We start from the raw sequence: 72,089 nt of genomic DNA on the forward strand, positions 1-72,089 counted from the left end.
GGAGATGAGCAAATGTCTGCGCGGTGCTGAGTTACCAGCTGAGTTTAAACTTCAGCAAGGTGGAAGGATGGACTAGATCACCTCCAGATGTCCCTGTCAACCTCTGCCATTCTGTGAAGGACTGGAATGGTATGTCTTGATAAGCACACCACTCTCTCCAGTTGAATTTGGTAGTGATATTAGCAGCTATTCTTATGTTACAATAATGAAGAATTAATTTTCCCTCCTCAGTTTTTTCATTTGTTTTTATTTAAAGGTAAAAATGACTTATAACTTGAAACCTAACAAGAAAATTTCCCAGACATACAAAACATATCAACAGCTAATTTTCTTTTCATAACTTTTCAATTTTCTTTCCCCCATATGGCTTAAATTGTGTGTGAATTAATATTATTCATAAATGCAGTACAAATAGGAATAAGACCAATTACAGGAAAATATTCACCATCTTTTTAATCTCTAAGGTTATGGTAAAGGCTGTTCTTGTGCAAATTTAATATCTTTGCAAAAAATCACATGCTGTGCAATGTTTGACTTTCGCCCCACAGCACTTGTCAAGTTTGCAATATTTTGCCAACAAATTAACAAGGGGTATATTTCAGTGAATTTTTATAAGCCAGAGGGAATCTGCCATTTGGCTTCAAAGTGTCTGCAAGATGCTACATGAGTAATTTGGATCTGGTAGGATTCAGTTCAGAGTTTTTGTTATCTCAGCTGGCAGAGTCCTTTCTGGCTTCTGTTTCAGGAAGCTGGTAATTGCTTTGGGCTGGCTGCGGTGCTGTGCTCTCGACTCACAGTGGGACTCTCTTCTGGAGTCAAATGTACCATTTGGATAGTGCAGTAGATCAAATAAAACCAGAGTTTTAAGGCCTATTTAGAAATTAATAACTACGGAATGGTTGCTTGGCAATGATTCAGAAGCTTACCTGTTAAAACTTTGTGTGTGACCATCATCAAAGCCTGAAATCATTTGTATTTGCATCAGATCACAATTTTATCTCTACTGATATCCTCATTCTCACAGTGACCTAGGGAAGAAGAGGCACAGACAAATTTAGAGTGTATTTCCACTAATCTGCCTTGCTGCCAGACATCTGCAGCTGAGGAGTTTCATAAGCAAAAACTCTCACCTGCATTTTTTATAATTAATTTTCCCTGACTGACCATCTTTCATAAACTCATACAGTCTGTAAGAGGTTGGTGACACTTGCAGTAGTTGGTGTACTTATTTGTATTATGTACTTAAGTATAAGCCAAGTTGGATTGGGCTTTGAGCAACATGGTCCAGTTCAAGCTGTCCCTGCCCATGGCAGCAGGGTTGCAACTGGGTGTTCTTTAAGGTCCTTTCCAACCCAAACTATTCTATGATTCTGTGGCTCTATTAATAAGAGGACCCTGTTCACCAACAATGGAAGCTATAGCCTTGAAATAATTTGACACCAAGAAGTTGGGTCTAGGTGTCAAATATAGCACCAGCAGAGCTTGTTGCCATGATGAGCTAAGCTGGACTTGCTGCAGCAGTTAGGGAGGTTTACTTCATGGTATAGACAGTGCTTTTGGTGCTGCTAGGTGACCATGGGCCTTGCTAAACGTGTGTCTGTCCCAGTGTCCCACTCAGTGGCCACAGCTTCTTGAGACGCTGAATCAAAGTTTGGACACTGTCCTTGACAAGCTGAAGTCAAGAAACCCCCAGCCAGTCCCTGCCCCACCTGGTAGAAAGGTCCCAAGAAGGTAATGGAGTGTGATATTTGCTGATGAGAAATTTCAGTGTACCCTTTTCTCACCTCAGTTAAAACACAATCTCTTTTAAATTAAATTTGTCTGAGATTAAATATGGTGAAAAAACAATTAACAGTTCTGCTGCCGAAACTACAGTTCATTTTTCTCAGTTTTTCACCTACATGACTATACATCTCTTCACTGATCTCTTTTGGTGTTTACAGTTATGTTCAATAAGACTATTCATTTTCTTTCTCATTATTGGAATCCTCTCTATTATCCTGCTACATCTGCAACCCACAAATGTCTTCTGCAGCTGAACCCTTAGTTGTGAAACTCTCCTGCAATAGGGCATTCCCATGTTGCAAGCACAGTGGACCATCTCCTGGGCTCAGTTACTTGTATTTACAGGTTCATTTCTGACATACTTAGCCTATTTACACTTTTTGTTTAAGTATCACACATTTGAAGCCTACTGTTTGTGTTATTTTAAGATGTGCAGAACAAGATCTTCTCATAAATATACCTGTATGAGTGTGATGGCTCCACTCAGCTGCTGGAGGCCTTCTTTGGCTCAGCTTTGAGCCCATAAAACAAATCAGAGAATGCTGTCCAGGAAAAGGCAGTGGCTAAAAGCAGTTTTTTCTCACTTTGGTTGACGGAGGAGGTCCTTCTGCCAAGGAAAATAAGTTTTCTGTAGAACCTGAGACAGATTGGCAGCAAACATAGTCCTGCCTAATGCTGTTCAAGATTGCATTGCAGATCCAGTCCCGTGATTGTTTAATCATTAAAATGAAGTCACTGAATCTGAAAGTTCCTTGAGATTGGTTGTTATGTCCAGAGACCAGATTTTAATACACAGAGCTGATTTAATGAAGTGAACTTGACTGAAGTTGTGAGAGACGTCAACAAAGTCTTTCTAGAAAAGAAAGGAGCTTTGCAACAAATTAATGCCATCTGGTGCTATCCATGTCTGACGGACTCCCTGCATCTGTTACAGCCACAGGAGAGGAGACGTAAAAGACAAGAATGAGATGAAAAACAAATAATATATTGCTTCTGAATTGAACTAAAGCTTAGTCTCTAAGAGGCTCTTTTTAATATTTTGCAGCACAGTAAGGAATACACAGGGATGCTTGAAAGTGTATCACCAGTTTTCCATACAGAAGACTTCTTTATTTTGTTGTTCTTGCATTTTCCCCACCCCACCTCTTATCCAGACCCGAGAGGTTCACATACAAGATTTGAGGTAGTTTGGTTTTAAATGGGCTGTGTTAAAAATATCTATGGATGCTTTGATAAATTGTAGGGTATTCCTTGTGGAGAATACAGGGTTGAATAGAAACTTTAATCTCTCCTCCCTCTCCAGCTTTGGTTCTTTGCAGCTGCAGTTTTCAATTGAAATTGTGCTCCCTCACAGACTTCTGGGTAATTTTTTCTTCAAGTCTATTTAAATGTACAGGGTTCAGTCAGTAAAAGTTCAGCCACCTCTGTGCTGACCTGCAGCAAAGCACAGGACTGTTGTGGGAGTATGCAGGAAATACTGCTAAAAACTTCTCCAAATCACATCCTCTGTGACATATTCTGTGACTAGTGGAGTCCCTCAGGGGTCGGTGCTGGGACCAGTGCTGTTTAATATTTTCATCAATGACCTGGATGAGGGAACTGAGTGTATCCTCAGCAAGTTCGCTGATGACACTAAACTGGGAGGAGTGGCTGACACACCAGAAGGCTGTGTTGTCGTTCAGCGAGACCTGAACAGGCTGGATCTTTGGGCAGGGAGGAACTTGATGAAATTCAACAAGGGCAAGTGTAGAGTCTTGCATCTGGGGAAGAACAACCCCATGTACCTGTACAGGTTGGGGGTGGACCTGCTGGAAAGGAGTGAAGGGGAAAGGGACCTTGGGGTCCTGGTGGATGGGAGGATGACCATGAGCCAGCAATGTGCCCTTGTGGCCAAGAAGGCAAATGGCATCCTAGGGTGCATTAGAAAGGGTGTGGTTAGTAGGGCAAGAGAGGTTCTCCCCCCCCTCTACTCTGCCTTGGGGAGGCTGCATCTGGAATATTGCATCCATTTCTGGGCCCCTCAGTTCAAGAAGGACAGGGAATTGCTTGAAAGAGTCCAGCGCAGAGCCCCAAGGATGATTAAGGGAGCTTATGAGGAGAGGCTGAGGGAGCTGGGTCTCTTTAGCTTGGAGAAGAGGAGACTGAGAGGTGACCTCATCAGTGTTTACAGATATGTAAAGGGTGGGTGTCAGGATGATAGACCTAGGGTTTTTTCAGTGATATCCAGTGGTAGGACAAGGGACAATGGGTGTAAACTGGAGCATAGGTGGTTCCATGTTAACATCAGGAAGAACTTCTTTACTGTGAGAGTGACAGAGCACTGGAACAGGTTGCCCAGGGGGGTTGCAGAGTCTCCTATGTTGGAGATATTCAAGGCCCGCCTGGACAAGTTCCTGTGTGATGTACTCTAGGTTACCGTGGTCTTGCAGGGGGCTTGGACTAGATGATCTTTTGAGGTCCCTTCCAACCCTTGGGATTCTGTGATTTACTAATTGCATTAGTCAGTTATATGAGAGCAAAATGCGACTAAGTATAGACTAAAACTGATACTCACATGTTAGGTTAGTGTCCTGGGTTGAGCAGTAGCAGTCATTTTTTCTCCTTCTTCGTAGCTGGTGCAGTGCTGTGTTTTGACTTTCAGGCTGGGAACAGTGCTGATAACATGTATGTTTTGAGTTACTGCCCAAATTTTTTGGTTTTTCCAAGGACTTTGTGAGTCTCATGCTCTGCCAGGGAAGGAGGGGAGGCCGGGAGGAAGCAGAGACAGGACACCCGATCCAAGCTGGCCAGGGAGGTATTCCATACCACAGCACGTCATGCCTGGTGAGGTAACTGGGAGTTGGCCAGAAGGGCTTGAGCTAGCTCTCTTCCGGGTCGGGCTCATTTCGGTGGGTGGTATTGTATTCTCTCTCTTTGTTTATTTCCTCTGTCATTGTTTTTATTAGTGGTAGCAGTAGTGATTTGTGTTATACCTTAGTTACTGGACTGCTCTTATCTCAACCCGTGGAAGTTGCATTCCTTCGGTTCTCCTCTCCATCCCTGCGGGAGTTGGGGGGGGGGGGGGGAGAGGGGTGTGTGGTACTGCGGGAGACTGAGGTGGAGTTTTAAACCACTACAGTTAGATTCTTGCTGCTAATTATTTGATTTCATAGAATCACAGAATGGTTGGGTTGGAAAAAGCTCACCTAATTCCAGCCCCCTGCCACAGGCAGGGGCACCTTCCACTAGACCAGGTTGCTCCAAGCCCTATCCAACCTGGCCTTGAACACTGCCAGGCATGGGGCAGCCACAGCTTCTCTGAGCAATCTGTGCCAGGGCCTCACCACCCTCATAGTGAAGAACTCCTTCTTTATATCTGATCTAAATCTGCCTTCTGTCAGGTTAAAGCCATTTCCCCTTGTCTTGTCCCTACATGCCCTTGTCCAAAGCCCCTCTCCAGCTTTCTTAGCAGCCCCTTTAGGCACTGGAAGCTGCTCCAAGGTCTCCCCAGAGCCTTCTCTTCTCCAGGCTGGACAAGCCCAGCTCTCTCAGCCTGTCTCCACAGGTGCTCCAGCCCTCTGAGCACCTTCCTGGTCTCCTCTGGAGTCACTCCAACAGGTCTTTTTCCTTTATAATGTGTTGACATTTGGTCTATGAACCCTCTAATTTGTATCATTCTACTCAGAGTGTAAGTCTTGACAATGACAAGGAGTTATTAACCTCACATTTACCTACTCTCTTGTGATGTTTTGGATGCTTTGTGTGTGAGTTCTGTGCCAGTCTTCAGGCTTTTACTCTCAGGTATGACCCTCTGCAGGGTAGGAGCAAGATGAGCTGAGGGTGTTGGTTCTGCTTCATGCTTCATAGTCACAGAATGGAAACTCAAACAGAGGCATTTATGTTTTTTCAGAGATAATGTCTGAATGATTTGCCTGTATTTCTCAGAATCAGCACTTTCCATCTGCCTTTCCCAATTCCAGCAACTGAATTTCAGCTCTGGCTCTCCATTGGCTTGTGTCACCCATTCACATCAGTGCAGATTCACCCCATCATGCTGGCTGATCTCAGCTTGTTTTCTGTGTGGGAAAGGGAAGAAATGCACCAAAAAATCATACGGCAGCACCTGTTTTATGTCCATCCCTCACATTTAATTTTGGCTGATAGGTGCCTGTCCTCTGTCATGCAACTTATACAGCTTGGTGATGAGACCCTGCTCCTACTGCTGATGGCTTGGAAACTGTGCTGGTTCCCTCTGAGTCCTTCAGCCTTAAATATCTCATCCCTGTTTTGCCAGACAGAGAAAAGGGAACTATGCTTTTGAAAATTATTCCAGTTTCTGACTTCTAGTTCACCAGAAACCCTCTTCCTCTGTGTCTCACATCTGCTGTTGCCCCACAGCTGATGAGGGGTGATGATAAAGTGTGCCCAGCCGCTGACCACACACTGTCCCTGCAGGGTGGTCCTTGCACCACCCAGCCTCTGGTACCAGCAGACTGCAGCATTTCACAGCAGGGGACAAGACATCTGTTTATCAGCTTGTTTGTACATCTTCTAAAGGCTTTATTTTAGCTTTCATATTTAATCCTGAACAAGTCTGCCACTGGTGTACATTTGATTGCACCAAAGTATTTAGTATTATTGAAACAAATTATCATATTACTTACATTGCCTGTCTCTCTTTTATGTATGTACAACACATGCCAATTGATTTAATAAATAATTTAAGCTGTGTAGCTTGTGTTATTTCTACTTTACACCTAAAATGATGTTTTAGACTGTTAGCAGATCTTTGTCTTTCTCTAACCGCTAATCTTTACATCTAATGCACTCTTGAGCACAGCTATGCATTGCAGTCACACCCAAAGAAGTTTTCAGATCCTTTGTCCATTTTTATTTTCTCTTATGCACTGACATTTGCATTTAATTATAAATACCGTGTAAAGAACATATTCTGTTGTTATTCAGTAAATTCAAGGGGCTTTTTCTCGTTTGGGGCATTGGAAATGCTTTCACTTTGTGAACTGTGAACCAAATGTGGGTTTTAATGACTTTCCCCAGATGTGGGTTTTAATGATTTTCCCCAAATTCTCCAGAGTTTCAGAAAAAGTTTAGGACAGGAAATATCTAACAGACACTTCCAGGACTATGCAAAGGATCATTTACTATAGCTGTCTCCATAGCACATTTAATACCGCAAAAGTTCATTATAGGCCTTACTTAAAATTACATATGGATTGGGGCATGTGGATTTCAAGCATTAATCAAGGAGCAGAGCAGCATTAATGGTTTGATGGATAGGTTCACTATCAGCTCTTGAAATAATTGTGTTTTGTAAATGGAATGCATGAAGAACTCAGCAGTGATGCTGGGCTAAGGTAATGCACAAAGCTGAGTGCATGCTGTCAAGCTGCTGAATGGCAAAGTAATTTTTTTCACTGCAAAATATAATGGTACAGTGTGCTCTGAAGTGAAGCTGCTGATGCCAAGGCTAGACATGGGATGGGCTTTTTGGATCTACTCTTCCAGAACCTCTGAGTTTGAATTTCAGAGCCACGCTCCTCTAGTGAAAGCAGTCATTGATATAGTATACAGGGGGATTTCTATGTAAAAATATTGACATATTTCTATATCAAACATTTCATATCAAAGGCAGCTTTCTAAAAGTGGCCTTGCAGTAGAGGTAGACTCTCAAGGCAGCTTGCAAGGAGCTGTGGTGTGTGCAAAACATACCACTGCAAAACTCTTGCAACACTGCAAAACCCCAGATGCCTAAAATCCTGCTATTGAGTGATAGGAGTTTGAGAATAGATTTCCCACATTTTTTTACTCTCATCTCGAAAATACAAATAAACAACATAAAAATGTAGCTCAGCTGTATCACTTGAAAAATCTGAAATAAATAGTTTTGCTATTGTAATTCTGATTGCAGGCCAGGAAGATGCTAAATTTGCACAGCATAGTTCTGAAAGCACATTATTCATTGTCTTACTGAATCATTGGGATGATAGCACAAATCCATTCCTCAATTAGTGGAATTGTCTATTTATTTTGTATTTATAAGTATTGCATTGCTATTTATTTTGGTTTTATCTTTCTATACGAGCAGATAAGTATTTCTTGACACTGCATTTAGAGAACTCCCAGATCTTTATTTGCTGGAGGAGTCCAGCAGGGCTGGAGAGGGTGGTGCTGGCTGGTGCCATGCCCTGGTCATGGAGGTCCCAAACCCCTGGAATTGCAGGACATTGGTGGTGCTGGCAAAGCTCCCCTGCAATGGAGTGCCTGCAGGCAGCAGACATGGATTTGGAAAGTTTTGGTCCCCACTGTACAAAAAAGATATGGGTGGGCTGGAGAGGGCCCAGAGAAGGGCCACGAAGATGATCCAAGGACTGGGAAGCCATGTGAGGAAAGGCTGAGAAAGCTGGGCTCATTCATCCTCAAGAAAAGAAGGTTCAGGGGGAGACCTGATCACCATGTTCCAGTATTTAAAGGATGGCTATAAGGAAGATGGAGACTCCCTTTTTACAGAGTCCTACATGGAAAAGACGAGAGTTAATTTCAGGTTTTGACCCTCCTGTTAGATCATGAGGTTCAGAAAAGGTCCCCTTGTGTTCTAAACTCCTTCTCAGAGAGGAGTCAAGGTGCAGCTGGTCCCAGATGTGGTCAACAGTTTATATCTAAAGGGTTATAGGTGCACAATCAATTTTTTTTATTGCTTAGCTAAGATTTCGGAGTTCAGCATGCTGCCAATCATTTGCTGAGGATCTGTTGTGGCCAGGAATCTCTCAGACTCAAAGAGTAACCTCGAGAGGTGTCCCTACTCCGGGGTAATCCTGTCATATCAGAAATAAAGGTCAGGTTGCACTGTGGGAGCACACTGCCACAGTCATGGCAGCATTGCTGGTCTTTTCTGAAGGAAGCTATCCAAAGCAGGGTTTTGTGAGAGCCCTGGCCTCAGTGTGTGTTTAGGCATCCTAAGTTTCATGTAAGGAGCAGTGTCGTTTCATGGCTCAGCCTTTCCAGGGTGTGGTAACTGAGACAGGTGAGAACAAAGTCACACTGCAATTACCTCCGTGATCCCAAAATGCTTTGGAATTCTGGTATCAATAACTGAGATGAGGAAGCCTTATCTCTTTCATCTTAGACTCATCTGAATGCGACCAGGACTTTCTCTCACCGTGTCTTAGTATTCCATTTCCTCTGGGGCATGCTCTTTGGAGAGGCTGCAGTTCAGCCAGGAGTAGCTCTCTTCTTGCTTCATTTAGTCAGTGGTGTGTTACAATCAAGGAGGATATTAGCAATTTTCCATGAAGTGCTGTTTTGATGACACTACCTATCTGCAGAGGCAGCTTCAGGATTCATATATACATTATCAGCTTGAATGTATTCATTATAGCATTAGTGCTGAGGAGCTAATGCATTCTACTTACAAAACATTATAATTCTGAGCCAGTGTGTGTGTAATAGGTACACATCAGAGCCAAAGTATTGTTAATCGTCTGTGCTCTGCAGCCTGAATGTACACACTCTTCCTTTACAGAGGGAAGAGTTAACATGCTTTGCTTCTACTCTTGGGTTTTCACCCAGTGTAATTTTATTAGGTTATGCCAGTCAGTATTTACAGAATTGCAAGTGGAAAAAGAATCTTTATTTTTTACAAAAATTACATTGTTTAAAATGTCTAAGAGAAAAACAGTAAAGGAAGAATAACTGTGTTAGGCAATGTTTGATTCTGGATTTTTAATGATCTCTTTCAAAACAAAAAATCTATCACAGCCAATAAGGATAACCAAACATTTTCCTATGAAAAAGGAAAACCTAAAATCTATTTGGTCATGGGAGACTGCCTGATAAGTGAACAGGGATTGTACTGAAATGGATGTTTGCAACATGTCCAGTCCCAGCCTGCTGGAGTCCTGGCCATTTATTTTGTGATGGCTTCTCTGTGAAAGGAGACTGTGGTTCCACAGAGCGCTATTTGCTCTATGTAAAAGGCAGCTGGTGCCCATGCTGCTGGCCAGCACTGCAGCAGTGACCTTGCAAGCAGCCCCATTCAGCTCTGGAAAGAGCAGGCTTCGGACCTGTCTCTGAGCTGTGCACACAGCAGTCACTAAGAAGGTCTAATGTATACAAACAATGTGCAAAAACAAAGGCACTGCTTTTCCACATGGAGATGCATCATGCACAGGGCCACCTCTGCAGCAAGCTTTGCATGGAGCCTGGAGGGCTATGGGGTGGGCATGATCTGGTCCCACATCCAGACAAGGGTAAGAGGGGTTCCTTGGCACTCAGAGCCATGTGCAAGCTCTGTGTCACCCTGAGCTGTGTGGGAGCCATGATGCTCTGAGGAGCTGCACCACAGGGAGGCTGTAGCTCAGCAGGCAATCACAGAATCACAGTATCAGAAAATGGTTTGGGTTGGAAGGAACCTTTAAAGCTCGTCTGGTTCCACCTTGCAATGAGCAGGGACACCTTCCAGTAGACCAGGTTGCTCGAGCCTTGTCCAGCCTGGCCTTGAACACTGCCAGGAATGAGGCATCTACCACCTTTCTGGACAACCTGAGGGTGCCCCACCATGGCCACAATGCTTGGCGATGGCAACTGTTCTGGGGTCAGTTATGGTGCAGGTTATCTGCTGTGGACACAAATCAGGGTTAATTTGGGGGTCTGTGATGGTCAGGTGGGATTTGGGGCAGTTAGTGGGGACAGTGTATGGGTACGCACTGCCCCTGTCTTTGTAGGAAAGCTGCTTTCCAGGCCATGAACCCACTGAAACCTTTACAAGTTAGGATAACGGTTTCAAAGCAGCCAATGAAATATGCTCAAATGGCAGTGATCTGGCACTGATCCTGTTCTGGTGTCTCCATCTCTGCAAATTCCATTCTTCCGCAGCACCGCTCTCTTGGGTCCATCACACTGTGCTTCTTTCTGCTATTTATTTTCTTTCTCTTTTAAATATGTCCTTTTTGCTCTCACTTTTCTCATCTGGGCTGGATTAGAAATGCTCTGTTTGCTCTTCAATTAAAGTGGCCTCTCAGACACTGCAAAGTTCAAATAGTTTTAGGTTTTGCCTTAAATATATCTTTCTGGATTTAATGGGCTTTGCAGGCTATAGTTTCAAAGTGGTTATTAATGTTATTTGTACAAGGAACTCTTGCTCTGTGCTTTTAAAAATAGCATAAGAATCCTTCCACTGACATTTAATTTCATCAATTCAGGCATGTCAAGAGGTATATGTTTGGCATCACATTAAGACTTGGTCCAGCTATGATGGGTCTGCAAAGTGAGGGCTGCAGTACATCTGGCAAATTCAACAGCATCACGGTGATTAACTGAAATTATTGGCTTTTGCTTTCTTTAATGCTGTTACTATTATTGTTATTATTATTCCCTAGAGAATGTTTTTATGGCAAAGCTCCACTAAGACATACAAGGTGACAACAAATTGGGCAGCTGGGTTAAATTCATACTGCCTGTGCAACAGCAGTGCTCTTTCCAATCTGCCATGGCCTTACTGCTTATTTCTAAGATTATCTCAAGGACTGGAAGATTTACATTCCATCAATTTGCTCCAAATCACTGTATGGGATTACAAATCCAGTTTGAAATGCAGTAATTGAGGTGCCCTGACAGCCTTACCCCGTTGCCAGCATCAGAGCCCCAGCCAGCACTGTTCTGCAGCTGCCTCCATTGACATATAGATGTGGCTTGGAGCCTGGGGGTCAGCTGCCCATCTTGATAACACTGTATCTCGGGGCTGTGCAACACGTGCTTATGTTAAAGGGTTGCAATGTATTTACTAAAATCTGCTCAAGTCTGTTGTACTTGTTGGCCCTTAAAGGCAAGGAGAACAATGCACGTGCTGGGCTGTGGAGATGCAAAGTCTTTTCTTCCTCAGCCTTGTCTGCAGCCATTACACCAGTCTACTCTGCAGTTCATAGCTGCAGCTAATGAGTGAGCCTCTGCTGCTCAGACAGAAAAGGTGGGAACCTCTGAAAAGGCTGAGCTGAATTGGATGCAGAGCTTCCAGGTGGTTTCTATTTCCCTCAAACCAGCCTTTGCCTTGGAGGGTGCAAAGAGCAAAACAACAATAGTGGGTGTGTTTTTGTTGGTGGTTGGTGTGTCATAATGGTGACATGTAAAACAGACTTTCACTCCCATTTGGGGTATTTATTTATGGCAGCCTTCCAGTTCCTAAAGTGGCCTGCAAGAAAGCTGCAGAGTGGCTTTTTAAAAGGACATGTAGTGACAGGACAATGCGGAATGACTTTCAACTGACAGAGGGAGATTTACATTAGATGTTAGGAAGAAGTTCTTCCCTGTGAGCGTGGTGAGGCACTGGCACAGGGTGCCCAGAGAAGCTGTAGCTGCTCCATCACTGGCAGTGTTCAAGGCCAGGTTGAATGGGACTTGGAGCAACCTGGTCTATTGGAAGGTGTTCCTGTCCATGGCAGGAGGTTGGAACTGAATGCTCTTTAAGGTCCCTTCCAGCTCAAAAAACTCCATGATTCTGTGATCCTATGTTTCCATGCTCTCTTCACACCCTGCCTTTCTGCTTGCCTGTGGCTGCGACTCCTCAAATCCCCAAGCTCACTTCCACCAAAGGTTCTTTTCTGGAATCAGTCCAGCCTTCTGAGGACAATAGTACAAAAGCAGCACTAGGTGACTGGTGGTCAGAGGCTTCAACCATGTGCTTGTTCCTCCCATTGCACATGTTGCTCCTCCTCAGTGCTCAGCGCTTCACAGCAAGTGCCATAACATGCTTGTTAATTAACCAGGTAGGAAAATATTGCAATTACAATCTCAAACAGCTACATATTTCTGTTCTTTGCAGGAGGCAATGTTTTCTTTCTGTCTATGAACTCCCTAAAATCTAGCAACTTTGATGGTGCTGTCTCCCACCACAGTATCTCAAGCTCGTGCCTGTACTTCAAATCAGAACCCATGAAGGAGATGGGACAGTGCTCCATCACCAGTGAATCATGGTGTTGCCTCCTGCCCCATGGGGACCTGCAGCACAGCCATAGGCAGTGGGCCAAAGACACACATCAGCACGTGATGGGAAACCTTAAGGAACCTTTCCTAGAGCTTTGGGGGTCCACACACAGCCAGGTGTTCTGCGTTAGTGGTGAGCCCAGATCAGTCATTGCTTTTGAAACCCTGAGCTCACGTGTCTCTGACATGGCCTCTGAAATCATGGGAAGAGAATGAAGGTAATAATAGAAAGCAGGGCAGTATCCCTGCATCTCCATAGGACATTTCCTACGTGTCCAGTTAGCCCAATCTGCTTGGTTGCTGCTAAAAAATTAGGTGTGGTTAAAATGCAAATGTCCCTTTATTAATGAAGAAAAACTAGTGACATGCTCTTAAATGAGGGGAAAGCAATTATCATTTACTCAGATAAATCAGCTGGCATTGCTCCCTGCCACCACCTCTCTCTGTAGCTAATGAAAATGTGAGGCATGTTGAAGTCATCAGCAGCAAATTTTTTGCATTTTGTACTGGGCACAGCTTTAATAGCATCTTCCTGTGAAATGACAGGCAGAAATAAATGTCCTTCAGAATGATTTATACCCTGGATTAGGTGTAGGTTGTAAAGATATACCAGGTTTAAATCACTGTCAACCTTGAAACAACAGCAGAGAAGGTGGTGACCGCAGTTAAAAAGTAAACAAAACAGGTGTGTTCCTCACTAGATTGAACTGCAAGATGTCTTTAAAAATAAAACCCATGACTTTAATATTGTCTGCCTTTAAATTAAATGGGAAAGGGGGGTGGTGTGTACATTTCACAATTGCAATTCAAAAGAGCTGTAGCAACTACCTGGAGCAATGGCTTGCTTTTAACTGGGAAATACAGAAAAGCCGAGAAACTAAAATAGTATGAAGAAGTGGTTTTTGAAAGGAAGAGGAAAAAAAAATGTCCCCATTTGCAATCTAAAGATTTTGTTTGGTTGGTTTTGCTAAAAACAACCCACCAATTTGAGTATCTCCTTATTCCCCTAAAAGCAGTGGAAAGCCCTCTGCAGTTAGTCCATGCAGCCCTGCCTGGGCTTGCTCTGCTGTGCCAGGGGCTGGAGCAGCACAGACCCAGTGATCTTTGCCAGGCCAGGCAGTCTGCAGCACCATGCAGCCTCACCTCCAGTGGAAGCCACAGCACAGGTACTCCCAGAAACAAATCTAATGGCTTCTAGGGGAACACTGAAAGGCTGAGTCATGTAATTATTAGATTCTGGAAATCTGCCTGTTTTCCCAAGCTAATATTGCAGATATGGATCTGAGTTGAAAACAAATCTGTATCTCAGCACTTTGTCTCCAGGAAGCTGAAGTTATTTCAGTGACATATTTTAACATCTTTATATCTGTACCTATGAATTGCCATCAGGAACTTGCTTTGCCTGGAAAGCCTCTTCTCCTGGCATCACATAGCTCTAATACATGGCCAATGGCTTCTCAGGCTGGCCCAGGTGAAGTGCAGAGGCCAGTCACCATGGCAATGTAGTGGCCCTCCAATGCTTAATTAAACTGGTCCTGCTTTAGATGACTGTGCCCAATGGGAGGGTCATTCCTAGCTTTCCTTCAGTATAATATTATTCTGAAAATGTTGTTAATTTGTGTTCAGCTTCAAGAGAATGGCCTGAATATACAGCTCTGTAACCTGAAATTTTCCTGTTGCTTTGCTTTCAATGAAAAATAAAAATCAAAAGACCAAATCCCACAGTTCATGTACTAATTAATGCACTGCACATGACGGCACTGCTGGCTGAACCATGGCAGCCCACTTGGCATGGGGGAAGTGTGTGGCTTTTGTGGTGTAAAAGGGTTAGAGCACCGCACTGGGACTTTGGTAGTGCAACACAAATGTCCTCTGAGTATCCTGTGTAGTTTTGGACCAGGACCTGTCTCCTGACCTGAGCTGCTATACATGCAAGCACTGTGCTTCTTGAAGCCTGTGTTCACCCTTGTAATACATGAATCCACAGCTATCCTGCTGTTTTCTTGGTTTATTGTCAGTATAGTAAAAGGAGGTGCAAGTAGTTTAAAATACTTTTGGGTTTTTTTTTGTTTGTTTGTTTGTTTGGGTTTCTTTTTTGGTTGGTTTTTTTTTTTTTTTTCAGGACAAGGAGAATGGGTTGAAACTGAAAGAAGGAAGATTTAGATTAGATATTAGGAAGAAGTTCTTCCCTGTGAGGCTGGTGAGGCACTGGCACAGATTGCCCAGAGAAGCTGTGGCTGCCCCTGGCAGTGTTCAAAGCCAGGTTGGACAGGGCTTGGAGCAACCTGGTCTAGTGGAAGGTGTTCCTGCCCATGGCAGGGCTTTGGAACTGGATAAGCTTTAAGGTACCTTCCAAGCCAAACCATTCTATATGATTCTATTAGATGCATGACTCTGCATAGAGGGTGATTCTAGGGGACACACATGGCACTGGAGGAGCTCCTGTGCCCAGGAACAGCTGCCATCATATCCCTGTACTCAGGCAGGGCAGCAGCATGATGCTGAGTGTGTCTGGAGCACATTTTGATCTGCATGGTAGGTGACAAAGCAGGAGGGAGACACGAATCCGAGCTCACTCAGAGTGTGCCTCAGAGCGGCTGCCCATTAGCAGCAGTATGCACCGAGGAAGATGGGCTACATTCCACCAGTACACACCAGTGATGGTCACTACACTTAAGTACCCACTGCTCCAGTGGCTGGAAATTTTGAGTATTTAACTCCTTGTGGAAAGGTCAGAAGTGAAGTCTCAGCAACATTTCTTTTTGTGAAGTCTCAGCAACATTTCTTTCTGTGAGGTTCTTTCCTTCACAAGCAATAAAAGCAGGATTAAGACATCCAGGAGGAGATGTGTGTGTGGAAGGAGTGGTATAAATTCCTTGCACGTTGTTCTTGGGGCCAGGATGTATTTCTCATCAGCTCATCCTTCTTCTTTTGTTTTTCCCCCAGCTGCTCCATGGGGACATTTCAATTCCACCAGGAAGACGGAAGACAGACGATGTCACCACAGCAACATGAGTCACAGCAGCCCAATGATATTTTGCCTTGCTGCCTGTCCTCACCTGGTGCTTGAGAAATCTCTCAGTGACATATCTCACTGGTGTATCTTTCTCCAGTTAAATGCCATCAGTCCCTGCTCTGAACAGGCAGAACAATCCACCCACAGACAGCAGGGGATGGAGGTGCACAGGCATGGAAGCATCCTTCTGCCTTTCGGCATGGATGGGCAGGACTCCAGGAGAGTTTGGCTGAGGGCAGACTGATGGGGAGAGGTACCAGCAGGATGGGCAGCATTAGGCTCCAGGCTTCCTGGTGGAGGACTGCTGCAGTGTGGGGTTAGAAGCAAAGGGAGGAGAAAGAGCAAAGGGAAATGAATAGGGTCTTATCAGGCAGAGCCAGAAGGGAGGAATGGGCCTTTTTCAGGGGATGATCTATTCCCATGCACTGAACCGATTTTTCTTGTCCCAGTGCACTTCCAAGGAACTGTTTTCATAGAATCACAGAATAGTTTGGGTTGGAAGGGACCTTAAAGACTACCCAGTTCTAACTCCCTGCTTTGGGCAGGGGCTCCTTCCACTAGACCAGGTTGCTCAAACTCCCATCCAGCCTGGCCTTGAACACTGCCAGGGATGGGGCACTAAATTAATTAAAACAGTTTAAAAACCAACCAAACAAAAACCCCACAACTGTTCCTGGTTGCATTTTAGGAGGGTTTGTGCAACAGTAGGTTGGGTTACCTGATGGGTTAATGCCTTTGTGAACATTAATATGTAGCTAATGTCGCAAATGCAAAGTTAAATATGCTCTATGATGTTATTATAATCATAATTTGATTAAACCAGTGTTGGAGAAGACTCAGCTGAAGTCAAGAATGTACTCAATATGAGTTACATATCTTGCTTCCTTTATTCATCACGATCGCCTATACTTATGCAGTTACTGATAGCCCATGGGCTACTAAACACTCTTTCATTGGTTACATTGGTTTGTCCATGCGCCTATCTATACATAGCTATTGGCTAAGCTAGAATTTCCATGTTAGTCTCTGGGTCTGCTTATAATAGCTCAGTGTATTATACTTTGATACATACACAATAACTGGCTGTATTAAGATTGGATACATAATCAATAGCTTGCTGTATTAGTGGATACATACACAGTGTAGCACACAGCAACTAAGATACAATTGGTTACATTAAGTGTATGAGAGCCTAGTCCTTAAAACTTGCTAACATTTCACTATTGTGTCTTAACACATCCCAGTTTCTTCTCATCTTGCTTGCACCGTTTCTTTTGCTTCTTTACCCACAGCTTTCTTCATCCTCGGCTCGTGTCGAGCTCCATGTAGGCACTTGCTGACTTGGGATTGTGGCCTGCACTCATCATAAACACCATCTTCTAATGCTAAAAAATCGGGATTGGGCACAATATGCCTACCGCTTTGCAGCCAGTCCACAAACCAGTTTCCACAGTCCAGATAAATGGCTGACTCACCATGGTGTTTGCTCACATGTGGTGGTGACCTCTGCAAATGTAACTGGAACTGATTATGAGGCTATTTTTTCATAGAAGTGCATTGTTTTTATAGTCCCTTCAAACACGGTGTCGTGGTTTAAAACTCCACCTCAGTCTCCCGCAGCACCACAACCCCCCCCCTCCCTCTGCTCCCGGGGGGATGGGGAGGAGAACTGAAGGAATGCAACTTCCATGGGTTGAGATAAGAGCAGTCCAGTAACTAAGGTATAACACAAATCACTACTGCTACCACTAATAAAAACAATGACAGAGGAAATAAACAAAGAGAGAGAATACAATACCACCCACCGAAATGAGCCCGACCCGGAAGAGAGCTAGCTCAAGCCCTTCTGGCCAACTCCCAGTTACCTCACCAGGCATGACGTGCTGTGGTATGGAATACCTCCTTGGCCAGCTTGGATCGGGTGTCCTGTCTCTGCTTCCTCCCGGCCTCCCCTCCTCCCTGGCAGAGCATGAGACTCACAAAGTCCTTGGACAAACCAAACATTTGGGCAGTAACTCAAAACATACTTGCTATCAGCAACCGTTCTCAGCCCGAAAGTCAAAACATAGCACTGCACCAGCTACCAAGAAGGAGAAAAAATGACTGCTACTGCTGAACCCAGGACACACGGGGAACACATTTTGCATGTGGAGCACTCGGCAGCATCGCAAATGCCCCATGTATCTAGTTGCAATAGAAACACACTGGAAGCAGAAGACCAAGAGAAGAAGCAACATTTTGACACCAAGATGGGGCTGCAGAGAGGAAAAGGAGCATTACAAGAATGACAGGACATAGCACAGCTCAAGCCTTCATATAGATTAGAATATTTTGCTTTTCCTTTCTCATCTTCTGGGGCAGAAGAGGTACCACTGTATGTGTTATGAAAGCTCCTTTCAACATCCAGTTTCCACTAACAGAGAAGAACTTTGGGCTGTTATAAAAACTTTTTTATACCTACTTATATGCAGGAAGGCTGCCAAAGTATAAATGAGCCAATACTACAGTGCAGAGTCACAAATGAAGTTACTATAGAGGATGATTAGCTAATTGCAGTTAATTAATTTGAAAACATAGCACCCAGACCTACAGAAAGTATCATAAGGATATTTTTTGTCAGTTCATGTCTAACAGGGTAATAAGGCCCCAACTATTTTCTTGCAACTAATTCTTTGTTTGCTTTACAGGCTGATACCTGCTGATAAGATGCTTTACCTTCAAGTGCAAAATTATCTTAATTAACTTTAATTGTTTGCAGTAAATTTTATGCAAATTGAGACATTTAAAGAACAGAGCAGAGATTCAGCTGTGGCTTGGGGAGTGGCTAAAGAGCACTAAACTTTTCTTATATCCGTGGGTCTTTTATTCTTAAAAATAAGAATGTGCCTCTCGGGTGTGATGCTGGGAGGAGGTGGGACGGCAGCCATGTACCTGTATGTGGCACCTGAGAGAAAATGGTGTCACAGATTATTTTTCCATACTTTTTTCTTTTTTTTTTTTTTTTTTTTTCCCCAAGAAAAGACATTTGTGGCCACTTAAACCTGGCCAGGGTACGTGCTGGAGTCTTATTCCAACCACTGCTGACAAAAAGGAGGCGCTGTGACTGTGTATTATCTTCTTGTAGCATTATTTCCCAAACTGCTAAATGGCTACAGCTTGTTTTTATTAGCAAATTTCTTTTTGAGTACAAATCAGGTTATGCCTCTTGCTTGGAATTCTGGTGACTGACAGATTTTTACTGTAGAAAAGGAAGCATATACCAAGAGTACATGAGGAACAAAAATAGCCTTAAAGTGGGTGTATTCAAGACCACTAGAATACTTTGAGCTATTTACCAGCAAACTGGATGTGCTAGACACCCCATGTGAAGTTGCACATGAGAGGAGGGTGCTAGGCACCCAGCAGGATGCCTGATGGGAGCCCAGCAATCCCCAAGGGTGATCAGCTCTGGTTGCCCAGGTCTGGAGCAGTGTCCTGTGATTGCATTGAATCTCTGCTTGATAGCTAAACCCAGGTGTTTTCAGTTTTCAAGAAACCATATAATCAGGATGCGGGGCTAAGCTGGTGCTGTGAAGCAGAGAAGTGGGGTGTGAGTGTCTTGCTTCAGCAGCTCTGTCTGTTGGAGGGGGTAAGTGCTATGTTGTGCTTTATGCATTTTTCCCCCCTCCCTTCTGGTTGAGGTTTTTACTGTCTTTTCTCTGGCATTTCAGCTTTCCTAATGTGTTTATTGCTATGGAAAAATGAATGGTTGGATTTAATGAGGGGAGGCTGAGCTGCCCTGGAAGTTCCCTCTTGCTGTAATGGGTATTATGTGTTGATGTTTTTAGTGCTAGATTAAATGCCATTTGGGTATTATAGTTCCCTTTCTCTGGAACTGAGGAGAAGCACCTAGGCACATTATACTTAGTGCTTTCTTTTTCAAAATGTAGGATCTTAAAATGTTAATCAGATGAGCCTGTAGCATACAGCAGCCCAGGGACAGGCTGCTCACTTCATGAGCTAAGTCTCTTTCAATAATAACATCAGTGGAGTGAAAATATGCTTTCATTTAATAATTCAGGAGGAAACTACAATGTTAAGATGGGGGAAGGCTTTTTTTTTTTTTTCCATTCTACAAGAAGTTATGACACAGAGTGTTCCAAAGGACCAGTTCTGTCTTCTTACTGTGATTAATTGGCTCAAGCTGGAGTTGTGGGGTTTGCTCTTTGTTAGGGCTGGGGAGAAGGCAGAGAGCTGACCAACTGTGTGCTGGAGCTTAGGGTGAAATAGTGATTTTGGTACTTATTTTATGTAACTTAGTATCTGTTCTTATTGCAAATCACACTGCAGCAGATAAAGTACTTTATGTAAATGAAGACAGCAGTTATTTGCCTTTCCTTTGGGGATTTGTTGTAGCGGATCCACAAAAAAGCCTTTGTGGTGCCAGTAGCACAGTAGAGAACAGTTTTGTAATCTGGTAAGTTAGGAACCCCTATGTAAAATCCTGCTCTTGCAGGTGGTATTTAGATGCCTGGTTCTTGGTTGTCTTCCTAGGCAACATAGTGAGTGCTGAAAGCACAAGACTCTACTAGTTTCTAACTAGACACATCTGGGCTGTGTTAGCTATGGAGGGGTTACCAGTTGTTATGCAGAGCAGACCCATGTGCTTGTTGGCCTCTTCCTTCATGGCCATGTTCTTGTGCCCTCTGCTTACTTGGGGACTGGGTGTTGCTCTGACCTGATCCATTCTGTTGTAAGTGAGGAGGTGGGGGGGATCACTTGGTGAGCTCTGAGTTGGAGGCTCAACAGCCACCAAAGAAAATCAAGCATGTCTGTTCCCTGTCCTTCAGGTCTTCAGGTGCCTGGCTGCCTCTAAAATCAGAAGGAGCCTGAACAACTGGCTTGCAGGTGAGTATAGAATCATAGAATAGTTAGGATTGGAAAGGACCTCAAGATAATCTAGTTCCAAACCCCCTGCATGTATCAAATGCTGCATTGCTATAGCTGGCTGTGGTTGCATTGGATTGTTGTCAGTACCTTCCTCATGCTGTGCTCAGCCAAGTGCCACTTGTAAAATTGATTGTGGTCAACATCAAAATGACTTTAAACAAATTACAATGAATCTGTAAACTTTGGCATAAGCTCTAAGTTTTACATTGATGGTTTCGAAATGTTAACATTTTTAAAAAAAATACATAAAACAAGCCTGTGTTCCTTGGTTCTCCATGTGGTTGGTTGGTTGTATACATGATATCTGAATGGTGATTAGCCTTTGATGTTGGGGGAAAGTGAGCAAGAACAATCTGACAAACTCTTTGTTCTAAATGGCAAACATGGCTTCTTCTTTGGCTCCCGATTCACAGCGGGTTTGAAAGTTTGAATTGTAGAATAGCCCAGATTGGAAATGATCTCAAAAGGTCAGCTGGCCCAACCTTTTGTGGGAAAGAGAGCTGCTATGAGATTATCTAGGTATAGATTTATCTTGCTGCTACTTGGAAGTGTAACCCAGTAGCAAAATAAGTTTTGCAGAAAGGAATATAGTCTACCTTGATAGGATTTTTGTTTAATAATATTAATTTCCTTTATTCTTCATCTTGGTGAGAAAAGTATTAGAATGTCATGAAACTAAAGCATGTCTCATGAAGAGTATAGTGCAAATTAAAACTGCTGACATTAAAACCAATGTCTTGCTTCAGTCAGTACCCAGCATCTGAATATTAATTTTCTTCAAAAGTTTTCATCTATTGTGATCCTGGGCTTTGGCTTGTCAGCATATCCACAGTTCCCTCTGTAGTTTCTGTTGAGTCAAGAGCTGTTTAACAGTCAAGCTCCACTGATGAATATCAGGTATTTTTAGTTTTGAAATCCTCACACTGCAATTATGCTTTATTTTCCTGTGTAGTGGCTTTACCTTGTGATAAAGCACTGGTTTTTACAAGTGGCTGCCACAAGGTATGGATGATATCATCCAAAGATACTGAAGAAAATGGGACTAAGCCCTGTCTGCATTTCTGCTAGTGTTGCTTTTCAGAGCATAGGAAGCTTGCTGGATTTGCAAACAGCATCTGCTCCTACACCATGAAATGAGACCTGCAAAGATTGGAAGGTAGTTCTTATAACTAGACTTTTCATATATATCTAAAAAGTATACTTTGTGAATTTAAGATGGAATTAAATATGCAGTCTTTAACTGCTGTTATTGACAACTTTTTTCCTTATTTAAAAAAAAAAATCCTTTAACTTGTGATCTTTTCTTGCAATAATTACCTTTGTGACCTTTTCCTGTGGCTTAGTTTGAAAACAATAATAGTTTCTCAGTATTTGTAGCTTGTAATCTCTACTTATGATTCAGAACAGAAATGAACAACTATGATTTCTTTGCTGAGCAGTTAGAGCATGGCAGTGATGCTTATTTAGACAATTTCTCCCCTTTTCTTGACCCAATGTCTAACAGAAAGTCAGTTACCTGGCCTCAGCTATCTGGCTCTCTGAAAGAGCTTGGCATGTTCTGCAGCTGTCTTCACTGAGAAGAGGCATATACAATTCCAATTCAGGTGAAATGGAATATGCTTTTCAAAAAGTTAAATATCTATGACCAAAGGCTGAAGTTGAGGCAATTTTATGCTTTTTAAGTTTTTGTTTGGATAAAATAAAAAGCATTATTTGCAGAGGGAAGTGCCCATTTGGGTCTGTACATCGCAGTCCAGGGCTTTGTATATCATTAGTAATGTGTATGCTTACAAAAGTATTTGCAGCAAGGTAAGAAATGTCTGATCTGATGAAATCATTTTTGCCTTTCTTTCCTCAGTCATAATTGTTATACAAGTACTGTCTGAAGGCAGTTATTGTGTTTTTTCTTACTGGAAATTCTTGCATTCCCTGAGGTTTTTATCTTGGCTTCTTAGGTTTGATCAAATTTTAAGTGTGAATCTGAGGTCAATGAAAGAAAAAAGGTTTAATGGGGCAAAACCACAGGGATGCTGTATGTGGCTGCATGCAGATTGAACTGGTGCATTTTGCCAGGAAAGCCCTCACGCCTCTCCTGTTGGTGTTGTTCAGGTAAATTTATTACTACAGAGACATGCTCTGTCAGTCTAAAAACCGCTATCCTTCACTGTTATTGTGGTCTGTGTGTCTCTAGTTTGGCTTGGGCAGATTAGCTCTTAATGTGGGGGAAATTCCTGATGTGCTGCTGTAGCTGTCACCCAGGTGACTTTACTGTTAGGTGCACCAGCATCTTGCAAAAGTGAGAAATGAAACATAGCAGGATGGAATCAATGAGATTTTAAAACTGCCCTCTTGTTTAAAGAGTAATTTTCAGTTGACCAGTTTAGGGAAAACAGTGGGAGATGGGTGTGTTCCTGGGTGCAGGATGAGGAGAAGGAGCTCTGTGTGTGTGCTTGATCACTGCTGGGGAATGCAATGAATGCCTTGTGCTTGTCTAGAAGGCACTGATGGACAGAATCAGAAGTTGTTTGTAGAAGCTTATTTGTGTTTGGTGAAATGCCCATTTAGAACAGGGCACAAAAAAACAGTGCCTAATAGGACCCCAGTTTACAGTCTTACTTGCAGAAAGCTTTAAACTGCGGTTTGCTTCATTCCCTTCGGTTCACTTGGGCAACACCATGGGGATTCAGCAAAGGCTTGGACCTCTGCTGTGCCAGCCACTGCCTGTGCTGTTCTTGTTATTTCACATCTGGTGGCTTGGTTTTTATCTTCCAAAGGTGCCAGTGGGAAGTAGATATAAATTGAAGGCAAAGCCATGGGTGTTTCCAAAGGGTCAGAGGAGGAGGAGGAGTGCAATGGGCTGGGAAGTGGTGGTCCTGCTGTGTATAAAGTGATTGAAAGCCAAAGCACCTTACTACATTTCACAGAAGTCACCTGCACCTGGCAGCTGCAGAAGTGTTTTAGCATCAGGAGCTAAATGCTTGAGATAGTTGTAAATTTGATCTGGAGTTATAAAAGAAGCCTCAACAGTTTTCTTGCAGGTTTTCCACTCCTGTGACCCAGCTATACTGCAGCCTTTGGCTCCCCATGAGCCAAAGGAAAGAAGGGGAGAAAGCATTTTTGAGGTTGGGCTCAGCCTGTGCAGGGGTTGGTTCCTCAATAGCCGTGGGGCGAGTAAGCTGAGCCCAAGCTCTTGGCAAAGAAGGGTCCCTGAATTTGGAAGAGATGGAATTGCCTGAGGGGGGACAAGGGCTACTTTTCTTTGGAAGTCTGGACTTTCAGCTTGTGTGACCAGCATCCCTGTTCCTACTTCTGAGACTGCCATGCTGATGGGTCAGACACAAGTAGCTTGGCCTGGAGGGGCAGAATGGACCATGGTGGGATCACACCAGAAGTGATCAGTGAAAACATAACTTGGATTTAACAATTTCTAGCAAGTTTGCAGAGCACTTTTGTTAGCATTCACCCGCTGCTTTGTGACCAGTAGTTTATGTGCTTGTCTGCGCTTGCTACTTGCTTTATCAAAAAAAAAAAAAAAAAAAAAACAATGATCCCGACACTTTATGAATGATGCAAAAAAGCCTCAAACCCTTTTCTCTGGACTGCAAGCATGTTCCTGTTGCCTTCAATTCACCTGTGGATTCTCTTATCCAAATAGTATTAAAAGATGACAGTTTTATTTTATTATGTTTTTTGAAAGCAACATGCTAAGCACTAATATCTTCCCAAGGTATTGGACTCTTGTTCTCTTCTGCTCTAGCAGGTGATCTCATCGAGGTGGATGTTTGTCAGACCCTTCAAGGGAAGGAAGGACACACCATTGGCCCATCCCTGGAGATGTTCAAGCCCGACTTGGACAAGGCTTTCAGGAGCCTGGTCTAGTGGAAGGTGTCCTTGCCTGTGGCAGGGGGTTTGGAACTAGCCGATCTTTAAGGTCCTTTCTAACCCAAGCCATTCTGTGATTCCATTTCCATTGGAAATCTGCACTAGGATTTCTTTAAACAGCCTAATTACTCTTATAAATTCTATAACATAAATGTGTTCCTCTTCTGCACATACTCTATATCTCAACAAAAACTTCTGGAATAATTGCCCTATGCCAGGATATTTTTTGTACTAATTTTGAATCAAAGGATCTTAACATAATTGCTTATTCAAATAAGAACCCAGTTGCATATAAAATATTTATATTAATTGGGGAATTAATTGCATATCTAGCAATGCTAAAATAACTGTTTTATGAACCTCAAAGATGAGAAAGATCTCTCTAAGGACAACTAAAATGAAGAGACCACATTGTCTTTAAGGTTTGCTTGGGTTTAAAGGCTTTATTCAAGAATTAGTTAAGAAAAGCCAAAACTATTGTGGCACAAAAAGCCTTTTATGCAGGAAATGGCAATGTTTGAACAGGAATTCAGATGCTGTTAAAGCCTCATGGAACTTGAAAACTTCAGAAGTATCAAGTGAATTAAGGATGTTTGAGTCCTAATTGCAGAGGCCCTCTGGGGACATCTTGCAACACAAACCAAAAGCAGGGTAATCACAGAATCTTAACTTGTATGTTCATGGTGTGAGTTTGCAAACAGCATTACGTGCAGGCTGGTGGTGTTACCAAGGCTACTTGTACAATAGCTACCATCCTGCTCTTAGAAACTCTTCAGAGCAGGTTTCTTTGCTTCCCTCAGGGTGAGGACACAAGAAAACTATATGTAGCTTTCTAAATAATTGGTTTGATGTGTTTTTCAATATGCTTCCTGTGTGTTGGGGTTTGGAATTGCTAGTGATGCAGCCTGTGATGGGCAGGGCTTGGTGCAACATAAAGAGGGGACACTTCTCAACAACCCAGTAATCCTGATCCTTAGTGCCACTGCTATCTGTGGTGGTGCTGCTGGGGCATTGAATGTGGGCTGTTCTGCCAGGGGTATAGAAATGCTGTTAGTGCTTTAGGTGCAAAGTGCTCAGTGATGGCTCCATACCAGCCATGCTCATGACTAAGCAGGGCAGTGCTGGCTGGGATTGATATGTGCACATGCTAGGTATTTATAAATGGAAAGACTTGCTTTGTATTTCAGAGGCATAGGGTGTTTACTTGTTTCTCCCCTTCAAGACCATTCAATACAATGAAGTGCTTTGTTTTATTTAAGGCATTGCTGGGTAATGTCTAGCTGGTAAATGACTTCTTTAAAAGCAGTATCTAGTGGAGGTGCTTTAACATTATTGGTTAAGATTGCTTGTAGTCTACCCATCTAGAAGGTGTGCAGTATGCTTATAGCAAACCAGACAGGATCAATAAAACAAAATTCTTGGCAGGTTTAGCAGTGGGTTATAAGCTGAGAGGGGGATTGTTGGTCTTGTAGAGATAGTGGGGTGGAAGTAGATATTGAGTAGCTTAATGTGTTTGTTCTTGGAGAGTCTGATCATCTCCTCCTTTCCAAATTTCTGAAAGAACTTGCACATCAGTAATAAACCCAATAATTTTTTTTTTTTCCAGATTCTGTGGCTGTTTTTACAGGGATGTAGGGATGGAGCTGAGAGACTGCAGGGCTGTAATCATGGTATTTTCATTTAAGAAGGGGAAAGAAAAGGCATTGTTATAACTGCAAGCTTTCCAGATGGCATTATTAAGCAAGACTTCACCCTGGTCTTTCAAAAGAGTATAACTATAGGCAGAGAGAAAAAGAATTTCACCTGGCCTTATCAAAACTGGTCAGGTTTCCATCTAGACTGGCTGCCCAGCCTCAGGCCTTTGCTGAGGCTTCTTGGGCCTTTGATCATTTGGCAACAGCTCCTGATATTTGGGCCATGCAGACTGAAACATGCTTCCACCCCCACAGAAAGTGCAGAAATGCAACTTGCCTGTACCCTGCCAGTACCAAGGGAAGGAACACTGCTTGCAGTGTGTGTGTTGTCTCGAATGCTTTTTTGCATAATGTACATGTTTCCATCAGTGCTATGTTTCTCTTTCAGTGCTCTGACAATGGCTGATTTAATTAAGAAAGTACATCAATCACTCCTGTAGAACCACTTCTTTTCCTGTTTGCAGGCAGTAAAAATCTGCTTCAAAGTGAAGACCATTAATATTGTAGTCTTTCCTTATGGAAAATATCTTGCTCATGAATTCAACCAAAAATAAGTGATAATAATGAAACTGGGATGAGGTTTAAGAGAAAGAATAAACAAAACAGAAACTGGTTATCATGGCAGTTGTAAAAGTATATGTCATTATGATGAAAGTATACCCTTGGATTTCATGAAGCAGGAGGAAAATGGGTAGATTTAGAGAAATGAGAGGTTATTATTTTTTTGTTTTTTTTTCTCAATGAAGGTGAGAGAAATGGTTTCTGGATGACAAAATTGGAGCCTTGTAGTCTTGGGTAGTCTTGATGTTTTGTCTATCAATTTTATGGAAAAAATTGTCTTCGATTTTGTGGAAAAATAAGAATATGGCTGCAAGGTTTCCTTTAGTTAGGGCAGCTTGACGTGGTGCTGTGCTGGGAAGTGATGTATTTTTTTTGTGGCTGAATTGGAAAATGTCTTTTGGAGCCAGGATGGGTGGTAGGAAGTGGTCAATGTCCATATTGTCCAAAATCAGACTGTTGGATGCTGTTTCCTGATAAACAATGACTTACAGGATTGCAAGAGCCCAGGTGGAGCTGGGAACTTCCCTGCTGGCATGTTATCCATTTCCTTGCCTGCCACTCCCCTTCAGAAATGCATGGTTTGCTTCCTGGCAAAAGTAATTGGATAAGAAGATATGAGACTATTAAGCACAAAGAAGCCTGTAGTGTGGCCATGGATGGTGTTAGTGGTGATGGGGACTTCTGCAGGGGTGACAACAGAGACGACCTGCTAGCCTGGGTGTCATGTTGATGCACATGTTGTGCTTTGGGGTAGGTGGTCATGGGAGTAGAGAGAAGGGAAAGGGGCTGACTTGAGGGACCTGTGAGGAATGCATCTGAAGAGATTTGTGCATCCATCAGCCTTTTCTCCTTGGGTTTTTTTTTTTTGTTTTGTTTTGTGTTTTTAGTTTGGTTTGGGTTTTTTTGCGTCTTGGTGCACAGGCTCAGACGCAAACTCATCCCCCTGCTTGCAGTGGCTCCATTACATCATGCTCCAGCTAGGAAAGGCTGTTCCCCACAGAGCCTCTAACTTGCTGGGAAAAAATTAGTCTGTCAGAGAGCAATCTGCATTTGTCATCTCCTACCTGCTGGGCCTGTGTTCAGCCAAGTCTGACACAGATTTGCCTGCACTGAAAGGTCAACGACTGGGCAGAGGCAGCTCCTCACTCAGCATGTAGCTCATGCTGGGCTCCCTGGGCTGATCATGTTCACTTTGTCAGAAGTTTTGCTATTTTTTTTCTCCTCTTTGTGGTTGCTATAGAAGTATGACGGCAAGGGTAATATTAAATCTTTATAATAAGACTGTATATAGTGTTGTCTGTTGGGTGTCAGCACAGTGTGGTTGGCAGGATTAATATAATTCATCTTGTACATCCTATTGCTGGTGCTTGTAGTGGCACTGGAATGTGCTTCTCAATCATGGTAGCAAACAGTGGTGCTGCGTAAAGTTGCGAACAGCTAAAGCAGGTACAGATCAAAGTGAACTTGGAATGAATAGATCTTGAATCATCAGAATGATGATGGAGCAGGTCTGGAGAGGGCCATGAAGATGCTCAGAGGGCTGGAGCACCTATTCTATGGAGACAGCCTGAGAATGCTATGATTCTTCATCCTGGCAAAAAGGCTCCAGGGAGACTTAGAGCAGTTTCCAGTATCTAGAGAGGCTGACAAGAAAGTTGGAGAAGGTTTTCTGACAAGGGCAAGTCAAGAGACAATAGGTAATGACTTTATACTAACAGAGGGGAGATTTAGCTATTAAAAGTTATTTCCTATGAGGATGGTGGGGCCCTTGCACAGGTTGCCCAGGGAAGCTGTGACTGCCCCATTCCTGCAGTGTCCAAGGCCAGGTTGGATGGGGCTTGGAGCAGCCTGTTCTAGTGGAATGTGTCCAAGCCTGTGACACGGGGGTGGAACTGGATGAGCTTTAAGGTCCCTTCCAAACTCTTCTGTGATTCTGAAATGTGTCTGATCTGGCATCATGCTTCAGCAGCAAGAAGTACCTCAGTAATCTACTGCTTTTCAACAGTATGCTTAAACATGTACCTAAATTCAGTTGTTGTCCAATTGTTTTGCAAAGCAGTGCTGATTTCTCAAAGGTAACCTGTTCTCTGCTGGAAGCATCGGTCCTGAGGGAGGTGCCCTGTCTAATTCGCAGTTGACATTTGAGCAGACTGGATTTGATGCACTTTGAGGTTGGGGCAAGAGAAGCATCTTCTTCAGAAAATGGAAGTATACAAAAATGAAGGTTAAAAAGTTAAACTTCAAGTTAAAAAAGTTAAACTTCAAAATGAAGTTTAAAGCTTCATTTTAAATTGAAGATTTTTAATTGTTTTGCTTGGTGCCAGTACTCTTTCAGCACCACTTTCCCTGAAATAACAGAAATCTGATAGGTACTTAAAAACTAAACGGCTATTAGAAAAAAAGGTTTGGAGGGGTTGATGATTATTTTGGTGTAAAAATAAAATGGGGGTTGGGAGGGGGGTGTGCAACGAAGTGCTGGGAATGGCAGTAATGCTGCATGACTCCACAGGTAGCACCTTGCAGGTCAGGAGCTCCAGCTGGAGTCTGCAATGAGCTCCTGGGGCAGGTGAGGTTTCCCATGTCCCTCCAAACCACCCTGCCCTAGCCAGAAAATGGGTCTGGGAAAACATCCTCCCCCTCCAGGCAAGGCCTGAGGCCATGGCTGAAATGCTGTCTCTGGTTCTGGGTCTTGGTACAAAAGAGAGAAGCATGTGCTGAGACTTTTAGTAAGGGTTCTTCTTGCTGACAGGAAGAACCTGATGGGGGTGAAAGAACTAGGCTCATACCAGAGTGATGCAGAGATAGGGAGAAGTAACAACACAAGTTGCAGTAGGGTAAAATCTGAGTGTTTGGAAAAAATCCTTGCTTGTGAAAGCTATGAGACACTGGCATGGGCACCTGTGGAGGCTGTGGTAGCTCAATCACTGGGAATATCAAAGCTGCTGGTCATGTAGCATTTGCTGTCTTCTGATCACACCTGCTTGGTCTGAAGTGGTTTAAGTGCAACAGTTTAAGATGGTCAAACAGCTATAACCATGGGGGTAACTCAGAAGAAGCAGTGCTACCAGTCTGCATATAATAAAGCAATCCCTAACCCCCCCCCCACATTTGTTGTTTTTTTTTCTTTTGCATTGGGAAACTGAGGAGAGAAGAGGGAACGGCAATGAAGACTGTTTCCTTGTCCTTGCATTATGCTCTTTATCTGGGTCAGACCTGACAGCTTGAAAAATGCTGTTCTGCTGGAGTTTGTTCTGTAAACAAAGTTGAAATGGAAGCATTCATTTAGTATTTGACTAACTGGGTAACACTTGAAAACTTTGTAAGGGTGCATTATCAACTTCAAAATGTTCCTCTGAGAGCATACCTTCTATTTCCAAATGCTGGAGACAAGCATATAAATGGGATACATTTACAGGCATTCTAGTGAAGAAATGTCTTGCTTTGTGTGTGCAGCGGCACTGATTTGACTGAAGTTTTTCAGATGATGAAAGACCTGATGTAGTAAAATACCTACTTCAGTGCAGTGTATTTCTGGCTGCTGGCATGTCTGCTGCAGAATACATCTCCTTTGGGTTCTCTACTAGGTATGGAACCCATAGCTTTGGGTGGCTGAGGAGTCCTTCGTTTAGTCCTTTGGATAGGAACAGATGGGCACTTCTACAGACTATTGACAAGGATGGCCCAGGCCGTGGAGAAGTCTATGTGCATGGAAAGACCTAGTGAAATATTTCAGCCTGGTAAGATATGAGAGGGGTATGAGAGGTCTCTAGGGCAGAGATCTATGCCAAGAGGTGGGATGGGTATTGTCAATTGTCTCTGTAATTAAAAAATTGTCAAAATTTGTTTGAGGGATGGCATGAGCATTATCTACAAAAACAGAGAAGAAATTGTAGCTTTTCCCCACCCTCCTTAGCATCAAACAATTCTTGAAAAACTGATGCATCTTACCAAGGAAAAGAGGAAGCACTTGGTTATTTGTAATTCTGAGAAATGTGAAAAACTTTGTAAACAAGCAGGAAACCAGTCAAAATTAATTCCAGCCAGAAGCTGCTGTAAAAAGAAATAGTCAAGAAATCACTGGTGCATTTTAGTAACTGCTGAAAGGAAGGGGGGTAAATACAATATTAATTTTATGACTTTTTTCACATGCCAGTGAACATAATTTTTTGTAATTGTATTTACTGGGCTTGGCTGTGTTGAAAGATAAGGGATAATTATGTTCTTGCCTGATGGAAAGAAGCCTACAAAATTATACCTTTTTTAATATGTCAACAATACTATAATATTAGAGAATTCAATCTGATATAAGTTAATGCCAAGAGTAAACATTATCAATGAGCAAGTTCTATGAACTTGGTTTGTATTCAGAGAACTGAAAGTATTTTTGTATTTCCAATATAATTACAGTTTTGTTGGTCAGCCCTGACAATCTTCAACCTAGTAGAGCTATGTTGGCTGGGTTGCTGTTGTTTGCATGACCTTAGGCTGCACAATTGGGACTGAGTATTTTGCTGCCCTTTTGAGTTTTGATTGAGTTTCTCAACTGTTTTATTGGTTTTTCTCAATGTTGGCATGACAGCAATTCCTAAGCATAAGTAAGAGATGTTGGTAAGTTACTAAACCTCTGCTGGAGGGAGCATGTTTGTTGCCATGTCCTCATTGCCTGTTGTGGGGTAGGAGCATGTTGGAACTGAGCATCCAGAGGAAAATCCTGTTTTTTTCCTGTAGCTTACCATAGTATTAGCCCAAGGCGGGATGTGCTTGCTATGGGCTGGTGCCAATCACTCTTAATTTTTCTCATTTCTCTTGCTTTGCACCCACTGCACAGGTAATATGTTGTTTACACTTTCACTGAAGTGTTGTTTACTGATCTTTTAGGAAAACCACAGTATCAAGCACTTGGTTTGAACAGCCATAATTCCTGCTGTATTTAATACTCTGCTTTCAAAATTGGCTCCAATGTCCCCAGTGTGCTTGTATGTGTATGGGTCTGTAAATAGACACAGCTCCAAATTATCTGTTGAACTCTTGCAGGACTTTACATGATACTTAAATTTATCTTCCCTTATTTTAGCAAGTATTGAACCACCTTTGGCTTTGAATTTCTTTCCTTTCCTCTTTCTTGAAGACTGCATTATTAAGTGCTCTTAACTGATAAATGTGTATGCTGCTTATAAGTGTTTAGAAACAGCACTCTATTAGGAATATCTTTACTTGCTAATGCCTTAATTGCCAGTAAGAATAGCTCATTCAAATATACTGGCTACCCAAATCCATTTACCTCCTCTGAGAACAGCAGTAAGTGAAAGGATGAGAGGAAATGTTTTCAAATTGTTTCAGGGGAGGTTAGATTGGGTATTGGGAAAACTTTCTTCACCAAAATGGTTGACAAGTGCTGGAACAGGCTGCCCAGAGAAGTGGTGGTGTCACCATTTCTGGAGTTATTTAAAAGATAGATGTGCAGATATAGTGCGAAGGGATATAGTTTAGTGGTAGACTTAGCTGTGATTGGTTGATGGTTGGACTTGCTAATCTTAAAGGTCTTTTCCAACCTAAACAATTCTAAAAGGTGCCCAGTCCCCCTGAAAACCTTTGGTCTGGCCTGAGACAATCCAGGCCTGGGAAGGAAAAATAACTTCAAAAAGTAGCTACAAGACTGTATGGGGAGCACTTTTGAGAAGATGGGAGCAGGAAAAGGTGTGAAACAGCTGTACTGTCCCTTGTTGTGTTTGGGCTTTAGTTTGAGAATAATGTTGACAATACACTGATCATTTAGTTGTTGCTGAGCAGTGTTCACCGTGATCAAGGACTTCTCAGTCTCTCATACTCTGACAGTGAGTTTGGACACAAGCCCAGGAGGAAGCAGAGACAGGACACCTAACCCGAACTTGCCAAAGGGGTATTCCATGCCACAGCTTGCCATGCCCATTGTATAAACTGGGGGGAGTTAGGAGGGAGGGAGCAATCACTGCTTGGGTTCGGCTGGGTATTGGTCAGCAGATGATGAGCAATTGTACTGTACATCACTTGTTTTCTGAGTTTTCATTTCTCCTTTCTGTTGCTCCCTATTATCAGTATTTATATTGTTGGTAGTATTTCTGTTATCACTGTATTTCACTTAATTTCAATTGCTAAACTGTTCTTGTCTCAACCTGCGGGTTTTATGTTCTTCTGATTCTCCTCCCCATCTATTTAGGGAAGGGTAGAGAAGGGGGTTGAACCAGTAGCTGCATAGGACTTATTTACTGGCTGAGTTTAAACCATGGCAATATCATAATATGTCACTCTGATGGGAAGCAATTCTGAGCTCTGCCATCAACAGGTAAAGTTGAAATGGTCTTGCACGAGCTGGTCCTGTTCACTGGAGCCACTGGGCAGTCATGAGCACCTTCCAGAAAGTTTGAAAGATTGAACCATTTGCAAGAAAAACCTGTAATGGGTTGCACTTGGGAATTCTCTCTTCAAACTGAGAAGAGTTCTTGATGAGTGCAATAATCACCCTGACTGCTCAGCAGGGCTTGGGAGAGAGTTGGTTGTTTAACTCCCTGTAAGCAGAGTAGAAGTTACTTGATTAATTCTCCATAAAACTCTCTTAAAGTTTTAAATGTCTTGAAAGAGAGGCTGCTTCCAGTTTGTATCCTCTGGAGAAGGCAGGTAGCATCACAGTGTGGCTGTTTGAAAAGCTTAAATGGGGGAAGACTGGAGAAACATTTTTCTCTAGCTCCCACTGAAACTATTAAAGTGTTCAGAGTATAAACCCTGGGTTTGTTTTTCTGACTAGCTGCCTATTATTCCCCTCCTGCATGGAAAAGGAGAAACCAGGGGACTTGATGGCATGCAAAACAATCCTCTTTCTTTGAAAACTAACTTTTACAGGTTTGCAAGCCTGAAGTTTGCGAATGGAAAATATAACAAGGGAGGCGTTTTTGGGAGGGGGAGGATAAAACAAAAGAAGAGCTTAACTGTAATTTGATGAAATAAAAAAGGCAGAGGACCATTGAACGCAAGAAAATCGGTATTGACATTAGCTAAGAACCTTCCATTTTATGTCAGGAAGCCAATAATAAAGTATAAAGAGCAGGAAGCTTCAGCAAACTCCTACCTCCTTTTGCTCTTTAGAAAAGGTAGTGAACTTTATTCAACTTCTTCAAAAACTGCAGAGGTAGCCTCCTTTTCTACCCTGGCTGAGCAGAAGGTTGTGGTGGCTGTCCAAAAATCAACAATCTCTCCAGGCTGACCTTTGAAAATCTGAGCTTTATTCTCCGTTATCTTTGAATTCATTTATACGTGAAAGATCACTTGAGTTAATCTTTTGTTTCCCTTCTTCAGGTTTATATCTAGCTCTATAGGTTGCACAGGTAATTAATAATCAATAGTGCTCACAAGAGCTGTGTTAAAAGAAAAGCAGATCCACAAAGAAAAAGTAAAGTATTCCATACAATTCTGCCAGACCAACTAGATGCTGTTAGATAGCTACCAGGGAAAAAAAGAGGAGACCTATTGTAAGCCATACAGGTGCTCTGCCTTTACAAATGTAGTTTGATGTGGAAGCTGTGTTGTATTAGAGTCTGTATTATTTAGATGAAAAGAAAGCTTATTTTTTTTAATCTTTTTTTTCCAGAATCTGAATGCTGTATGTTCTGAGGAGAATAATTATCATCTATGCTAATTTAATTTTCATCAGTTATTTTGTAAATTTGATTTGTGTGGCAACTGTCCTGGTTTGAGCCATAACAGTTATTTTTCTCCTTCTTTGTAGGTAGTGCAATGTGTTGTTTGACCATGTGCTGTATTCAGTTTATTAGAGTAACAGTGACTCTGGAGCAGAAGGGAGGTAAGCAGAGCAAAGGGGTCATGATTGCTCCTCCAAAACCTCCTAGTGCTGGAAATCATTTGGTTCCAGCTCTTTATCCACTAACTGTACACTGGTATGGCAGACATCAGTGGGACTAAGGTCATGGTTGGTCTCTTCACTGCTCTCTTCCAGAAGAGAAAGCTGCTGCAGTTATTTGGTCTGGTAATCTGGATCTTGGCACCTAGCTCTTGTGATTTTTATTTTATTGGTGGTTTGTGTTTCCCTGCTCCACTCCCACATTAATTGGGCCTTTCATTGATTCAGAGTTGTCTACAACACCTAGCTAGCTAACCAACAATTACAAGACCTCAGTGTGGGGAAATTGAAGCTGAATGTCGGTTCCCCTTTCTTTCATTTGTATCTTTTCAAAGTAATGTTGGCTCAACAGCATTAATTTGGCTTGGGATGTGCAGGATTTCTATCAATCTGGGATGTGTACCTCTTCCAAGAAGAGATGGCTGTTGAGCAGGCAGCACAGACTCAGCAGAGTGCTTCAGGAAAATTGAAGTATATGCTTCAGTCGATAAGGTTTTAAATATATCTAGAGCTGCTTCACTGAATCATGACCATCACTGGTAATGTAGCAAAATCAAGGGTCTACATAAGGTAGTTATTTACCAGACTGTTTTTTAACCTAGAGAACTCTTCCAGGTTAACTCATGGCAGGGAGCAGCGACCCTTAGTTACATATCTATTGGGCAGGTGTTCATTTCACAAAGCTGCTGATAGTGGCATTAATTGTGCTCTCTGGGATACTGGATATTGTGCATCACATTGATCATCCTTCCCAAGTGGTCCTTCCCAGTCAGATGGACATGGAACAGAATAAGGTCCCACAGTTGGTTGATCAGATCATGCCCTTGAATTGTGGCATGAATAAATACTCTGTTCTCTGAAGACATCTCTTGTTACACTTGCTTATCTTCAAGGCAACCTGCTGAAGTCTGAGAAGCTGGTTTTGCCTGCTAAGGATCTACTATTGATTCTCTGCTATATAACTGTTCCTCAGTCCTTGAACCAGCATGCAAGCAATGTGGAGAGGGTGCTACAGTGGCAATGACGGGGTGCCTAATCAGCCTGAGGCAGGAAGTCCAAGACCAGACCAAAATGCTTCCTGAGGGACCCCATCAACAGAGGGGCTCCTGACCTCCTGAAGTGCAAAAATCAAATTGCAGGCCAGCCTACCTGAGTCTGCTCTGCTCCCTCTTGTCTGCCTCAGTAGTTTGAGGCATTTCTTTGCTTTTTTACTTCTTGATGAAGCACTGGGTGGGGAGCAGAGGTGTCACACCCATCTCTCTTGTTCACGCCTACTTCTCAAACCTGTTTGGATGTAGTTTTGGATTGTACCAGGTATGCTGTAAGCAAATACTCTCAAAACATTGATTCACTCCCTCAAAGTTACTAATTTTATCCATTTAAAGAGTATTTTAAATAAAAATAAAATTAAAAAGTATTTTAAAATTATTAATGCTTAGTTGAAAGTGGTAGTGGTTTTTCAGCTTGAAAGACTTGCAGGAATATTAAACTTTTTCAGAGTTACTTAATTTTTTTTTTTTTTTTACACATTTGCAGCAAGTTAAAGACTAAAATAGATCAGTAAGGGATGTTGGTTACACTTATATACAACCAGCAGGTTGTTTAATTTCATTGGGTTACAAACTGCCATTACATTTTTCATCTTGAAATATTTTTGGGGGCAATTATTTCCTTCATAGTGTGAGAGGAAAGTAACAAATCAGCCTACTGTACCCTTTAAAAATCTCTTTTAATCTCCAAAAGCTCAATTACTAATGAACCTGAAATTTCAGAGTGAATAGTAAACAACAATTTGTTAATTCACATTTGGAGATGGATTTTGTTTGCATAGAACTTGATACATAATTCTAAAGACAATGTTAACTTTTTTGTTATTGCTTCTCATATAATTTAAGGAAGAAGCTTTGATATTTAAGGTCCTTAGAAAGTTCTCTAACAGGTTTTCTAGCAGATTAGAAAATGCAGTGGTATAGCTGGCTGTGCAACATCTTACAGTTTAAACCAAAGTTCTGAATTAGAGGTTGAAAATGATAAAGTTGAAGTAGTGGAGTTTTCTCAGGGTGATGTCATTAGTGGAGAGATTTGTTGGTGTTCAAGCCCTACCTTTCTTCAGCAGCTTCGCATTCTGATATATTTTTGAAGGTAAGATTTACAAGTGTGAGTGTACAGTGCCTCTAATACGCTGATCATAAACGTACATGTGGATTTTGATTCCTGAAAGCAAAAGATTTTGCTATTCTTGGCTAGCTTTCATGGTCTTAAATGTAGTCCATATACATAGGACACAATTTTCAGAGTTTTGCTGGAATTCAAAGTAGTATTGCTGCCTTTGAAGGTTATGTCATCTCATACTTCTTCTTTAATCCTGGTTGTGTGTATTGCAAGTCTTTTTCAACTAATGGACCAAATCTATCCAATATGTGCTAAGATACAAAAGGAATGGGAGAGTTAAAAGCAGATGGAAGGACACAGCTGCCATGCCCAGTTCTCAAGCTGTTGCTGAGTTTTTCTCAATGAGGACATGCAAGTCAATTAGGCCATTTTTGACCTTGAAAAAAATTATTTCTGAACTTCCAAATCCTTGGTTTCTCTAACAGAACAGTAGTACTGTGAAATATTTTTCAATTTACAATTCCTTATTAGGAAGCAGAAAGTGTGGACCCTGGTTGCCCTAATCATTAGCCGATCGGCCCTCCAAGGCTATGGTGGTCTAGTCCCTCTCTGCGTTTTAGTCTTTTAAAATGGGTTATATGGGATGCACAAATTACTTCATAGAAAACTCTGGGTTTTCTGTTGCTTAGACTGTTTATTGAAGTAATGCCATATATTTCTAAGGCCCTTCTCAATGGATTTTATGTACTCATTATGCCCAATCTCAAGGAAATGCATCATATAAAGCAAAAGTTTTGTTTCTAGTACAATTGAAACCTTAACAGCTTAATGGAAGAATCACTAGTACTCTAGTTATATTTATTACAGAAAGAAAAATTTCTGTGCAGATAAAGCTTCCATAATAATGTTGTTAAAATTGTTAAGCATATTTTGTTTCTGCTCATCTTTGTGGTGTTTTACTCCGAGCTCCTCTGGGTGCTGCAGTCAGGGTTTCACCTTGGGGTTGGCCCTGGGGTGTCATAGTGAGCATCAGCATTGGGGAATCCTTCACCAGGAGGAGCTCCACGTCCTTGCTGGTGGTTTCTTCTCCCTCATGCAAGGACCCACCTGCTCATTTGTATATCATTTAACATTCTATTTGTCTGCTAATGTGCCCTTGTACCTACTTCCTTCTTCATGTGTCTTCAGTTCTGCATCATGTCCAAGGGAGGGTTCTTAGGAAAGTTAATGAGGCAAAGAAAAAGCTTCTTTTACCCCAAAACCTAGCTTTGCCCTCCTCTAGGTCTGTATTTCTTTAACTGGTAGTCAGTGGATGGTGTTTGTAGCTGTGGGGTCTTCTGTGCTAGCCTGTGCCCATCTTTTATCACCCCATGCATTTACTACCCCCATGCCTCATTCCAGGTCCCTACTTCTTGCTCTTTCTCTGCCGCTGTACTATGTCTGTGTTTCTCTGTGTTGCATCTTTGCTTTTGTTGTACATATTTCATTGTATGTAGAATGATTGCTTGTAACTGCTAGCCATATAAAATTATGGCTGCACCATAGAGAGCAGAAGCATATGATCCAATTATCTTACTTGTAACAGCAATATTTCCAAGTAAAACAGAAATGTGCTGGCAGGCCAAGGCAAAGTTAGGCAGAGTCTAATGGTCTACCCCGAGACCTTTGCAGACATGGTACTAATCTTGAAGTGATGCTATATCAAGGGGCTATGTGGTTACAAACCATGTGCGTCATGCCAACCAGCAGTGTGAGACACCAGGACTGTTTCTAGCTCTTCCAGGTCCTTGGGACCACTTTGGAGCAGTTCTGATCTGTTTGCAGAGAAGCAATGTCTCAGAACTCGTCTTTCCCAGCAATTTACTAAACCAAACAGATATATTCATAGAGTAAATATTCAATAACCAGGTCAATATATTGTATAAATAAATTATATAAAGATACTCCCACATGTGCTATTGATGTTCTCAGCTCTGGAAACAGGTCACAACACAACAGTTTTATCAGTCCAGTAAGTACACAAATGTGCTAAAATAGGCCAAGGGTGCAATGCAGTCTTCTTGTTTTCTCCTTTAGAGTGAGGCTCTGACTGTGCTGTCCCCGTTGCCTCATTTGAATACTTACTCTTATTTTCTGAAGTTTGGTGCAATTCTCGGTGAACTCCTTGTGTCCTTTGCTGGTCTGCACCCCAGAGCCTCTGTGCCTTGCCCAGCACAGGTGCTGGGAGACTGTGCTTAGCTGTGGGAAACTAATGACTCCCAGATGAAACCAGAAAATGCAACTGGATTTCCTTTCCTTATAAAAGAAGTTGTTGAATAAGTAACACTTCACGAAATGGAACTCTTTGGAGAAAGCTGGCCACAGCGTTAGGAGGGAATGTAGTATGAAGAAAAGATGAGGCTGCTTCACAGTGGAAAGAGATGGTTGGGGTGGGAGGGAGGGAAATTTCTACTTAATGCAAATAATAAATGATAGCTTTGGTATCATGAGTCACACAGCTGAAGGGACACTAGTGTGTCATGTAAAATCAAATTTTGTTCATAGGCCTGAGCACAGTTTTTGATCAAAAGTAAAGCAGAGACTAGTGTGAAGCAGAGGAATGGGTGACAAAATACTGAGATGCCCAAATATGGTCACTGGAGTACGTATACACCTAGAATCTGAAAGGTTCTCAAAGGGATGTTCTTGCTGTATATTAAGTCATGATTGTAAGTCAAGGTTTAGTGCCTAACTTATCCATTATGTATCTATTCCCATGCTGTTACCTCACTGTTCTCTGGTTTAAGCTTGTCTAACACCTGGTGTAAGACTCCTTCAGTGGCTAATGGGGAGGTCCTGTTAATACAAGATAATGGGCTGATCCTTCTAGCCTTTCCAAAACACCACCTTCATAGCAGAGTTGCCATTTGGAGGGTCTAACTCATGGGTTATAAAGGGAGGTCAAGTAAAAACCTCGAGTTGTACATCTAACATTTTTACAGCTGAGGCTAGGTGAGATGTCTTGTTCACTTGCTTCCCAAATATTCTTGCAGTGGTGCTCTGCATATGCAAGTTTTGTCTGGAGGGAGTGAGGTCTAGCTCAAAGGTGCTACATTAGCATTCTTCCTTACTGAAAAGGTCCTCAAGTGGGCAGAAAAAATGCCAGAATCCTACAATTTCATGTGCAGTAAGTTGATACTGTGCTTACCTGGGCGGGATGGATCAGTATCAGAAACTTGGTAATGTTCTGAAAAAGTGTTAGAAATCAATGTTGGTGAACTAGATGATCTTAAGGTCCTTTCCAACCCTAAATATTCTATGATTCTGTGATCGATTCGATGATGCTATGAGGTTAGGAGCAGGATCTTTCCTGGTTTGGGTTTTCTGGCATCAAGAGTTATTATAAATAGCTTGATTTATATGCATTATTTTCTTTTTATTTCCAAAGTTTATTACAACCAATGAAGTATTTCAGAATAGTAGTTAATGATGTCTCTTGGGTCCAGCTAATGTGTAGTGTAACTTTGCCTTTGATGGGTTTATAGTGAATGATGTGGTTGCCTTCTCTGTGGAAATGCAGTATGGCATGAATACAGGAGCAAGCTTAACAAAGGAAGCTTAGGAGATGTGTTAATGAACAGGAGCTATAGCACTAGGCAAAACTAAGCTTGTAGTTGCTGCAGCACATGTCCTGTGTCCTTCCTAGACTTGCAGATTGATCTGAAGAGTAAACCAGCCATTCACATAGGGTGCTGATTATTGCCCACTGATTCCACCCCAGCCAGCAGTCAACCTTTTTGCACAGTGATCTTTGGAAGGAGACGGAAACTGTACTTTGCAATGTTGTTTTATTTGTTATTTTTCTTTCAACTAATTGAATATGGCACTGTTACACTTGGTTTATGGAAAATGTTTTCAAACAAAATTGCTGTAGTGATAGAAAATCATTAAAGAAATGGTTCTTGTAGTAGTCTTCCCACAGGAATTTACAGGTATATTTAAATGTTGCAGGGTTCTGGGTAGTTAAAAACCTTTTGAGTTGGGGAGCTGTGCTATAAACAATTTAATGGCTAAATTCTGGGCTGAGCCTGCAGTGATCCCATTTGGCATCAGAGTTTCAGTAGTGTTGGGTACACTCCATCCCACTGTCCATGTCCCTGACAAAGATATTAAATAGTACTGGCCCCAGTATTGACCCCTGAGGGACACCACTTGTCAGTGGCATCCCTCCACTGACGAGTGGTGGGATTACCAAGCACTGAGCTATTGATAATTGACTCCAGTTCTGTATTCCCTCTATTCTGCAGTTGCTATGTATCCTTCTTTCCAATTCTGTAGGATTAGCTTCAAGTTATAACTGGAGTAATTGATTCTAGCCTCTATGCTGCATGTGTTACATGTGGCTGAGTATTTGTATACCTGAAAGCTTGTCTGCCTTCTCCAGCTATGGTAGTTGATGAAGCTTTTATTTCTTCTGACCATATACAAAATTCATCAGTTGCCTAGCTAGAAAACAAGCTAGTGACCTGACAAAAGGACTGTATCTGAAACTCTTTGTATTTTGAAATTGGCCTGATTGGTCTAAAAAAATATATTTCTGTTTAGAAATTTTGGGGTTTCTGTGTCTGTAGGTTTGCATCACTACAGCAATATGAACACCATCTTACCATTACTACAGGGAGGTGTCTCACTCTATGCTCATTAATTTTTTTGCTTGCCATGGTCAACATGGATATGGACCTCACTACCATATTTCTGCTGGAGGACAGAGTGGCCTTGTACATTCTTTGCCATCCTCCTGCCCTCCTGCAATAAAACCAAGGAAGCCAAAGCTTTCACAGTGGGTTTACTGCTGAACTGAGACACCTATTTTACAGAAATTTCTGGGTTGTTTTTATTTCTGTCATAACTTTCATCCAGGTACTGCAGAAACTATTACTAGCCAACTGAGCATGTTACAAGTTATATATATCAAAGTGAAAGTAGTCTAGCATAATGCAAGTTAAGGTTAATATCTTGCTGTAGGTACTACAGCAATGGAAATTTTTATAATTAGAACAGGTTTTAAAAAAAGCAATTTAAACTGGTAAGTGTTCTTTAATCAGCTGTAATGAGGTTAGGGAGGAAAGAAAACATCCAGTCCTCTCTGTGTTCCAGCTAGTTTTGGGGAAGATGGGATGTGAGGGGGAATTACTCCTTAACGTTTGTCATTGCTGTAACACAATGCTTGTGTCAGTGCAAAGGCAAAGAATGAGGCTGAGTCCTTGCCCCTCATTTAAAGGGGAGAATACACCTCTGCCTGGACACAATCCTGAGCAATGTGCTCTAGGGACCCTGCTTGAACAGGGAGGTTTGACTAGATCTCTAGTGGTCCCTTCCAACCTCAGCTGTTCTATGATCTATGAAACTCAGGCATGATCAGCTCTGCTGGGCTGGTCAGGGTTACATTACAATAACCTCTGTGTCATGCATTCTGTGGCAAACCAAGGATGAAGAATATCCTGTGTTTGAGGTGTCATTAAAATATGTTAGTGCTTGAAAGATGGTCAACTCTGGAGTTAGCTTCAAATTCTCACAAAATTAAGCTGCTAAGAATGCAGAAAATAAAGAGAAAATGTGGCAATGTTTTTTGGGGAACAATTTTATTTTCATTTATTTAGGCAAGTTTAGTTTTTATTTAAACTTCCAAATTATATGTTCAGAATTTCAAAAGAAGTTAGTGCCTTGGATGCTTTTGACTATTAAGTTCTAACTTCTCTTTGGATGAGGTAGGATGTCAGTTTTGTGTGTGTTTTGTTTTGTGTTTGTTTTTGTTTTTTTTTTTTTTTAAGCCTCCTTATGAGTAATTAAAGTGCTTTTACAAGATCAGGTTTTTCTGAGTTCTTTGGGTACTGGAACGTTCTCAAATTTTCAGCATGTTTCATCCTGTGTTTGCTGGTCTGTTCCTTTAAATCACATTCAGAAGCCTCCTGTATTCATGGGACTTGATCCGACTTGAAGACTTAGTTCTTACAATGTGATACATTTTTCTTTTGGCCATATTTTGGAGTTGGGTTTTGTTGGTGTTTCCCCTCTAGTTTCATATCTTTACACAGAAGAAAACATTTTCTATTTTGGGTATGCATGTTTTTTAGCTCAGTTTTACTATTGTCCTTGATAGGATATTGAAATACAACATGCAGTACTAAAATACTTGAAATCATTATCATAAATTCTTTTTGCTAACTTACATAAGCACTAAAGTAAAGCTGTACTGAACTCAGCATGCTCATCTTCATAAAAATAACACGTGAAGAAAAAGTGCTTTGGGTTGGGTGAAATTCTGAGCTCAGATATTTGAGCTCAAATGTTCAGTCTGATATACTGACAGATGGTCTTATGCTTCTCTTGCCAAGATCGCCCAGCTATCAGGAGACACAGGATTAGCTATCTTTTGCCAAAAGAAGATATTATTTTTTTAATATAGGTTTATAAAAACCAAAGAGTTTGGAACACTATTGTGGTGATTATGTACCTATTAATGAGGAAGAAAATGAACACTAAGAGTGCTCCTGAGATCTTGTAAAACACTTTGTGACAAAATATAAGCCAAAGGCATACAGTCATGATAGTAAAACCAATGAAATATATGTGGAAAGAGGACAGTAAAAAGTTTGAATGAATTTGATTTTGCAAATCATTGTACTGTTAAGAGAAAAAATGTAAATGAGAAATGAATGGCTATATAGTAAGAGAACATAAGGGAAAATGAGTATGTCAAGTGGGGAGGTTGGATGATAAAATCACTCCATATTAATGATGGCAACAAATGCCTAACTGTCTTTCAAAGCTTATGATGTGCCATTACAGCAATCAAGCATGAACAATATTTAGCATCCAGCAACTGTTGACAATTTTTCATGTTTCTGGGTATTTCTGACAATCATTTATGCTGTAGGCAGGAAATTGTTCATTGGCAAATATTAATCAGAAATATGTAGTTGAAATTGAACTATCATGCTGGCCTTTGGATGGCAGGGTGTGTTGACTATGCTGCTAATTAGCTGCTTGTGATTACTGAGGACATGGGTGGAAGGCTGTTTGAGTCTTTGGACCCTGGTGACATTTGATGTGTGCTGCCTCAACCAGGCTTTTGAAGGATGTGGCTCCTGTCATGTGCCACCCTAGCTGGTAAAACATCAGCTCCATTGAAACACCCTACTTGGAATGATATTGCTGCTGTTTCCAGTGGTCTCAGGGATGTTGTTGGAACCAGGACAGGTATCCTTGTTCTTCTGACAGGGGGCAGCATCCCAGGAGTTTAGAGCTGGAGCTGTGACTGTGGAGGTGTATCAGGAGAAGGTCTTGGCTAACACAGCAGTTACCTTTCCTCAGATGGGAAGGTAAATGTAGAAACTACCACAGTAATAGTATTTGTACAAGCATCACACTTTCTTGTAAATGAAATATGCTTGGGTGGTTTAGAACTGGCTACCTGGAAAACCCAGGGTGCTACTTCTCCATTTCTGTGCCTTACCCCTAGCTGGGTCTGGGCAGTGTGTGCTGCCACGTGCAATGTTGCACACCACACGCAGCAGCTCATCTTGCCTGTGATGCTGCTTGTACAGTCAATGTGGTCAGCTGGGCTGTTCAGCCGTAGCTGTTGCTTACAGGAGCAACAAAAAGAATGGAGGTCTCATGAGAAGCCCCCAGACTGTGGGAAGCAGGGCTGGTCTTGGCTGGGTGAGGGTTCAGAAACCCTTACCTTGTGCATTTGTAGACTTCATATCACCCTCTTCCCTGGCTGCAGAGCCCTAATCTTGCTAGGCTCTCCCCAGCCAGGGGCTGCTGGGTGCCTCTTGTCACCCTTTGCTGTCTGTGTCTGGACCTTCCTCCTGCAATCTCCCTGGGCCATGGAGGAGGGCTGTGAGGAGCACACCATGTGTTTCTTCAGTACTTGCATAATGAATTTACTCTGTCCTTTCCCAGCTTCTCATAGAGGGACTGGGGTGTGCAGCAGCATGAGCTGGAACAGGGATCCTCAGTCCAATCTCCATACTGGCACTTGGCAAATCTTGGAGCCTTGTTCCTGCTCACAGGACAGATTGCTTGTGGGTCCAGCCTTTATCTGTGCTGCTGCTTCAGTTTCCAGTTAAAAAGGTAAAAGTCTCCTATATTTGTGTCTTATTCCTGAATTTCCCCCTTTATACATAAATCATATATCAACAGAGAAAGTTATTTAAAGATGGGTTAATGAGATGTGGCCCAGAATGTTCCAAAAGGCAGCTTCCAAACCTATTGCTAATTAGGCATTGGAGCCACTAATCTAATTTTAACCACTGACTGAATTTATTCCTGGCGGAATAAAATGTACTTTAAATCTCATTTAAAAGCCACTGAGATACTCTTGATGAATTAAAATATGGAATTAAAAATATATTTAGTCTTTCTGCATCATTAAAATAATCCTTGGTGCAGATGAATCAAACCCCATGCCTTTGCATTTTTGTTTTGAAGGCTGGGTTTACTGCTGAAATTATGAGCTCAGCCCTTTTGCACTCTCCACACCATTGTAAAATCTGTGCGTTCACAGATGCTGCAGCTGCCTGGATGTGGTACATGGGAAGGCAAGACCAGAAAGAGTGGAGGCATCAGATAGGCATGGGGGGAATAATATATTTTGGTGAGAAACAAGAATGAATTTAAATTAATAAACATAGAACTGTGCAGAAACAAGCACTGTAAAATGGCAATCTTAATGCTAACTAAGCTTGTAATAGAAGAAAGCTGTAAGGAAAAGGAAAATAAATATTCCTGTCAACTACATGCTTGATTGGTTCTTCTTGGTAATAATTTACTTCTTGGCTAAAGTAACCTCCTTTGCATACATCAATAGCCAGCATGGCACAGATGCAATAAATTATATGATTTTTATCTGGAAAGCAGAGCTGTTTAAAATGCTCTGTGAGGCAGAGTGGGTCACTGTGGTGTGCTGAAGCATGGTTACAAGTGCAGCTAGATGGCACAGTCATCTCACTGTGTGAAAGCTGGCTGCAGATCCTTGTGCAGCGGGAACCCACCTGAGCATCTCGGGGGTCCATGTCCCAGCCTGGCTGTTGGCCAAGAGCTAAAGATGTAATTCAGCTTCTGTTAAAGCCAGGAGGAGTCTGAAAAGCCATAAGCCTTCACTGGGCTGGATGCTGATGCTGAGTCTTTCTACTTTTAACCATTATCAAGCTCTTAGCTTAAAATTATGTTTCGGTAATTACGGCAATTTAAAAAATTTCAAGTTTAAAATTATGGTAAGTAGAGCATTTGTGTCTCATGATTGCAGGATTTGTGCCATTTTTGATAAATTGCTTTTGTTGTGGAAGAAAAGCCCAGACAGGCAGCTTGAACACTTGTGGTTTGCTTGGCAAAGCTTTGCTTGACCCTGATGCAGGGCCTTAATCCTACACCCCTCCTTGGAGACCAGGATCCTGCCAGATCTGGGCAATAGGAACTAGGTAGATGCTGGTACTGATATTATTATAATGTCTATAGGGCGGAAATTGCATCCTTTTATTAGAAGTGGTATGGGGATGTGTGGAGACAAGTCCCTACACATTCTCAAAAGCCTGAGGAGACCCTTTTACATGAGGCAGGTGGAGCTGTCCCAACACTGGGTAAAAAACAGGCTCTCCTAACATGCTGTGTTGAGGAAAACATGGAGAGCACACATTTCTGCTCAACAAATTCTTATGGGAATTGATGTAGAGATGAGTGAGGTTTTTTTTCTGGTTTTTCTTTTCTCCTTTTTTTTTTTCCCTGGATTTTAAATACAAAAGAACTCAACCTCTCAATTCCTCTGAAAAGCTGAGCTCTGAAAGTCTGCATGCGCTTTTAACTTCCTGACATTTCAGCACTAGCAATGATAAGCCACAGTGTGCTCAGAGTGCGTCTGTTTAATGCACCCTTATCATGAAAAGAGGAGCTGGCTGGGGAAGGTATGCATTTGAAAGGTCAGATGGCATCAGAGTGGGAGAAAGGAGGAGGCTGGAGAATGGGATAGAAGCCATTCTGTAAAAACATAGTTTTAAAATAAATAAAGCAGTGCAGAGGTGTCTGGGGTCAAAAAGCACTGCAGTATGGATCCTGTCTGCTTTTCTCTTTCATAACCCACATTTTTGTTCCAAGTCTGCCAAAGTAGTAAATTCCCTAATGAAAAATCTCATAATTACTGTATTTTAGAAGTATCCTTGGAAGTTAGCACACCTGTGAAGTAGAGCATGTTTCAATGTGTATTTGGGAAAACAGAAGAAAAACAAACCAATTGCCAATTAATTTAGATATATCTTTCTGGTGATATTAAGGGTTAACTGAAATTTCATGCAAAGGGAAGTGAAAATGTTAAACTTCTGCATGTTTCACTATCTGGATTTTCCTGTAGAAGTGCAATGTAAATAAAATGGAAAACTTGCAGCAAATGAAAGTGAGTGTAAAGTGTCAAAATATTTCTCAGTAATGTTTTGCAATCACTTGCTGTATTTTTAGGCTTGTAATGCTCTTTGAAAAGCTGCTGAGAGGTCTGTGCATCAGATCTTGACTCAGGCTGAATACATCTACTCTGCCTCCACACAAATACAACTTGACCTGTGGCCCGATGCCTTGGGAGGAAAGGGAACTCTCTGGTTACGTGTGTTTATTTAGGGACAGGAATAAAACAGATCTGCTTTAGGCAGAGGCTCCTAGAGCAGGAAACAACTGTCTTCCAAGGGATCTCCTTGCATGACTGTGACAGTAGAGACCAGGGGAGTTTTGCTGCTAACCTTGGACTTTGTTTTATTTTTTTTAATTTAATTTTATTTTTTTTCTCTTAGTGGACAGAATATCCCATACATCAAAGATAAGAGTCTATCTGACAGCCTGCTGTAGTGGCTGATACATCCTTGGGCAAAAACAAAAGAGGAGGTGGAGGGGAAAGAGTGTGTCTGAGGATACTTTGTGTTGATATTTAGGGCGTTGTTGGTTCTGGAATAGCCCAGATTTGTGTCTCAAAACGGAACTGTTAGTACATTTGCCTTCAAAGGTGGCTGGTATGTGTTGGAGGTTATGACAGGGCTTGGCAAGGAGTGAGGTACTGTTGAACTAACCTGGGTTGTTTGGGTTGGGAGCACCAAAGTACCTGTGGCAGTGTATATTTTGGCTTCCTTAATTATACTTTCAGTGTTTGCATCTAAATACGTGATGCTTAAGACACATGCAACTGCCTGATTCTTCTCTCCCAAATTTAAGCTCTTGGTTTATGTTGACTCTGTCACAAAGTCTGTTGATGCTAAATAACATTTCCCATTGTGAAAGGGATCAGGTCTCTTATGTGAGAGAAGTGAAGAACAATGAACTGTAATTTCATCCTGATATATTTGTGTGACTCCATGCTAATTATAGATTTTTTTTTTTTTTAACTTGCTCAGATGTTTGCAGCAAATAGGGTATAAACTGTGCTTCATTAAGTGAAGAAACCTCATAAAATTACCTGGGATACCAGCAACATCCCTGTCTTTTCAGTTGCACTTGGAGGAGTGTTTTATGTTACGCTGCAGGTGCTCACGGAACAGAGTACAAGTAGCTGGTAGCAAAATCTAACTGCTGCCCAGTTTCCTCACAGAGGAGTGACTCTGGGTGCAGGAAGAACACTTGCCTTGCCTCTCCACAGATATTAGCACAGAGCAAATGTGTAATTGCCAGAGACTGGCCTATCAGTTTTCAGAAATTGTAGGCAAAAGGAAGCATTTCTCGATGATCAAAGAAATTTGGAGTATCTGGGCTTCTTCTAGCATTGATTCTTGGATAATTACAGTATCCCCAGCTCCAGGCATTTAAAAACTCCTGAATCAAGTCTAAAAATCAGTGAAACTGCCTTAAGTTGTGAAATACTAATAACTTCAACTTCTGGCTTTACTTGCTTTTTAGATTGCAAGCCTCTTTACTGTGCTTGGTTTGAGGTTTTAAGCTTTTATGCAGCAGTAGATGCCAGTGCTGGTAGAAACAGCACTGAGTTTGTCTGTTTAATCCTCCCAGGGTACCACTATCTCTGCTTGTATTAACAACCTACCTGCGGAAATGGAAGGGCCATATTGCTGGTATGTGGCTTGTGCCCTTGGTTTAGGGGGTCCTAATTAGATCATAAAGTCTATCAGAACTAGCTTAGTCTATGGCTCCTCTTCTGCCCTCTTGATTGTGCTGTGTAACCACACGCCTTTGGTGGCATCTTATATACTAGGTCATATCTGGAAATATTTTGACCTTTGTAATATGCTTGTAGTGGTAATACTGAAAAATGTCCTTGCTGGTGACCTAGGGGAATGCACTGGACATCATTAATATCTGGGATGTGTTTTAGACTTCAATTTTTTATGAGAGCATATCCGTATCTTTCACCCATATCCATTTTGATTTGAGATGTTAGAGTAATTTTACATTCTAGTAGCCATGGAAGCGTAAGACTTTAAAATTATGTGTCACAACAGTCTTAGGCCCTTTTCTGATGGAGATCTTAGTGTGAGCAATTGAATATTTTGTTGTTTGTTTTTTTATTGAGCATGAGAGTGAAGTCCCAGAACAGCTTCTCAGTGAGAGCCATTGGTAAGAATTTGAAGCCTAGAGTGGTTGTAAAACAGAGCACAGTCAGCTTGTAAATGACAGAGTCCTTTGATAAGACAGGATTGTATTTAATTACCTAAATGACCTATGTACTCAAAAAAGAAACTAATTAAGGGCCTTCTAGTGAAATGTGATAGACCTAAGGTAGCAATTGCAAATTTATTGATTTTTTGATAGCTTAAGTGTGGAGATTTCATGTTTTGCAAATTTCATGGTCTACTCAGCACAAATGTATAGACCAATGTCATCTCAAACAGTCCTTGTGGGGAGAACCTATGGGAATGATTATGCTTTGGAATACGATAATGCAACAGTTTAATCCCAGTTCATGCAATAGCACACTGCTGTGTGTCCCTTCTCCAGGCTGCAGTGTACTTTTAGTGACACCTGAGCTGTCTCAAACCACTTAGGCTAGCAGGAGCAGACTGGTTTCAGCTGCACCATGCTAGACAACATGGGTGAACCCAACCCAAACTGTATACTGTCCCAGACAGGAACTTTGTACTGCCCAAACAAGATTTTTAATATTCATTCCAGGTTGCAGTGTGTGTTTATTTCTCAATGCCCACAACTGTTTCCATGCTCTGTTAGTGTTCTGAGTACTTTATCTAAAGCTATCACAAGTACCTCTAGACTTTGTTAATCTGATAGATAGATTTATTATAGATAGAAGCTCATGAGAAGAACATGCAGATTAATTTGCCAGGCATCTGCTAACAAGATCTCTGGCACAATCAGTGTGATGTTCCAGCTGCCACCTGGCTGGAGGAGTGAAGCTGTGCACTATGCTGAGTCTGCCCTGTGAGCCTCTGGTTTTTCATTTTCAGTATTATTTACTGCTATCACCAGGATGATGGAGCAAGCAGAGCACTCCCAGTGCTCCTTGAGAGCACTTCCGCATTGTGACTGATTTATAGCTAGTTTTGACTTTTGGTGAAAACCACTTCTGGTGAGAATGAAAAAATTCCTAGAAAGGGAACACGCTGTCTAGTTATGCTTTGTGTAGCAAATAGTAACAGCTGTGCAATGTCTGTTCTCCATGTATTTAATTCTCAGCATGGTTTTCTACGCTCACATGTGTCATACAAATAGAGGTGGACCATCCTGTAGAGACACGTACAAATCTCTTTATAAGGCTTTTCCTTCATTCTTGCTGTAAGATATTCTGATTCTTGTGCACACCGTGGTACTCTGTGCTGTTAAATGCATGATGCTGGCTGTTGACATGTTTACCCATTTCTTTGCAGATGGTGGTCATGTACTCCTTTTGCTGAGGTTTACTGGCAATTCCAGGTCTGGATGGCTTAAACAGCAGAGGCCTCTGATGGTCCAGTACCAATACATATTAAAAGCCAAAGAAAATTGACAAGGCTGTATTTTTTTTTTTTTTCATATGTGAAGTACTTCTGGAAATTGCTGCTCTTGGTCTTTGTTTAGGAACAAAAGCCAGACTGCTTAGTTAAATGCTTGCCAATGGCTTCTGATGAGTCAGATCACCAAGAGTCTTTGGTTATCTTGGCACCTAGGCTTGTTGCCTCTCAGTAAGATGTTTCAGAAGTGCTGTACAGTTTTGTTTTCCTAATCCAAATTTATGAACTCCACTTTCATCAGCTTCAGATTAGTTTTGATTGCATCATTTAAACTTTGCTTACTGTGTTGGAGATTGGTTACCTACCATTAATTGGTATTGTTATAATTAGCCACACTTTGTGGATTAATAATTTGATGAGGTGTTTGAGAAAATTAAGCTGTTAAACTGTCATGAGATCTGTTTATATATATATTACATTAATTCTGTGGGCCTGTGTGAGTTCAATGTCTCTGAAGTCTTCCATTTGGGGAAGTGGGGTTAGGAGTATTGCATATCAAGAAGTGCAGGAATTAAGTTGCCATGATATGTCACTGAAGGCTGGTCACTGAGAGTGAATTTCATTTGTCTACATTGATAATAAGCATGCTATCTGCTGATGTATGCTTCTAGCAAGTGAAGGTCCACCTCCACAATGTACAGTTATGGGTGAGATATGTCATTCAGTTTGTGAATTGCTTATTTCCTTCTTCTTCTGAATGTACATTTGGTTATCAAAGGATATATGACATCTTCCTACTTCTAAACCTGGTTCTTCTAGTCCTGGCATCCATTTGTATCAGAATAATACTAACAGCACACCTCCTACCACTGACAAATGATACTGCTTCTCCCATTCTCTCCACTCTTCTTTCTCCTCAATGAGCAAATTTTCATAATAGCTTGATTAAGGCTTAATGCAGTCATGCCATTAATTCCACATTACATAGTAAGTCTGAATAAATCCTTTCCTTAATTTAATTCCAAGATATTTAGAAATTCTGCTTCAAGTCTTTACTGTGTCCTTCTTTTGGTTTATAATACAGGGCTTTTTGCTGGGTATTCTCAGTTCACTCTTTTCAATTGCAGCGCAAGTAGCAATGAAATATAGGCTCCTGGGATGATGAACTTGCTCCAGTACACAAGTTAAGAATAGCAAAACTAGATCTAATAGCCACAGAAGTGATTGAAACTTTTTGATGAAAGAATTTAAAACCCCACTCTGTTAAGAGAGTCCATAGCTGAAATAATTTGTTAAAACAGATTTTTAAAGGGTATGTGTTCACCCTGTGTTTGCTCCTGTATGGGGAACAAGCCTGGACAGAAAGATATTTGTATAGCTTCATCTTCTATATGTTTTCAACCAGAACAGCTTTGAACTTCAAGTGTTGCACTTGCCTTTATCTGGGTTGATAGAAACATACAACATATTCAACACAATGATAGGAATGCTAGAATTTGGGGGTAAGGAGAGGAATTATACTACCAGATTTTTCTTTCTGAAGTACAATGTAGTTCTCTTTGTTTAAATCTGACAGTTTAAACCAGGGTACATCACTCTAGTTTCCTCCAAAAGTGTCATAAAAATTTTAAATGTGGGAGAGAAAAAACTCTTGTGTGAGTTTTTCCTGAATTAAGCCCTGAGCTCCACATGATTTTAAGGGACCCACACTGACTTCACTGGGTGAGAGACTGATCCTGTGTTCAGTTCTGAGCCATTTGAAAATTCAAAAATATGTATTCTTTGTTCCCAATTTAATTATTCTTCACTTTCATAGGCTGGAAACTCATGCTAGTATTCAAGGCCATGGGCAGATAACAGAAGCCTTGTGCTCATTAGCAGCTCAAGGAGGAAAAAACTCTGCAATTTTTCTTTTCCAATCTATGTGTCAGGGCTGTACAACTATAAATCATTGCAACTGTGGAGGACAGTCAATTAAGTGACAGCTATAAGTCACTCTTCCTGTAACTCATGCACCAGATAATGCTTTCCAAAGATCTTCCCATTTTGGGCTGTAGTGTTTAAAATCTAGGAACACTTTCCCTTTAATACCTAATTTTGTAAAACATTTTCACCAGTTTCTTCTGTCTTCTGTAAAGTGTGTCCTGTAGCTTTTCAGCAACCAATGCTTAAGCACCTATTTATCATTTTTATGCAGTCAAAGATTTTAAAATGTTCAACATGCTAATAAATAGGCACATACTTCCAGCAACTGCTGTGTAAACATTTATGGCAAGGCATTTTAATGCATGGATTATAAAATGTTTTATAATCCTTTTTATTGGATTAGCCATAACATTTATTATTGTTATATTTAGTCACCAATTTTTTTCAAATGTATGTGGTAGAAAAATGGACTGGGCTCCTCAGCAAGATGGTATCCATCAGGGAGCAAATGACAGACATAGGTAATCAGCTGCTTTAGGGCTGAACAGGTAAAGGCTGACAAGCAATAGCACCAAGCACCCGTTATAAACTTGAAAGTGATTTGACATAGTTGCTGCTTTAATCCAGTGTATTTTCCTACTGTGACAAGCAAAGTAGTCAGAACAGCATAGATGCTTTTCTGCATTAATCTGAGTCTCCAGAAGAGATTAGGGTTCAGCTGCTCTTTCCTGATATATAATCTCCAACTGGGTTTGGATTTTTCTTAGCCTGTGCACAGTCTCTGCCTCCAGGCAGTGCTTTATCTAGACACTAGTAGTTTAGAAATGGCATTAATGGGAGGCAATTATTGAAACATCAGAGTACTAGGAAACTTCATGGAGTTTGAGTACTTATTAAATATTATCTTCCTTTGGTGATGAGAATCTGGTGCAAAGTGCCTTTCCATTGCCACATTACCACAGTAGAATCCCCAAAGTTAGGTGTTCATATTTGCTAAAATACTTGTATGGTTGGAAATGTCAGTTAATTCTGGGTACTGTTAGCAGATCTCTTGACTCTCCCAAAAATGTTCTCCTTGTGTTTCTCACAGATTTAACAGAGCTTGTTATAAGCAGGACAGAAATAGCTTGGATACTGAGGGAAAGATAGATGTCATCTACGGTATTTATCATTGCAAAAGATGATGCCAGACCTTGCGTTCTTAGGTGGCAACTTTACCACAGTTTCTTCTGGACCTACTCCTGTTTTAGCTTCCTTCGTCACTACCTCAGTCATAACTTATAGTTTTCTTCCATGTGCTCTCAACTCACCAGTCACAATTATCTCAAAATGTGTTTGACTTAGGTGCTGTTATGTGATCAGCCTTTCTGTTAACTGAAAGGTCACCAGAGGGTGGCTTGTGTTGTCAAGAGTGGAAGTAAAAGCAGTTTCTCCCCATTGGCTTTTTAAAAGTTGCACTTCGGGGCTGCTGATGAGGAGCAGATTATGTCATCTACTCCAAATCAAAAGGGCATTGCTGGAAATAGGAAACTGGGAAGTCAGATTTTCCAGGTTGAAAGAATTCTCTGTCTGTCCTCAGTCCTTCACCAGGGCTCATTAGGTTTTTGCCGATTTAGGCATCACCTTTCTTCTAATCTGCACATAAACCTGGAGACATAGCTATCATATCTTTGCAGTGTGTTCTGCTGCTATATTTTTTCCAGGTTCTCCAGTTCTTCCTTTGCATTGGGAATGAGAGCAATTAGGCTGCAGTGAATGTTTGTGACTAATTCTACACCAGCTCTGCTCACTCACAGTTATACCTCATGCATAAGGGACACCAAATGCCTATGATTATTGTTTATTCTTTTGACTTTAGTGTGGTAGTGTGATTGAAAGGAGAAATTTTTGTTGGTAGGAGGGGTCTTCTGGCTACTTTATGCAGTTTGGGCATTCTGATTAGTAATGATTTGTTCTGCAGAAAATGGGATATTTGGCTAGAAAAAGTAAAATTATCATAAATATACATAAAACACATTAAAAAAGGCAATTACTTTGACTTTAAAAGCTAGAAACAGTTTAGCACAACAGATGGGTTGCATAAATCTGGCAAAAATGAGGGCAAGAGGGATTTGCGTGCATGTGTGTGTAGTATGCAGCAGAGGATAAACTAGGATTTTCATGATAAAGAACTTACTGTGGCTTAAAGTGTCTGTTATCCTACATTTTCAGAGTAGTAGTCATAGTGGCTGGGATCACTAGATGAGGCTCATCTCACCAGTGTGTGGAGTTATAAATGAAACTCCCATCAGCAAATAGCTGCTTTCTAGTGCATAAACCCTTCTTGAGGGTGGGGAGGCTTTTGTAGAGTGGCTTTTGTAGAGTGGCTTTTGTATACTGAATACTAGGTAAAAGCCTAATTTCTGTAGACTTTCTGTTAGAGACAAGTGAGAATAGTTTTGATGTCATCAGTATGTTCCATCTTGTATTGGAGTGAGCACAAGATGGAACATACTGCAATAACGCTGAAAATGCCTAAATTTTCATTATGACTGCTTGCAGCAGTCATTTGTCCCAAATTCTCAGATTCCTAAGGATGGAGAAGGCCATCACTGATCAGAATTAACACCTGTTGCTTTTGGTGTTTATCTAAGGGATGCTTTTGTGCTATTTTGATTTGAATGCTTCAGGAGAGATTCAACTGATTTTTGTAAGAAAATTTGATGTCTTTGTAGCTTTATGCCTCTTGATGTGTATAAGTATACCCAGGGACTTTGGCACAAAATATTCCGGTTTTACCATGCTTCTAGCCCCTTTGACCTGAGACAGATGATACAGCTCTGGATCCTCCACATCTGATTTTTTTTTCTGGAATATGTGGATCACACTGGTCAAATCTAACCATTTCTTGAGTGGCATCCAAGGGATGTTTTCTTAATTGTTTTTAATTTTTATTGCCATATATTTTTCCCAGGTAAACTTTAAAACCCTTGAGGACTTGCTCTATCATTTAGGTGGTTTACAAATAAACGTGACCTTTCTTGTAATTGTCAGCAGTCTTATCTGAAGAAACAACCTGTTTTGTGTCAGGGAAGCCACAGTACAGATTGCAATGGTTATACATGATTTTTTTTTTAAAGCTTTGAAATTTTATATTTTTTTTTTTTTTACTAATTTTAATATTCATTGGATTGAGTTGAAGTGCAAGCATCTATAACTTTAAGAGGGGTCCAATTTAAATTTAATATTATATCAGAGCTTCTATAAAATAATTTCAGTTCCATAGGTAGCAGATGCACACTCTTTACACATGAAACAGGTTTTTTAAGCAGCAAGTCTGTGCTACAAAATCTAATTCTGCTGCTAACAAGCAAATAGGTGGATTTTGTGTCCTATTGATTTCAGAATTACCTGACTGATGCCAAAAATCAATTAAAGACTTCTTCTGAGCAGTCACAAGACAGGATCCTTTTTATTAAGCCTGTCCCCATGATTTATAGTTTTGCCATTAGTGTTAATGTAGACTTAAAATATCAATACTTCATTCTAACACCTTCAAAGCAGCATTGATTCTTCCTTATCTAAGCTCCTTCTTTTGCATGGACTCTACCCAGAATTTTTTTTGTGGTTGCATGGATGCATTTGCTTGAGCCAAGCTAACAAACACATTAAAGCAACTGATTTGTATTGAAATTTTTATGATGGGCAACATCTTCTGTAACTGTAAAAACAAAAAGATGGACTTTGTCTGTTATGTGGTTACTTGTTGGAAATGGTGAGGGCAGCCTTCTAAAAGCATCAGTGCTGTTACCAAGGTGCACTGCTGTACTACTTTAATCACCATAGGCTAACATGCAAGGAATAACACAGGACCACCATCCCAAGAAAACAAACACTGCACTATTAAATGACTTCTGTAAACAGTCTGCTCTCCTGCATCTTCAGGTATGTGTCACATTGTCTTCAGACTAAAAAAATAGGCAACTGTGCTCTGTAGGTAAGGCAGAAGGATGAATAATAATATTTAGAATAAAAAGTATGTTTCACACTCAGGCAATTATTTTGTTGATACCACTCTCCTTTTACTGATGGATTTATGCTATTGTAAGCTTTGGGAAATGGCAGGGAAAATAATTTTGATCTTGAAAGCCTATGAATTTTGTCCCTCTTTAAAGCTGTAGAGAACTGAAGAGTCTGTAAATCATAGTAGGTCAGATGTAAAGAGGAAATTCAGATGACAAGAAAACAGGATGTGAAGAGCACCCTTCAAGGGATGTTCCAGTAGGCAGTAGAAGTGGTAAGGAGGCAAGGAAATCAGTGCGACCATTCAATAACAGAAATGTAGAAGAGACATCTGGGAGTGAGAAGACCCTTAGACAAGTCTAAAAGGGATTAGATAAATTAATGTACAAGAATTCTGAGGACAAGCGGTGTTTGATAGCACCTCCTACAGCCATTGCTGGAGACCAGGCTGAGCTGCATGGGCTCTGGTTTTGATTCTTTCTGTTCTATCATCCTCATGGAGTGTTTATCTCCCTTTGGAGAAAGTGAGGATAAGTTGTGCTGGACCAAGCACAGGTGCTGTGGTGACCCTTTCCTTGCTGATCAGATCTTGAGAGTTTGTTGCTGGAAAAGATCTGGTACTAAACCCAGTGATTAGTCTGTATTCTATCTGCCAAGAAGGTGAATTAGTAATTTTGGTCACGATTTACAGCATGCAGCAATTATCCCTCGATCTGTGTATGTTTTAAAAGTTAATGGAGAAGAAACACTGATTTTTTTTTTTTTTTTTAAGAAAAAAAAACAGTTTGAAAGCTTTCCAGTTGCTTTAGCTGCCTCAGCTGGTCACAAAGGGCAAAGCCACCAACATTGCTGTTTGACTTGTATTAAAAGTGAAATCTTTGCATTTGTAAGCAAATGCTGGAGCGCAATATGCTCATATGTTCCCGGCATCTTGCAGTCTCTCTGGATGAGATTCTCAAACCTTCTATATGCCAAAACTCAGAAATTTATGAGCCCTTTCTGTGTCCCTTTCAAGCCCAGGTGTGTAGTGACCTGCAGTACAATTTATGTACTCCTTCAGCTAAATTGTCAGTCTCTAATTCACACCATCTGCTCTTGCCCATGCTTCCCCAGTCTTTATATTGTAGTCCTTTATATTGTAGTGGGAGCTTAGGAAAGCTCATGTCCCTGCCTCCTGGGGTTCTTGCAGCTGGAGCATTCCCCTGCATTAGAAGACACTTCACTATTCAGCAGACATTTTCCATCAGTGTCTTCCCCTCTGTCCCCCAGCCCATGCCTGATGGTTGTAAGCAAGAATACTTATGTACAAGTAGCAGCATTTTACACTTGCCTGCTGTGCTGAGGTCAATGGTCACATTTATCTTTTGTTAATGTTTAGTATTTTTTTTCCTAAATTCTGCCTGATTCCTGTAAAAATAGATTCCTTGTCAAAGACTTTTTCTTGTAAAAATGAGTCCTTGTGGGGTTTGGGGTTTTCATTTTTCTTTTTTTCCCTAGTTTACATGGATTAGATGAACTAGATAATCTTTAAGGTCCATTCCAACACCAACTGTTTTGTAAAGAGAAAAATACTGAAAACTGGGATAACTGTAGAATAGTAATAACTTTTGTTTTCTTAGTGTGGTTTCTAGTAGAAACAACGTTAGTAATCAGCTTCCTTTTAAGAGACAGGGTTTATGGAGAGACCAACTGGTGCAGTGAGAACATAAGCTGGCAAACCAGATTTTCAGTCTTGGAATTGAGGCACAAAGTGTGTGACAGGTATATAGCCTATGAAACCCAGAGACTGAGGGAAAGGGTGGCACTTATATGGTGTCATATTAATCTCTTGATGTTATGGGTTTTGGTAGCAAGCAGAATTATGAATTCTACCTCTAAAAATCATTTTTCCATATAAATTGGACTTATACCTCTGGAACAGATCGTTTTGTGAGAAATGCTCATCTGCTGCCATCCAGACTTATTTTTCCTGCACTCAGGTTAGATGACTTTATTCAGGTGCTTGGTAGTGATTTACGTTGTCATATGCAGAGCTCTTGATGCAGTGGGTGAAGCATACCTGGAAGTGGGATTTGATACATGGATGTTCATAGCTTTGTTGGGAGATATCTCTTTAATAGAAGAAGCATTTCAAATTGGGAATTTCTTGGTTTAGAGCTGTTTGCTGTGTTTTAGTTTGAAGAGAGTTTGTATTTATTGATGACCTCAGCATGTTGAGGGCCTATTTAGGGGCTGTGATTTTTAACTGGGAAGACTCTTTCAAAACAAGATTTGCCTTTATTATTTACTGATATTTCTTTGGAAGTTCCTGGTAGGATCGTAAGAGATCCATGTGCATAAGGGGTAGGTGTATGTGCGCAACTGGCCATTTCTCTAGCTTCCATTTATAGTTTTGGAGCTTGTTAGTTTTTTCAGTTATATCTGAAGGGTGCAGGGGAGGAGTAGCAAAGCTCTGAGTCCTTACAAGTGCTGTGGAAATGACTGGCTGAACAGAAGATAGATGACTCAAAAGTGGCCCTGCTCTGGGAAAAAGGTCTCTTTGCAAAGTACTAGAAAGCTTCACATGTTAGAAAGTGAAAGTGAGATCGAGGAAAAGGCTTGATATATTGTTTCAACTGCAAAAAGCCTAAATAAGAGCTTATAACTTTCCCAGTATTAAATTCAAGTAAAAGCAAAGCCTGTAGGAAACCAGGCTCCATGCTCATCAACCCAGACTTTCATGGGTTCATATCTGAGCATTTTGTGTAAATGATAGTTGATGAAAATCTCGCTGCAAGAGATGTAACAGGGCCTGTAAAACATATGGCTACCCTTAATGTAAATGGAAAATACATACCCTGTTGCATTTTCCACATGTTCTACTGCTGCAGTCTGATCAAGCTCTCAGTAGTGTGTCTTTCTGCATAGGAGGATACCTTTATGCAGAATATAGTGCAAAACATATGGGTAGCTTTAGAAACTCAAGTACAAATATACATTTTATATTTGATGACTAGTCATTGGAAGCAATGAATATTCATGCTCTCAACAAATGTGATGTACTCATTTATACTCTGTTAAAACTGGAAATTTTGGACACGAATTTTGATTTATCTTTAACGTTACTAGTTACCATGTATCAGCAGGTTTGTTTTAGAGCTTTCAAAGGCTCAGGTTAAAGACACAACTAATGGGGTAATGCTGCAATAATAAAAATAAAACAAATCTGAAAGACTGGACCATCTTCCAATTAGGTGGGGAGCCTGAGATTTGTCATTAGTATAGTGGTTCCTGATTCAAGCAGGAGGCATCTCCAGTTGGAATATGATTTCCCTATTACATACTGCCTCTTACGCCTCTTGATAACCTTCGGGAGTTCATGGGTTTGTACAATTTTTTGGTTGGTTGCCTTCTCTTCTGCCAAGCTACTTTGAGCCAGCTGACATGGGACCACAGAGAAATTTAGAGAGCAGATGAGGGCCAAAAGTGTTGCTAGCCTTTGGGGCTGAAACATACACCATTATATTACATGCTTACACTGTAAAAGCAACAGCTTCTTGTTAATTACCAAGAAGAACTATTCCAGGATGAGGAAGTAATTTGAGGAAACAAGTTTGAGAAGGGGGTTATGTCCTAAGGCAAAGAAATGCAGAGTGGACAAACAGTGTTTCAACATAGTCATATACAGCATATACAAAACATATACAAACATATGCATGTTTGAAGTCTTGAGAGGAAAAAGAAGTAAGGATGAAGAGGAAAACATTGAGCTTGGAGTGTAAGAAACAGGATGGGAGCAACTGTGGCTCTGTAACAGTGCTGAAGATGGGGAAAGAAATAAGGCATGTTGGCATGAGCCTTGAAGTTTGAATAGCCTACCTGGCCTCAGGATTGACACAGCTATGAAGCTGCTGGAAGAGACAAGCTGGATGGTGGTATTTCTCTGATTTGCTCCAGAAAGAAAGATGTGACAGATCTGGAGCTGTTTTGTAATATTTTTGAGCTACTCAGAAGTGATCCCTGCATGGGAAGTTGGGGTTTTTTTTGGGTTGATTTTTTTGGGGTTTGTTTGTTTGTTTGGTTTTGTTGTTCTTTAATCAGGACTGTCAAGATAGAAAAACATAAGCCATCTCTCCAGGAAAGACTGAATTTCTGAGATTGACTACATACTGGTACTCTCTGTAAGCCTGGTCTCCACAGATGAATGCTGAACACCCAAACCAAGTATAAACTATCTTTTCTGTCTAGGATCTCTTCGGTTTAGCAACTGGTAGGTAGCTTGCTTTTTCTCCAAAGATGGAATTTCACCTTCTAACAGAGGAACAGAGCCCTCTCTGGGGCTTGGGATCTGCAAGGAGCAATGTTTTCATTTAGAGCAGGATTTAGGGAATCTTGGAATGATATTTCCAGTCAGTGTTAATTGGAAAAATGGGATGACGGAGTCTCCAGGCACCATTTTATGATGTTTCTTGGGCTGTTTTTCACTGGGACCTGCTGTTGACTCCTGGTTGCACAGTGGGTGAATGGCTGAGGTGGATCTGGAGTTCCCTGATGGCTGATGCTCCCCTGCTTAGGCAAAAACAAATCCAGTCAATAGGCATCTCTCTACTAGTTTGTTTTTGTTTCCATGGTGGTATGAAGCAGGGCAAAGGGAAGCTCTGAGTTTGATGCTATGTCTTCTCTAATGTGCATCTTGCTCACTGTAATCAGCTTTGGTTGGGGTCTTGGAGTCATAAGCAGAAAAAAGTGTGCTGTGAGCTTCTGAGCTGGTTTTGAGCCTGCTAACCCCTGGCAAAATGGTTGTTAAAAACTCCTGCAGTGTTGCTGTTACCTTTCATGAAATGTTGAAGCTTAAACAGCAACAAAAGGCACTCAGAAGTCTTTCCCTTCTGGATTGTGATCAAGCTTTGGCTCTGTGCCATAAATTACAGACCTTGGAGGCTCTGCAGCCAAGCCAGAATTAGTTTAAATGAAGCCCAGATGAGGAGGGACCATAGACGTCTTCAGGCTTTGCTGTGCAAAGGTGTTAGGAGGGACCTGCTGTGTCAAGAAGTCTGTGTCAGAATATTTTATCTTTCAGAAACTCAATACAAAGCCACATACAGCAATAAAATCAGGCTGCTTGTCTATTGTATAATGGGGTACTGTACAACACTGGGTGAGGGAGAAAATTCTCTTCCGAGAGCCGTTAATTGGAAAATGCGAGCAGTATCATTGATGTTGCTTAATGATCCACATGGGGCTTAAAATACTTAGGAATCTGTTCAGTAAAAGCAAAACCAGATTATTTTTTTACACATGCAATTTTACATCTAGTGTTTCAGGCATATAAAATTATTTCATGCATCATTTATTTACAATAAATTAAAAATCTCTATTATTCCACTGGAAAAAAATGTTATGAATATAAAATTATTTTTATTGCTACTTTGATACGTGGCTATTTCTGCTGCATGCTTGGGCACTAAGTAATTAAAACCAAAACTGGTTTGATGTGGCATTCTCAAATATTTTTTTGAAGTATTTATAGTGGGTTAAAATCAACTATACTAATTAGCTAACATCTATGTTCTGTCATGGCACTTAAAATTAGTGGCTTGGTAGTTGATTCATTCTTCATTTGGTACAGGTTACAATGCAGAGGTAAAGGAAATTCTGTAGAAGATGAAAGCAAGAAGGAGGGAAGAAAGAAATAGAAAGGTACCTAAGCTGTGGCTTGCTCATCCCTTGAAAATGCAGATCAGTTACTGTGTTAATGGAAATGGAAAGTAAGAGTAATATTTATAGTCTGTAAATGCCCAAGACTTGCTTTGTCTGCACAAGAGGCCTTACAATCATGGTGGTTAGGGAGAACAGAGCTGATCTGAATTATTGCTATAGGTGTGAGGCTGAGGGCTCAACAAATTCTGAACAAGTGGGTTCACAGAACAATACAGAATTGGTAAAGCCTCCAGCAGGTTAGAGGCTGCAGTGGATTTAGATGACCAGTGGTCACTGACTTTGCAAGAACCCATCCATTGTTTGTATCTATTTCCTAGAGAAATTAATGAGGACTATCATCTCAAGCTTACATTTGAAAATGGGTGCATTTGTTCTTGTAGGCAGTCTTATAGCAACAGTTGAATTAAGATTTTCTGTGGGAATGGAAGTGTACTTTTCTTATAGACTACATTTGAACTGGTAGTTTATAGTGTGAGCTTTTGTGTCTCATACATTTAGTTTTCCAGGGACTCAGGGAACTGTTGGATTTCATTTGTATTCTTAGGATTTTAATAAATCATTATTTTAATGGAGATGACTGATATGTTATTGAGTATTTCTAGTTTCATATATAGCAGAAGTAATAAACATTAATTCTGCTATAAATTATATGTACATTTTATATATGCTTCTATTTTCCTCTCAGATGATCTTTCTGTAGAGGAAGATAACAAGCTATAAATTGGGCTGCTTCAAAAATCTTCCTTGTTCAACCATTTTGTTTTCAGCAATAAGTAATTGCTATTGCTTAAGGAAAAGAATAAAGAAGGTCTTCTACTTTAGAAGGTAGGATCTGATGGCTCATATATAGCAGCTAAGGATATCAGTGAGACACCTGCCTCAGCTTGTGATCCCTAAAAAAAATACTGTATCTAATCTGTTATAATACAAGTTTTAAAACTCTTATAATTTTCAGTGCATGTATTCAGTTGCTGTGTTTGGAAGAACAAGGAATAATTGTTCTTATTCAACCTCTGCACACCTATTAAGTTGTAATTTGCCATATCATCATCTCCATTGGTCTTTTGCTTAAGCTAAGGAATCTATATAGTTCCTTATTATCTAAACTCTTTAGATCATTAAATCCTAAGAATTGGATTTCACTCTATCTGATCTTGGAGTATTCTCCTGTTACAAAAGGGTTGGTTACTATGGAAGGAAGTGTTCAGGATGTGGGCAGATAACTTTTTTTTTTAAGGTTTACTTTAATAGTTTGTTCTATGGTCCTTATTTTAAATATATATTGTATTTCTCTTTTTATCTGCTGCTAGATTTTGAGCTGATGCTTTTGAACAAATTTCTACAATGCCTCTGCAGTCTTTTTCCTGGAGAAATGGCTCATGTGATACCTATTCTTGTGTACAAAAAATACAGACTTGTATTTCTTACATACATTCAAATGGCAGATTGCAAATTTCATCCACCATTTTATTGCCCTTCAAGTGTTCACAAGGAGGAGTGATTTGATTATCTTTACTAAATTCTCTGCAACCTTAGCTCACTGTCTGCCCCTTCTTCGAGATCTTGTCTGATGGTATCTAATGTCATCTGCAGTACTTCATTTAATCAGTTAGTCCATGCCAATATGCCATGTTCCTCTTGCTGGTAAATTAGATGGATATATGGGCAGTTATTCCTTTCTGTGTATGTATGGTTTTTGTTGTTTTATTTTTTCCTCCCATTACAGTCATGTTCACTGTGTTCAGAATGTACAAAATAAAGAACTTAGTTAAACAAAAACAAATCCCAAAACAACAACAAAAACATGAACAAAAATATAGAAGATGTGTCAATACAACAGAAAACAACTGATGAATTTCAAGGGTAAGGATGATATTAGAAAAATAAAAGCTACATATTACTGCCTAAATGTATAATCATAGAATGGTTTTGGTTAGAAGGGACCTTAAAGGCCACTCAGTTCCAACCCCCCTGCCATGGGCAAGGAACAGCTTCCACTAGAGCAGGTTGCTCCAAGCTCTGTCCACCCTGGCCTTGAACACTGCCAGGGATGGGGCAGCCACAGCTCCTCTGGGCAACCTGTGCTAGTGCCTCACCACCCTCACAGGGAAGAACTTCTTCCTGATAGCTAATCTAAATCTGCCCTCTCTCAGTTTAAAGCCATTCCCCCTTGTTTAAAACCATTTCCCCTTGTTCTATTCCTACAGGCCCTTGTCAAAAACCCCTCTCCAGCTTTCTTGTTGGCCCCTTTAGTACTAAAAAGCTGGTCTAAGGTCTCCCCGGAGCCTTCTCTTCTCCAGGCTGACCAAGCCCAGCTCTCTGTCTGTCTCCACAGAAGAGGTGCTCCAGCCTTCAGAGCATCTTCATGGCCTCCTCTGGACTTGCTCCAACAGGTCCATACCCTTCTCGTGTTGGGACTCCAGACCTGAATAATGCAATAATAAATTTATAAGAATGTAAAAGTGTAGAAAAAGTGTGAAATTATTAATACTAGTTATGATGGACAAAAAATGCTAAAAGCTATGCATAAATAGGTAATGAGCTGAGGTTAGGGAGTGCATCTAGTGGAACACCACTGATCTCATGAGAAAGAAAATGGGCAGGGGGATAACTTGAAGCTTGTAGTGGTCAATTTTACTTGTGCTATTTTTACTTAAGGCAACTGCTGACAAGTCTGCCTCTTCAGGTTCTGAATAGATATGTTCTTCTGCAAATCCCACCTACATCAATGCAGGAGATATGTCATGGATTTTAGGAAGGGGAAAATGGCACCTTGAAAACCACACTTGAACCTTGGGGACATCAAGGAAATCCAGTATCATGATATGTTTGAAATACAATAGAAGGTACTTAGAAAAAGAGTTATAAGTGTTAGGTCTCTGGGAAAACGAGATGGCTGCCAAGATGATGCCTGCCTTATGATCTTGCAAGGGGAGACAGACTGAAGAAAAGAGGAGAGGATTCATAAGCTCTGTGCAAGAAAATAAGCTGCCAGTTTTCCTCCTATTTAACTTTAAAATCAAAAGGCAGTGAAGTCTAGTGTTAAGTGGAGGACAAAAGCTTATCATGTGCAATAAAATCAGTTTTGTGATGTGTCACAACATGGCCAGGAAAATGTCTATAATCAAAGCTTCTTTAGTATATGTAATATCTCTTTAGTCTGTCTGAAAGATATGGACCCAACCCACAGCTTCTGCCAGTGAAGCCTGGTGCTCTTAATTTTTAGTGTGTAGAATTTAGCAATCTTGGAATATTTATAACATACTGAATATGATTTCATGGTAAAGGTAAAAATTACATTGCAAAGATGTTTTTATAATGTTATTTGAAAAAAAAAGCACCCCACCAAAATAATCCCAAAATAATATATTCCAGCTTGGATGAATCCTTGGGTGACATGGTTTAGTGTGAGGTGTCCCTGCCCATGGCAGGGGGGTTTGAACTAGATGATCTTAAGGTCCTTTCCAACCCTAACTGTTCTATGATTCTATAAAACCTTGTACTTCCAGCTTTTTGTAAATTTTACATGCTGTAATCCTTACAAAAAGTATATATTTGTGATATAAAATCCACCTGACTTCTAAAGGGCAGTAAATTATTACAGTTATAGTAATACGTGTAAATGATTAAGAAAAAAATAAAACCTTTCAGAAGCTCCTATTACATATGTAGTGTGAGTTCTGCTTTCATCTACAGCCATGAATTTCAAGTGTATTTCCTCACCCTTTTCCTCTAACATTGACAACCTTTTATTTAATTAGCCTTTTACTACCTGCAGAAGCTTTATTATCCTAACCACAAAACCCAGATACAGATAAATCACCAATTATGCTTGAGTCTGAAGTGTCAATATCCTGAAGGAGTGAGCAGAGACTGTGGTTTGTAAGAGGTGCGTATGTTTAATGTGTTCAGTAAACAGTGATGGCAAAGAGAATTTACAGGGGAGAGTAACAGGAATCATATGGCTTTAGGCTGACAGAGTGGAGATTAATTTGGATGTCAGGAAAAAAATCTTCCCTATGAGGGTGGTGAGGCATTGCCACAGGGTGTCCAGAGAAGCTGTGGCTGCCCCATCCCTGACAGTGTTCAAGGCCAGGTTGGATGGGGCTTGGAGCAACCTGGTCTGGTGAAAGGTGTTCCTGCCCATGGCAGGGGGGGTGGAACTAGGTGAGCTTTTATAGCATTGTATGATAATGATTCTATAAATTCACTACAAGTTTTCTTGTGCTATGGGGTTCTAGAGGCAAAGCTTTCAGTATGTGTTAAGTTAGTAAATGAGTTGGCCAGTCCTGTCTGCTGACAGAGCTCCCAGCTCCTGTGCACACCTGACAGCTGGCTTGATTCTTTTAACTGACTTTCTGCAGAATGTGAAGTCTGGTTTAGAGATCTGTTTCTCATTTGTAAGGGCCCAGATCACTGAAATACCCTTCTGAAATAAAACATAAACTGCTACTACTTGCATTTTTGGGGTCAGAATATGAAAATAATCAATCTTATTGTTTACCTTACTTTTAGGTGAGCAACAACTATAGTAAAGAACTTGATAAAAGAGTGCATCCACCAGTCCCCAGCCTGATAGAAATCACTGATATATTGTATTGTTATTAAGCTGTAATGCACAACAAGCACTTTATCACCCTTAAGGATGCATCCTGCAGTGTTTGTAGCCTGAATATACTGTGAAGCCTCTTCAAAGCATTGAAGAGAAATTAGTAATAGGCTGCCTCCAGATCAGAATGTAAAGTTTTTCAAGTTACAGACAATGCTTCCAATGGTGCTTTATTGTGTCTGTGTACATGGGGGAGAGTACAGAACTGCTGGAAGCTTTATCTGGAAGTGCCACAAATGAATCCTAAGTATTTCACATGTGTTCATAGGCTGTCAGAGCATACTGCAAGATCACTGGTTTCCCCCTGCTTACCCATTCTGTGACTGATACAAAGGAGGTGGTTCTGCAAAGGTGGTTCTTGCATTGCCTCAACATTAACTTGCTTGCCAAACCTTTCCCACCAGGTTAACAGCAAATTTGGCCTTTGCAATAATGAGCCATTTGAAGCACCATAACATTATGAAAGTAACTGAGGAAATACTTAATCTTTGAATTAGGCTTCTGTTTTGGGAGGATTATGTTCGTTGATTTCTAGCAGGCTTTTTCCTGAGGAAAAGCCAGTGTTAAATTTGAGCATTGCACCTCGTAGAGCATGCTGCCACTCACTGAAAATACCAGCTGAATTGAATTATTCCTGGTTACCTAAATGTAGCTAACTGCTACCCAAGACTGCATATGGGAGAAGACTGTGATAAAAGGGGTGGTGGTGGGGAACTGATGTGCTCACAAATAGGCTTTCATATCCTATGGAGGCAGGCTGAGAGAGCTGGGCTTGATCAGCCTGGAGAAGAGAAGGCTCTGAGACCTTAGAACAGATTCCCATTATCTAGAAGGGCCAATAAGAAAGCTTGAGAGGGACTTTTGACAGTGGCCTGTAGGGATAGGACAAGGGGAAAAGGCTTTAACCCAACAGAGGGTAGATTTAGATTAGGTATTAGGAAGAAGTTCTTCCCTGTGAGGGTACTGAGGCACTGGCACAGGTTGCCTAGAGAAGCTGTGGCTGGGCCATCCCTGGCAGTGTTCTAGGCCAGGCTGGATGAAGAGCAGCCTGGCCTAGTGGAAGGTGTCCCTGCCTGTGTCAGGGGAGTTAGAACTATATGACCCTTCAGGTCTCTCCCAACCCAAACCATTCACTGATTCTAAGTTAGTGGTGAAACCTAATCAAATGTAACCACGAGAAGGATGCTTTGCAGAGTGATAATATGAATTACATGATTTTTCTTTGAGTTGTTTTCTTTGGTATGGAGAGAAGTCTTTTTAAACAGATAAATCTATTATTTCTTTTGGAAGTATAAAGAAAAAGTATTTAGTTATAAAAATAAATTTATTTAAAGTGTAAGTGTTTATTTTGCTGGATGAAAAGCAGAAACTGAAGATGTGGAAAGCAATAGGAGAATACAAAGGGCACACCCCTTAATCTGCTACCACCTGACAGCACAGTGTTTTATTGCTGCTCTATCCTAGTGTATCATGAGCTTTTATTAGAACATTTAGATTACTCTCCTTGGCAAACTGTCTCTTCTTGATATTAGTACTGTCATAGTAGCCTTCAAACTGCTCGTTGCAGTTGTTATTTAAGTTACTATGTCATTTGCAGCATAATATAGGACTAAAATGTCAGGTGGTTTTCCTAGGCCACCTGTAGCTCAGTATCTGCAAAGATTATGGGAAAATTATTCTTCCTTAGAGAGAAGAACATTCTGGAGGTAAACTATCAAATATTCTACCTCTAATGAACTAGTCTGTAATGGATTTCAACGTGTTTGTTTGACTCTGGTAGTTTAGCTACTGGCTCATTATAATACCTTGAATGAAACCTGATTGTTTATGGTCTCTAACATTTTGAGACAGCTCAAGTTCTGCATCTAAATTGTGGGTTTTTTTGGTGTTTATTTTTCCCTGTGTAGCTCAGTTTTTTTGTTTTGGATAATTTAGTCAAATTGCTGTGGCATGAAAAAGAATCATCTTTGAAAGACGTAACAAATTCTTTATTACAAGCCTTTCAAAACAATATCTTTCTATTATTTTAGATTGTGAATAATGTATCATTACAAACTGTATTTCAATTTCATCTGAAATGCAAGCTTAAATACAATAAATTGTTTAGTTTCATCTAAAAGTATTAGTAATAATACTACTGTAACTGTTTTGTTATTAGTTTTTCTTTCTTTTATTTCTTTTCAATGCTTTCTCTCTACAGTGGGCACCTGGTTAAAGCTAATGAATATTTCTATTTACTATAAACCTGTTCATATACAATTTAACTTGAGACATTCCAGGCTTACCTGTTGACAGGCTGTGGGTTTCATTTGGATACTTTAAAATCCTTTTCTGTGTGTTTTTTGGATTTGTTTTCCTGAGACTTAGGAATTTTTCTAACCTACTGCTACCTTACAGGTATGATAGGACAAGGAATAAATTGTGTGAAGTCAGAAGAGCCAGTTAGGTCACCTAACATGACTCCTGTAAAATGTTGTGACATTTCATGTTTTTGGCTTAAGCAGAGTACATCGACAGAAATATTGGCTTTTCCCAAAGAAGCTATCGCTTGGCTGCTTGTTCCAACAGTTTAATTGTATTCTTCTATTTTGTTTGGAAGACCAAAATATTTTATATTGGTTTGTTCATCCTCCCCCTGCCCCCGTTTTTTTTTTTGTTTTTTTTCAACAACACATGCTTGTGTCTGTAAATGCCCTAGTTAATAGCACATCAAGCATTAGAGTGAAACTGGCTTGAATAAATATCTAATTTACTCTGTAGCTAAAAATAACAGAATCATATTGAAAGTTTTATTATCCCATACAGAAGTTATCAACAACTAAAAGTTATCCTATATCTGGTAATGAAATAATATCCATTATAGACAATTTACAGAACCTACAGCAGTAAATTTTTAAAAGTTCCTTTAAGATGATTTTTTTTTTCTTCTAGAATTTGCTTTTCCTAACTTTTCTCTTGAAATGATTACCAAGAATGTGCTTGGAAGTGTGTTTCCATGTGCTGGTTTATGAGTTCAATATACACAACTAGAACAGGTAAAAACAAATGAAACCAATGCCCTCATTTTAGTCTTAGCTCAGATCTTAATTTATCAAATTTTCTTAGAATTTTTTTCAGAAGTGCTGATACTTTTTATATTGAGATTTTAATTTAAAGTTTTAAAGTAAAAGAAATACCTCTTCCTGATTTTATTACCCTGATTTTTCATTTAAAAGATATAACTCCTGTTGCATGATTACAGATATATGGGTACATATTGAGAAGCCATTTATCAGTGCTGTCCTTCATGATTTATGTCCCTTGAAATGATTGCCTTGATAGGGAAGAATACAATTGACTGAAAGGTCTGCACTAACATTGTCAAGGAGATTTCAGGTGCAGGATGGCAACCAAAGCATAAGGCTTGGTCAGCTTTCCTGCCAGTTAAGGATAAAGAATAACTGTGAACTTCTAGTTTTCCTGCTCCATAACCTTAGCTGAGATCCGGCACATGACAGCAGTGCTTCTGGCTCTTGGTACATCCTAGTGGTGGAAGCACAGGGTCCAGCTGTCCTTGGAGGCAGGTGTTGGTGTGACCTGAGATATGCTAAAATGACAGTAAAACCTGTAATAAAGGGCAATAATTTGGTCCCAAGGTGGTTGTTCCAAGGTTTTTCTACCTTCTGCTTAGAAACTTCTTGCCGTTATTGCTTCTAAATCTTACATGATTTTTTTTCCAATTACTTTCAGTATGCAAGATAAGGGACACACAGAAGAGCTGATGACCCTTCTTTTAACCAGGGTGTTTTAAATGTTGGGAGTCTATGTTGGGAATCTCTTTTTCTTCAGTGCTCTCCTATGTTACTCTTCCAATCATGCCTTGGAAGTCACATTTAGAGAATCTGTTGCCTTTTCTCTACTTGATACTTTGCAATTAGTTTAGATTTTGTGTAAGAGTAGTGCTAATGATTAGACCATGTTCTTCAGACCTCCCCAGGGCTGCACAGAACAGAATAATTGCCTCCAGTGTTTGCTGTCTAGCACTTCACTTAATAATGCTTGACATGGTATTTTTTTTCTTTATGATCTCTTTAAGCTTTCTTACCACAATTTCAGTAATTGTAACCAGATAAAGGTTGTTAATCTTTTCTCCTGCATATTTTGGGTTTACTCAAATGTAGAGGTATTGTACTTGTGCTTGTTGAATTTAACCCCATTACTTTTTCAGATGCTTTTCAACTGCTAATGCAACTGAGATTTTGTTCTTGGTCTCCAGAAATAGTTGTGATATGCTCAGTTTTATTGCCTTCCACAGATTTTGTAGATATCTCATTTTTATTATATTTTTATGTAGCTCATTTAGGAAAGCAGTGAATAGAATCACAAAAATCAGAAAACTGTACTTCTTTCCATTGCTTGTCAGTTTAAAAATGCTCACAGAGTTTTCTCCCAAAGTACCCTGGGGAATAAGGATGTAGTTGTTATCATGAGAGGTACTGTCAAAAGTCCCAAATAATGAAATGTTGCCTACTTGTCATCTGGCCACCAGACTCATTGCCATGAGTGATGTCAGTGAAAGAATTAGATCAATCAGACTGACTTTGGTTTTGAAATATGTGCTGCCTGTGTCCTATCACCTACTTAAACCTTTAGTTATTGCGTTTTCTGTTCAGTGACTTGCTCTAATGCTTTCTGGCAACTGTTCCCGTAACAGATGTATCACTCCACCCTTGTCTGTACTGCAGTGGGATTTTGGAGATGCTCAGCAGAAAACAAATAAGGAATTCCCTGATCCACAAGGTGTTTGAAACATCCTTTGAGCATCACTAAAACACATACTTGAATGGTAGTATGAAGATTAAAAAAATATAGGTTTTTCTCTTTTAGTACAAATAAAAGTACTTCTGGGCATTATAATTTGGATTTAATTTTAAAACTCTGTTTATGGTGCATTATAAGCAAAGCATTACAGTAATAGGCTTTAGTATTGAGGAAAAGGATAGGGATTAGTATGAGAATTGTGTCGTTTCATCCGTGATGGCAGTGACCTGGCAGGAACATGAGTTGAAGGGAAGGTGGCCACTCTTCCACCTTGGAAACCAAAACTGGTACAGAGTTA

This window comes from Melopsittacus undulatus, chromosome 4 (genome assembly GCF_012275295.1).
Source record: "Melopsittacus undulatus isolate bMelUnd1 chromosome 4, bMelUnd1.mat.Z, whole genome shotgun sequence".
Classification (NCBI taxonomy): Eukaryota; Metazoa; Chordata; class Aves; order Psittaciformes; family Psittaculidae; genus Melopsittacus; species Melopsittacus undulatus.